General features: G+C 35.8%; 1 long non-coding RNA gene across 2 annotated transcripts; it reads left to right on the top strand.

Moving 5' to 3' along the window:
• Positions 1–6,518: 6,518 nt before the first annotated feature.
• On the top strand, positions 6,519–57,653 carry LOC129052382 (uncharacterized). Of its 2 annotated transcripts, XR_008517387.2 has the most exons (4): positions 6,539–6,657; positions 15,504–15,632; positions 16,178–16,224; positions 57,139–57,653. It is a non-coding gene; the product is annotated as an uncharacterized LOC129052382 (long non-coding RNA). The 2 variants fall into 2 exon arrangements; XR_008517388.2 differs by lacking the exon at positions 57,139–57,653 and having other exon boundaries at positions 6,519–6,657; positions 16,178–16,457.
• The last annotated feature ends 3,295 nt before the right edge of the window (positions 57,654–60,948 follow it).

Below are 60,948 nucleotides of genomic sequence, written 5' to 3' on the forward strand. Positions count from 1 at the left end.
GAAAACGTACCACGTTCATTTAGCACTGCGCCTGAAACCGGAAATATATTTAAATTTATGATCTCATTCAATCCTTACAATGGTTTGATTGAGTAGGTAACATTATTATTTCCATTTTACACACAAGAAAATAGGGCCACAGAAATGTTCAGAAAATTGCCACCAGTTACATATTTGTAGATGACAGTGAGGGGACTCAGGCAGTTTGACTCCAGAGACCACACTTGTAAGAGATGTTCCGAAGAAAATAACGCTGTAATTCTAATTGAAATACTAAATTCTCTATTAATTTTGAATAATTGAGATTATTACACTACTTCTTTCTACCCAGAAACACATTTTCTTGCAGTTGTTTGTGTCTTATTTTATGTTTCTATATTACTTTATAGATTTCTTCATATGAGACTTAAAATTTTTATTTTTTATTTTAGTGTTTTAAAATTCTGTTACAGTTTTTATCACTAATATAAAGCAACTTTTATTTGCACTTTCAATTTAAATGTTTATTGCAAAATAAGTTTAATTGTTGATTTCAATAAAATGTTTATATTTTTCCAATATTTAGGATATTATTTGCTATTCTATTTTGTCACTTTAGCTTTCTTTTAAAATTTTTAATTTGTTTAATTTTTAAGAATGTGTGTTGTAGTTTATCATTTTTGTAGCAATTATTACCAGAATCATACCTTAACTCCTTTAAAACTTAGATTAAATAAATAATGTTGATTTGCTAATGATAAAATAGCATTGCCTTTCTATAATAAATCTTCGTCATAGTGCACCATTATTTTGATACATCATTGTTGTTATAAACATGATTTTATTTGAGATACTTGAAATTATACTCACATATCATATTGGCTTAAAATTAGTTTTAAACTAAATTATTTCAGACTTTGGTCTTATAGGCTTGCGGGTTTTGCAAATTAAGTGGAAAAACTGCTATTTTAAAGGCAAAAATACTACAAATGAACTTAAAATAATATGTTATTTTAAAAGTAGAAAAGTCTGTTTTTCTATCTTGTTCTCATATCTTGTCTTAATTTTTTTCCTAAGGAGAATTATAATTACCTTTCAATATCTTCTATTTTTAATTATTCCTCCCAAGTCAAGAGTAAAATTTCTATTTTGTCAGGAAGCATTCAATTTCCTATTGTTTTATAAATTTATTGTAATAGAATTTTAGGTGTTATTTTCTTATATTATCTACTAAATTGTCCTCTTTTTATGGTTACATTTTTTTCTATTTTATAATCTTGTATATTTTGCTACCCCATCACAGAAACACACAGTCATGTATTTCTTTAAGCTTATGATAGAACTTGTTGAATTTATTTCTTTCCCCAGAATTAGCTGCTGTTTATTATCCTTCAATAATTTATTTTATTAATTTTATATTTTATGTTTAATTCATTTTAAAAATTTACTTTTTAAAATACTGTAGAAAGAAATGTTCTTTCAATTTTTCTTCTTTAGTAATAATGACATTTAAGGTAATATATTTCTTCTAAGTACAGCTTTAACTATTTCTCATAGGGTTTTATTGTGAAAAGGTTTAACTTTTATTGCTTTCTAGATAATGTTATATCCCTTTCTGACCTAAACTAGAATATGAATCTTAATTTCTAAGTAGTTATGATCATATTGTGACCTTTTAAAATTTATTTTTAACTTTATTGGATTGTAGTCAAAGAATACTACTTATAAAACTTTTACTGTTTTGAATGTATAAAGTATTTCTTTGTGGTAATTGCTACAAAAGTTTCGTGGATATATGAAAGATTTTTGAGGGATATACTTTTTAACGATAGTCATTAAATCAAGATTATTATTAATTAATTAGCTTCTTTTTTATACTAGCTTTGACCAATTCTTAGAGTAGTTTATTAAAATCTCACAATCAAACTGAATTTAAGTCAAGTTCTTGTGTTTATTAATAACTCCCTAACTGTAGCTGATTCCTTATTTTTATGCATTTATGACTATTATATATTTTCTACTAATTGTATCTTTTATCATATATAATGTCTTATTTTATTTTGATTAGTAGATTTTGATTTAAATTCCACTTTAAATTATATTAATAGTCATTGTTCTTTCTTTTTATTTTCATTTATCTGACATCTCTTTTCACATCTTTATTTTTATTATTTCATTATTTTAAGTATATTTATTTTTAAAATGTAGCATTTTATTTATTTTTAATGTGTTTTTTCTGTATCTATCTTTTATGGGGATGATTCATTTCATTTTCAATTGTTATAATTAACTGGTACATCAGATTCTTGTCACTTTCTCTTTACATTAAAACTATTTTACATTGCTTCTCTTTCTCTTTTCTCTAGCTCATATTTATTCTGGATTCAAAATACATACTTTATTTGTTATTTTTCTTTGATCATTAAGAAAAATTATTGATTTTTAAAAATTTTATTAGAGGTTCCCATTTTTCCTTACCTTGCCCTCTTCGTCTAATTCAGACTTTTTTATATGAGAAAAAATTAAAAGAAATGAAAGAACCAGATTACCTGAAAAATAATTTTCCCAACCTAACTCCCCTATTTCCTCTTTACAATAAAACCTCCTCTCCAAAATTAAAGCACATGTTTTGCCTTACTCCTGCTTCTGCTTTCCATCCTATTCTAATTCCCTCATAAGAACATGAAAATTTGGTAAAAGCTTTGCTAACTCTTCATCTCCAACCCACGTCCTGTTTTCTAGGTTTGGTTGAAATCATTAAATGCTTTTACTGTTATTACAATGACCCCTAAGTATATCCTTTTAGTTTCAAGGCTCTGTATATTTAACCCTTATATTTATATTCTTTTTATATACTTCTCACGTTCTCACTATTTCCTCTTCATCTTTTCTTATTTTGAGTTTGTGTTCTTGCACATTTTGGGTATAGTATAAACATTTCTCATGTGTTTTTCTGACATGCGCTGTGGATGTTATGCTTCCTCAATCTTGGCTTATCCTCACATACCATACCTTAACTCATGAGTTAGCTCTGATGGTTAACTGCTGTTTTGATGGCCATTCAAATCTTGATTGTATCCCTTTTTCTCAGTACTCTTTAGAAATAATTTCTATTGTTTTTATTGACATTTAATGAAGTAAATGTCAGTTCTGTTCACTGAGACATTTTTTTCTTTCCCTTTTTGATGTTTTTTCTTTTTATGCAAGTTACTATTTAATTTCAAAGAGTCATTAGATGTTGCAGTTGAATAACTATCCCCTTTTTATTCATGTTAATACCCATCTTCTCTAATAACTTCACTTTTCTGTGTACATTATTTGTTTATACAGATTGATCTTTCTTTCTGATACAAGGTCCTCTGAGATAGTTAACTTATTTTGTTTTATAGCAGTTTATGTTTTTCAAGCCCCTATGCTGTATTTCATGCCTAACTGCTGAATTGCCTTCAAAGGTGGCACAGTTAGGTGGTGACTATGGTTTCTTCTACATGGGCTGTGGTGGACAGGAAGCCAAGGAATTTAGCTCCTTGAAGACGAATGTATAACAAGGCCCTGGCACCCCACATTCCTAGTTCAAGGTCTTCTTCTGCAGGTAGAACTTGGCCTACTCTTCAGCAACCTCTTCGACTGTTATATAATAGAAATGATGCAACTTGGTGACATCATTGTGGACTTCCTAACCTCCAAATCTGAAGTCAACACATCTGTTATGTTCAAACTCTGCTCGACCTATGTATCTCTAGGTTTTGCCCAGAGGTCCTCATTGCCACTATCTAAGTCTTCATCTGGCCCTTAGATACTAAAGTCTCACATATTTTTCCTTCAAAGGGTTTTTAGTAGAGTCCAAAGATTCCACTGTACTCAGATGACTACATGTCCGAGCATCTATATTTAGAAGAAAAAGATAACTTCGAGATAGGAAAGAAGAGCAATAGATTTGAATTTAGCTGTTTCTATGTCCAGATTTCTCCTTCTTAGAAAGACTGATGTGAATATCTAAAATAAAATTACAGTAATTTAAATGTTGATAATATTGCTATTTAAGTGTGCCTCTGGTTCTTTAAGATATTCAGTTCCAACAAAGCCTGAGATGCAGAAATAATAATACATATAATGATCAATATCTAATATTATATGATGGCTAACATTATTGAGCACTTATATAATGATAATTAATTTACATTTATAATTTATATTAATATTCACAAAACCCCTATGTGGTTGGTTCTACTACCTTCTTCATTTTACAGCCAAAAAAAGAGAAACAAAACTGGTAGAGAACTAAGTAAGTTACCCAATGAGTAAGTGGATTAGTAGATTAGTAGAGACTGCAACTAATGCCTGAAGTTTTTCTGCTCGGTGGTCCCCCAGCACAGCACGACCCAAACTAATTAATATAATCTAAGCAACATAATTCAAAGAGAATGAGCAAGAAAGCCTCTTCCCTAAAATATTTCAGCTTTTATACTTATTATTTCTACTTTGTTTTTTCCTTACTTTGAAATTTCCTCAAAAATATTTGAGCAAATTAATGATGAACTACATATCAAAGGCAATATTATTCTTTAATTAACAAAACTCCTTAGACTTTATTAACATATACTACTAGTTACAACTGGTTGCAAAAAGAAAACTTTAATTCCAAAAGGCTGATCTATCTTTCATGTCTTCAGAAATTCTGTTTGCTTACAATTGCAATGGATATAACATGACCTAGTTTTTGAACAAAATTTTTTAGTCCTTAATAATAAAGGGTGATGTAATAAATCTATGACAATTAAAGCAGGTACAATGTTATAGTATTGTACCAAATAATTAAACAAGAGTTTTTCTCCTCTTATGTTCTTTGATTGAACATCGTTTGCATTTTATAGGAAGACTTTCACATATTTGATCTAGTCTATGTGTAGAAGACACCCGGGAGATAGAAATTTTGGCTATGTGATAGAAACTATGGTATTTAAACTTAATGATGCACTTAGAAGCAACAAAGAAAAACTTCTTAGAAGGTTCTGTTTTTCTAGGGGAAATATGAAACTGAATATGCCACTTATTTTTGGGTATTCTAATGTGTTCTAATAATATCTCCAAATGGGAGGTAATTTCTATATTCCTGTGAGCTCTCCATTTGATCTATTTCTTTTGGAAGAGAGTAAATACTCCACACCTATAATGCCAAGTAGTTCTTAATTTACACTTTATTTATTATCTTTCTTATCATTAGAGTCTACGTTTATAGGAATATTTTATTTTCGTGGCTCATCTCTGTCATTAAAACAGATAATGTAACTACAAAAAGGAATATGATTGAAAGAGAATTGTTTCTTTAAGGTTATTTCACAAAGATATTTTTGAGACTTTTTTATTGTTTTTCTTAGATGGAAGGAAGTAGTGAAGATTCTGTGGAGTTTCTGCTAATAAAATGATAGAGTAGTCATTAGTTGTTTTATGGTCATTTAGTTGAAATCAAGTGTGCTACAGATTTATACTTTGAAGTATATGAAAATAAAAATGTGAGGTTAAATATTAATAGTCACTCCAACATCTGAAAGACACTGATAATTTGAATTAGTTTGTGAATATATAAAAGACACTTGTTTTTAGAAGTAATTTAGGTGCGGAATTACAGAACTTGTTAAATAGAATGACAGATGAGAGAGCAGCAGTGTCAACTGTAAACTTTTTGGTTTAGATATCTGAGTCACTACTACTTCCCCTTAGAAAGATAGGGAGAGTCAAATGATAAATAGACTCTGGATGAGAGAAAATAAGCTTAGTTGTGGATTTTATCAGTGAGTGTGACTTTTGGGTGTTCATATAGGAATATCAGGTAAAAACTTCAAAAGGAATGTGGAACTCAATAAGAATTATTTTTTTCAAAGAGACCATGATCAACACCCAGAATTCAGATAAGATAAAAACTAGAAATAAGTAACTGGTTTCAATGAGTCACATGCGGAGTTAGAGAGGAGTTTCGAATGCTCTTAGCTGAAGTTCAGCAGTGAAGGAAAGAAAAAAGCAAAACCTAATTTTAAAGGTACAAGATATAAAGATAGTAAAGATGAAATAATATCTCCTTGAGGGGAAGAAAATAAATATGGTTTAAGATTTCAACAGAAAAACTAAGAAGTTACAGCAAACAAACAAAACAAAAACCAGATAAAGGAGAAAAAGGAGGTCTTAGTGGTGATTTAAAATGGGAAGGCGCTTTTAATTTCCAATTTTTAGCCTAGTAGTAATTGTTTATGAGCAATGAGAGGCAAGTCAGTAGTATACATTAGGAAGGTGGTAATAGTTTTAAAATTTACATTGGAAAAGAAAAGAAAGGATATTAGAAATGAATAGTATTCAGAGTTCATCTGAATAAGCAATCATAAATTTCCAATAGATTCAATGTTGTCTTGTAGGTTTATCCAGTACATTTCCAACTAAGAAGAGCTGTTTTATTGATCCAAAGCCATTATATTGATCCAGAGTCAACAAAAGCAAACCAGTGGAACTTGCATAGGCATGACAATTAAGCTATTGTCAAGAGAATGACTGTCATGAAAATTCCAATAGGTAACACATTCTTAAAGAACAGGGAGGATGTTAAAGTAAAGGAGACTACAATGAGTTTGAGAAGGGTTCCTCTTAGGAATAAACAAAGTGTATTCCACACATAAAGGAGGCCACACAGTATGTATTTGTCTTTCTGGGTCTAGTGGTTGCCAGGAGCTGGAGTGAGGTAGTAATGAAGAAATGTGGGTCAAAGGGAACAAATTTCCAGTTATAATATTAATGAAATCTGTGGATATAATATATAGCATAGTGACTATAGTTAAAAGTAATACTGTTTACTTGAAATTTGCCACGATAATAAATCTTAAGGGTTCTCACTATACAGACATACATAAAAGAGGGTAACTATGTGCGGTGTGGTTGTGTTTATTAATTTAATTGTGGTAATATTAAACAATGTATACATATATCAAATCATCACGTATGAATCATGAATATATAATTTTCATTTATCAATTATACCTCAATAATGCTGAAACAAAAATTAAAAGAAAGAGAAAGGCAGAAATAAAAATGATTAAATTAGAGGAAAAGATAGAATATTTGGCACAGTTAAAGTTCTGGTAAAGTATATGCAGAAAATTACCTAAAGATATGAATGATATGAATTTGAAACTATTAATGGTAATTATTTTGTTCAGCACTATGTTGTGAAAAATTCCAAACATACAGCAAAGTTGAAAGAATCTTACCAAGAATATCTATACAAGCTATATAGGAATTTTCAGTTAACATTTTACTATAGTGCTTATCACATATGTCTTTATCCATCTTGCTATTCATTTACTAATTTGTCTCAGTGTTTCAAGAATCTCAAAGGATATTTCAGGCAGCACACTCCTTTTCTGTAAAAACGTCAGGTACATATACAGAATTTCTCATAATATTTTGTAAACTTATTCTAGATTTCTTTTATGTATCAGTAACTTTGTTTTATTACTGACATTTTTAAAAGATACAAAAAAGGCCTTTGATACAATTCAACTGCCATCCCTGAGTGAAAAAAATCTTAGAAAAATAGGATTAGAAACAATATTTGTGTGTGTGTGATAAAAGATACCAACAAAAATCATACAGCAAATATTATATTATGGTGAAATATTGGAGGCATGCCTCTTGAGATTGATAAAAAGAAAAGTTCACTTGTTACCATCACTTCAGTTCAACATTGTACTAGGTGTCCTTGCCAGTGGAATAAGAACAAACAAAGAAATAAACATATAAGGATTGAATGGCAAGAAATAAGACTTACTGCTTTGCCGGATTGCGAAATTGCATAGAAATTCCTAAATAATCAATAGATAAGCAATTGAAATTGATAAAATGATTTAGCAAAATCTTTGGCTTCATGCTCAATTTGTAAGTATTAATTTTGTTTCTATATTACCAACAACAAAAAATCAGAAAATAAAATAAAATTACTATTTGCAATAACATCAACAACTTGTAAAAGACAGAAACAATTCTAAATGGTAGGCAAAAGCTTGCTACAGAAAATATTTAAAAATTGAGTAATAAAAATCTCAAATAATTATACGTATTTTAATGGATTGATATACTTCGTATTTTAAGTTATTGTTTCTACCAAAATCTATACATGAATTCAACATCATAATAGATAAAATCCCAGGAGTGTCTAAGAGTGTGTGTGTGTGTGTGTCTGCGTGTGTGTGTGTAAAATTGATTCTAATATTGATTTTTGTTTTTTTTTTTGAGACAGAGTTTCCCTCTTTGTTGCCCAGGCTGGAGTGCAGTTGTGTGATATTGGCTCACTGCAACCTCTGCCTCCTGGGTTCAAGTGATTCTCCTCCAGAGTAGCTGGGATTACAGGCACCCGCCACCACGGCTGACTAACTTTTGTATTTTTAGTGGAGATGGGGTTTCACCATGTTGGCCAGCCTGGTCTCAAACTCCTGACTTCAGGTGATCCACCCACCTTGGCCTTCCAAAGTGCTGGGATTACAGGTGTGAGCCACTGTGCCTGGACGATTCTAACATTGATTTTTAAACACAAAGAGCAACCAAAGTTGAATGACTTGCACTGTAAGATGACATAATTTAGTATAAATTTATACTAATTAAAATAGCATGGTTAATTAAGACAATGTCATTTCTGAACAAAGATTAAAAATAATTGAATGAGACAGAATTGTCCAAAAGCATATCTACACTCAAATAAAACTCTTTAATGATGACAAAAAAGGCACTACAGACTAATAGATATTTATGAATCTTAGCCCTGTCTCACATCAGACATTAAACCTCATTCCAGGTGGAGGGTATTATATCTCACACAAGATAAAATCATAAAGCTTCCAGCAGATAATTCAGGAGAAAAATGCCATGAATTTGGAATAAGGTGACATTTCTTGAATAGGACAGTAAGTTCAAAATATGAAGAAATTATACAATGTTTAAGTTAGAAAATTTTATTCATTAATAGTTATTATTAGCAAGTGAAATGCAGGATATAGAGAGATAGGATACATTTCTCACCTATTTAACACTCAAAAATCTAGTTCCAGTTTATATAGAGCTATTCTCTAAGTAAGAAAAAAATGATAAATCAATCTTAAAAGGGGATAAAAAGCCTTAAATAGATATTTTACCAAAGAGGGTATCTACATATGCCATAAATATACAAACAAGTTCAAAATCTAATTAGTATCCAGAGGAAATCAAATTCAAAGTTCAATGAGATAGCACTATGCATCTACCAGAATAACTGAAAATGTGAAAAACCCCATAATATTGAGTGTTTGAGGTAGCACAGCAACTGAAATTTACACCTGCCATTGGGTACAACAACTTGAGTAACCTCACTGGCATTAATTACAAACCTGAACATAGGCACATCATATGATCCAGTAATTTCATTCCTGCCTAGCAGAAATGTGCACAAACTCATGAACTCAAACACTAGCAACAGCATTACTCATGATAGTCAAATTAATTTCCATAATAGCGAAACAGATAAGCAATGGTATTATGTATAATATCATACAATGGATTACTATATAATTAATTTTCTTCAGTAGTAAAACAGATAAGCAATGATATTATATATAGTATCATACGGTGGATTACTTTACTGCAATAAAAATGAACAAACTGTAGGTACACAATGTCTTGCTTGAATCTCATAAACATTGCTGTGGTTTGAATGTTTTTGTCCCCACTAAAATTTATGTTGAAACTTAATCTCCAATGCAATGGTATTAAGAGAGGTGGCCTTCAGGAGGTCATTGAGTCATAAGAGGTCTGTCCTTATGAATGACATTAGGTGCATTATAAAAGGGCTTGAAGGAAGGAGTTCACACCTTTTTGTTCCTGTTGTCCCTTTCACTATATAAGGCACAGGATTCCTCCCATACAGGATAGCAACAAAGTGTCATCTTGAGTGCAGAGAGACTGGGCCCTCATCAATTGGTGACTGGATCTTGGACTTCCCAGTCTCCAGACCTCTGAGAAAACAAATTTCTGTTCTTTATAAATTACCCAGGCACTTTGTTAAAGCAGCATGAACAAACCAAAATGAATACAACGGGTAAAAAGGGCAAAAAAAAAAAAAAAACGAAAAAGAAACTGATAAGCTTCCAAACTAATCTATGATCATAAACTCAACTAATTGGGTTCTGGTGTTTTTGGTCTGGATGGTAGTTTAATGGACATGTTCATTTTTGATACAATTTATTAAGCTGGCCAATTTTGATGTATGCATTTATTTTTATATGTATGTATGTGTATTTGAAAAGTCATTTTATCAGTTGATATAGTTTGGATATTTGTCCCCTGAAAATCTCTTGTTGAAATGTGAGCCCCCATGGCCGGGCGCGGTGGCTCACACCTGTAATCCCAGCACTTTGAGAGGCCCAGGCGGGCAGATCACAAGGTCAGGAGATGGAGACCAACCTGGCTAACACGGTGAAACCCTGTCTTTATTAAAAATACAAAAAAATTAGCCGGGAGTGGTGCCGGTCACCTGTAGACCCAGCTACTTGGGAGGCTGAGGCAGGAGAATGGCGTGAACCCAGGAGGCGGATCTTGCAGTGAGCCAAGATTGTGCCACTGCACTCCAGCCTGGGCGACAGAGCAAGAATCCATCTCAAAAAATAAAAAAAAGAAATGTGAGCCCCCAATGTTGGAGTGGGTCCTAGTGGGAGGTGTTTGCGTCACAGGGGCAGATCCTTCGTGAATGGCTAGACGTCCTCCCTGTAGTTATGAGTGACTTCTCACACTATTATTAGTTCCCTGAACAGTCAGTTGTTCCTCTCCACACTCTCCACACTCTTGCTCCCTCTGTTGCCATGTGACATGCCAGTTCCCCTTGACTTCTGCCATGAGTAAAATCTTCTTGAGTGCTCCACCAGAAACCAAGCAGGTGCCAGCAGCACGCTTCTTGTATAGCCTGCAGAACTGAGAGCCAGATAAACCTCTTTGCTTCACAGATTACCCAGTCCCAGATATTTCTTTATAGCCATGCAAAACAGACAAACACATCAGTATTCAAAACATTCACTAGTTACCTTGCTTATAATTCTATCATAATTATGTATTTTATAATTTCATTTTCCTTGATCTTTATACTTTCTTTTCTCACCAAAAGTGGTATTAAATTTTCATTAAATTTAAAAACAGTTTAAAATTATAATATTAAAAACATATGTTAAGAAAGACACATTTTTCAAATTTTCAATTTTTTTTTCTCCATTGCACGAGTAAAACATTCAGCTTACATATGGGGGCATCTCTCTAAGAACTTAGAATTTCAGAGTATCAGGTAGTAAAATGTTAAAAAGTTTTGAACATAATATGCTAATTTAACTTATAAGGGAATGGTAGCCAAAATATCAAAGTGAGTCGACCACAGTTATATAACTAATACATGGCAAGACTCAAATTTGCTTTTCTGACTATAAGTTCAATATTCTGTTCTTTGGTATTGTTTAATGCTTCCTAGAAACTCTCTTCAGATAGAAGGTATTTCTTTGATCTCCCATTTCTAAACTTGCTGCTTGTTGTGCCTTAAGATGTGATCTTCACTGGTGATAAAATTTTAGAAAGAAAAGTGCTTTGTCACTGAGGGTAAGCTTAAATGTAAGACTTGCATCTTTTCTCCATATTTTCTAACAGGGATATACCAAGTCCAGAGGAGAATAGTCAGTAAAAATGATTTTCTGTACAAATACAAAATGTAAGATTATATCAGAATATCAAATAACAAAAATAAAATTACTAACCATGTTTTCCTTGGAGATTGTAGAAAGAAATAATGCATTTTCTGATCATTCTATCTAAATTTATAATACAGCGATATTGTTTTTTGTGCTACTGATATATGTTTTAAACGTATAAATCAGACAATATTAAGAGCATTCTAAAACTATTTGCTAAGGCATCACTATGGTGAATATTTTTGTAAAGTAAAAACTCTTGTAACAGGAATAATCTTTCTTTAGTTCATCTGCTCGCATGTCTAGTTTTCTGAAATTTAATTTTACAAAACTGAAGAACAGTGGAAAAAAGATCTGAACAGATATCTCACCAAATAAGAAATCCAGATGGCAAATAAGCATATGAAAACATGATGAACATCATATGTCATTGGAATTTGCAAAGTAAAACAACCATGAGATAAAATGACACATCCATTAGAATGGTTGAAATTCAAAACACTGACAACACAAACTATTGCCAAGGATAGGATGGAACTGAACTCCCATTCATTTATGGTCAGAATGAAAAAGTGTACAACCACATTGAAAGACAGTTGGGCAGTTTCTTAGAAAGCTAAGCACCATCTTCTTGGTAAATATCCAGCAATCAAACTCCTAAGAATTTATCCAAATGTGTTAAACACTTATGTCCACCCAAAAATCTACACATGGATGATCATAGCAGCTTTATTCTTAATTGCAAAAAAGTGAAAGCAACAAAGATGTTCTTAAATAGCTGAATGGATAAACAAACTGTGGTACATCCATACAATAGAATATTATTCAGTGATAAGAAAGAAGTGAGCTGGCCTGGTGTAGCGGTTTATGTCTGTAACCCCAGCACTTTGGGAGGCCAAGGGGGATGGATCATCAGAGGTCAGGAGTTCAAGACCAGCCTGGCCAACATGGTGAAACCCTGTCTGTACTAAAAATACAAAAATATTAGCCAGGTGTGGTAGCGGGCACCTGTAATCCCAACTACTTGGGAGGCTGAGGCAGAGAATTGCTTGAACCCAGGAGGTGGTGATTGTAGTGAACCAAGATTGTGCTACTGCACTCTAGCCTAGGTGACACAGTGAGGCTCCATCTCGAAAAAGATAAAATAAAATAAAAAAGAGCTGTCAAGCCAGAAAAAGAGCTGGGAAAAACTTAAATGAATATTGTTAAGTGAAAGAAGCCAGTTTGAAAAGTCTACATAATATGTGATTCCAAGTATATGACATTCTGGAAAAGGCAAAACTGTATAGACAGTAAAGAAATCAGTAGATTTTTCGCACAGTGACACTTTTCTAAATGAAATATATATATATATATATATATATACATATACATATACATATACATATACATATATATGATATTATGCACTTGGCAAAACCCATAGAATGGTATAGCACGAAGAGTAAACCCTAATGTAAACTATGGGTGTTAGTTAACACTAATGTAATGCTATGTATTAAACTGTATCTTCTGTCATTCATATGTTAAGGCCCTAACACCAAATGTGATGTTATTTGAAGATATGGTTTTTAGGAAGGCTTTTAGGAGGTTATTAAGGTTAAATGAGGCCAGAAGGGTAGGGTCCTAAGCCTGTTGGATTGGTGACCTTATAAGAAGAAGTTCCCTTTCTGTCCCTCTCTTTATCTCTACACACACACACACACACACACACACACACACACACAGGCATACACCTTATGATAACTCTCTCCCTCCCCACAGACACACACACATACACAGGCATATGCCTTAGAATAAGATTCTCCGTCTCTCTGTCTCTGTCTCTGTCTCTCTGTTTCTCTCTCTCTCTTTCTTTCCATGAGCATACCTCAAGACATGTGAACACACAGTGAAAAGACCACCATCTTCAAGCCAGGAAGACACCCCCTACCAAAATCAAGTCATATTGGCACCCTGATCTTTGAAACTTCCAGCCTTCAAAACTGTGAGAAGATAAATTTCTGTTTAAGCCACCCAGTTTATGGCAGCCTGAGCTAAGACGGGCATCCATTTTGGTTCATCAATTGTAATAAGTGTAGATCAACGACAGCTATTAATAATAGATGAACTATAGACCTGGGGAGAGAGAGCATATGCCAGTCTTCTGTACTCTCTTCAATTTTTCTGGAAACCTAAAACGTCTAAGAAATGCAGTCCATTAACTTAAAAAATAAAATAAACAAAGAAACCCCCCACAAACACAAATATGTTTCCATTCCTCCATCAATCACTCCTTTAGCTGCCAAGTTACTTGACAGAAGCAGAAAATTCTTTCAAAGCAAATGTTGAACTAGTAAGAAGCCACAGATTTAAGCCTTTTTTCCACCAATTAGATTAGTATGACTTTGGGATATTCATCAAATCTCTTCAGCCTTCAATTTCTTAAACTATAAGTTATGATATAATGAATTTATTTAAAAAAACTTATCTTTTTTTATCTAACTGTATTTTTACTTTTTGCATTTTTATATGATTAAAGGAATATTGTTAGCTTGGGAGCTACAAGATTAGTTTACCAAAACATAAATAGTAAATTCAACTTTTCAAAGTGATGCAAAATCAGTGCCCTTGTTATTAGGGCTAATTGTTTTGGAATTTGTGATTGTGTGTGTGTGTGTGTGTGAGAGAGAGAGAGAGAGAGAGAGAGAAGAGAGAGAGAGAGAAGAGAGAGAGATGAAGAATTTTCAAATTTGAGTTGTGAATAAAAAGTTCATAGTTTTAATAATATGGGGTTTTGACAAATTTTAAAATGTGATAAAATGTGAGTTATCAAAACTGTAATTACTGAAATGAAATAAAGGCATATTATCTGTTACTAGAAAACCATTTGGTGGTATGAACAGTTATGCTTCTTCTCACTTTTTACTATGAATTCAATGAAATTATTTGCTTTTAAATCATTTTTTATAAAAATAATAGTTGAGATTTAAGACGAAAAGATATAATAACTATGGGAGAGACTTAAACATTTGTAGTTTGCATCAACATCAACAGATATTATGAATATTACAAACGAAGTATTTCTCCTCTTTTCATCCATTTTAGTGGTTGTTTAGCATTACATTTATTAACTTCTGACTTGATCAACCTAAAATAATCTGAAAAGACACAAAGTAGTCGTAAAAATATTTTCAGACCCAAATTATATGTGATTTCCACTAGGAATAGCCTATTCCAGCCTTCGAGAATCACTGTAGATCATTGTGTTCAGACTTCCTCTTGAGTAAATTTGAGGCTATTACCTCTGTAATTGAAAATTTTTAAGCACATATTTTAATTACCATTGTGTCATTAGGTACATGTGGTACTATTCCAGATTCAATCATTACACGACTTGCTGCTTGTGCTGTTGTTGAGCTTATGAAGAGATTAATGTAATAATTTGTCTGTGCTTTCTCTTAATTAATTTAGAATGTGCCTCATTCTCTTCCTTCTGTTTGATTGAAAATTAGCAAGAAACAGTCTAATGCAGTGTTTATAAAAGAGTAGATTTGGGGACTGCTTGCTCTAGATTTATTAAAATGCTTCAGGTTTAGCTGGTTTCAGATGGAGGAGCCAGGAGTCTTCTTTTCAAAACCCCCTCGGTGTTTGTTATGTATAGTAAAATTTGGAAATTCTAACGTATAGAAAGAAAAAATTTATGTCTATTTTTCTCTTTCCAGATTACCCTTTGAAAAAAGTAGCATATTCAATAATCTGGCATCTGCTTATTCAAGACATATTCAACGAATGTTTTCCATATTTCAGAAACTGCTGCATAAACGTAAAGAAAAATTGCCAGGCACAGTGGCTCATGTCTGTAATCCCATCACTTTGAGAGGTTGAGAGAGGAGGATAACTTGAGTCCAGGTGTTTAAGACAAGCCTGGGCAACATGGTAAGATCCCATCTCCACAAAAAAAACCTTAAAATTAGCTGGGCATGGTGGCACCGACCTGTTTTCCCAGCTACTCGAGAGGCTGAGGCAGAAGGATTGATGGAGCCCAGAAGGTTGAGGCTGTGGTGAGCTGCAATTGTGCCACTGTACTCCAAACTGGGTGGCAGATAAGAACCTGTAACCTGATAAATCAATAAGTAAATGAAAAGAATACTTGAGTCAGAACACTACCTATGGAAAATTCACAGACCAATACATTCTATAAGTAAACACCAACGGAATGGCTAACTTTCTTCAGCAAACAACAAAAAAGGTATTTTTCTAATCCAAGAAGATCAGAATGTAATCCTTGGAAAGGATTTTGATTCAAATATTACCCTTCTTAGAATTTTGTCATATTTGAATCAAAATCCTCTCGAAGGATTACAACATCAGAAATTATTTTAGAATGTTTCAGGTACTGTGTATAACATAGGTTATCTGTCACTCAATCCATAAGATATCAAAATGAAGTAAATAACATTAGTTTTGCTTTCATTTCATAGGTGAGAGTGTGGAGAGATGAAATGCTCCATTCAATGCTGTACAACTTGTAAGTTTACTGCCATAATTTGAACCAAGACCAGATGCTACTGTCTTTGAGCTATTCTGTCTCCCTATTAAAAAGGCAGAAAACCTCACGTAAAAAAAGGGAAGACTGTTCTAAAATTTCTAAATTGCATTTAACTACACAGAATCTTTAGGCTCTTCTAGGAATTACGACAAAATGCCAAAGAAAAGTTGGAAATTGTAAATAAACCATGCTGAGCTTAGGGACAGATCGTGAGATAAGTGATAAATTCTTATTTAAAGTCTAACTTTGACACACACTTACCTTATAGTCTTCGTATCATCCCCTGCAATCCACCTCACCATTACAAGAGAATGGACTGTCTCTTGCGGAGTCATAATATGAAACATCCCTATGCTATGGAGCCTCCCAAAGGTCTATTCAGGAAAGGTTGTTATGCTTTTGAAAGCAAGCAAACACATCTTAAGGGAGTACAGAAAGTTTGGTGTTAATGAATTTAGTCACTATTTTAAAATATACGTTTTTTTCTTAATCAATTATTTTGGCCAGGCATGGTAAGAAGCATAGCTAAACAGCATTTTGAGCAAAGCAAACAGGGGACCTACCCTGAAGGAGCTTAAATATAGTTAAAAGAGTAACATAATAAACAAAATAGAGAAAAATAATTGCATTTAGTCTGTTCTTGCACTGCAAATAAAGGCATGCCCCAGACTAGATAATTCATAAAGGAAAGAGGTTTAATTGACTCACAGTTCCACATAGCTGGAGAGGCCTCACAATCATGGCAGAAGAGCAAGGGACATCTTACATTGTGGGAGAAGGGAGAAGAATGAAGGCCCAGTGAAGGGGGAAGCCCTTTATAAAACCATCAGATCTCGTGAGAACTAACTCACTATCACAAGAACAAGATGAGGGAAACCACCTCCATGATTTAATTATGTCTACTTGGTCCTTCCCACCACATGTAGGAATTATGAGAACTACAATTCAAGGAGAGATTTGGTTGGGAACACAGAGCCAAACTGTATCAATAATACAAATAAAAACTGAAATAACAAACCAGATGATCCAATAGAGGAACGTGGTCAGGAAAAACAGCCTGGCAGACAGACATAAGCTGAGGCCTGAAGGTAAGAAGAAACCACATAGGCAGGAAGGAATACATGTAACAGACCATGTCAGGAAGAAAACAAACTAAACAAAGTTGAGGAGGGTTGGGAAGATCTTGGGCTTTCTAACAACTGGTGGGTGGCAGATTAGCTGTCTTGTAGCATGATCAGGAAATAATGATGCAGAATGTAGTTGACATGAATGAAAGAAAAACATTCTTCATTGGAACCTATGATGGTTAATTTTATGTGTTAACTTGACAAGTACATAGTACCCAGATATTTGGTTAAGCATTATTCTCAATATTTCCGTGAAGGTATTTTTAAAATAAAATTAACATTTAAAGCAGGAGACTTTTTAAGTAAAATACATTCTCCTTCATAACGTAGGTAGGCCATATTCAATTAGTTGAAAGCCTTAACAGAGAAAGACTGAACTCTGCAGAATAACAGGGAATTCTGTCAGCAAAGTGCCTTCAGACTCAAACTGCAACTCTTTCTTGGGTCTGTAGCCTGCAGGCCTAATTTGCAAATTTTGAACTTGCCAGCTCCCACAATCATGTGAGCTAATTTCTTAAAATAAATTTCTCTATCTATTTATCTATCCACATCCTGATGTTTCTGTGTCTCTGAAGAACCTTGACAAATACAAAATCTCTAAAGATAACCTGAAATTTGATTAATAGCAAAGTGCCTGTAGATCCTTCCATTGGAAAGAGGTGAGATGACTCTGGGACATAGTACAGGATCTGGGAGGCATGTTGACCAAGACTCACAGAAGATGGGACTGATTTTTTTGGTCTTTGAGTTATGAAAATGGCTACTTTTTTTGACACTTATTATTTATTTACAATTCTATGATTCATTTCTCTTATGCCTCAATGATATGGCTTAGCTTTGTGTCCCCATCCAAATCTCATCTCCAATTTTAATCCCCACCTGTCCAGGGAGAGACATGGTGGGAGGGGATTGGATAATAGCATCAGGCTTCCCCCTTGCTGTTCTCATGACAGTGAGGGAATTCTCACAAGATTTGATGGTTTAGAAGTGTGGCACTTCTGCCCGCGCTCCTGTTGCTGCCATGTAAGACATGCCTTGCTTCCCCTTCAACTTCTGCTGTGATTGTAAGTTTTCTGAGGCTTCCTCAGCCATGTGGAACTGTGAGTCAATTTTATTAAACCTCTTTTTTAAATAAATTACCCAGTCTTGTACAGTACTTCATAGCAGTGTGAGAACTAACTAATACACTAAATTTTAATACACTATTATTTAAAGTCTAATTTTGACACATACATCCACATAAAACAGAAAAAAAGTCTAATTTCTTTTATCACTTAAGACAGTAAGAAAAATTTGTGTGCTATGTTTATGAAGATAGTACTTGGAAGGAGAAGAGCAGCCCAAACAGTGTTGATTGTGAAGTATCAAGAAATACATTAGAGCACCGTCCAATAGGTAGAGCTGAAAACAGCTGTCTGGATCATAAAGCAAGAGAATAAAAAGTAGGACTAAGATAGCAGATTTTTTATATATGTGAACATTACCTGAGGATTCCAGAAGTACCTGGAGATGAAGAAATTTCACAAATACTAAGCTACCAGTAGAAAAACTGAATGGTCTCTCAAGCCATTGTACTTTGTCATTAGAAAGAAATAAGAGTTCTGGTATCTGATCTAGCAAAGGAGATTAAAAGCTTTCGTTTAGTCCTAACAATGAGGGAAAAGCTGTACAAACTAGATCACAATCACAATTTTTAAATACATCACAGAAGTGAAGTCACAGGAAATGACAATTTTCCTGAACAGAAATCCACAATCAGAAACCTCCACGAGAACCAGTGCTGAAACCAGAACTGTAATTGAGGAACTGCTGAACTGTAATTGAGGAATTGCTGGAAGCTCCATTTGGACAAATAAAAACTTCATAGGGATGCAGTCGTAGGAGGACCCCACACTTCTGTGAGTTTACCTCTAGGAGCTCCACTAGGGTCTCAGAGACAATGCTGGGGAAAAATTCTCTTGTGCTTCCAGGAAGAAGAGGAGAAAAGTAAGCATTTTGAAATACACTAGAGCATTCTATTCTTCTTACCAAATCCTGCCCTGGAGAGAAACTGTTTCACCAGAGCCTGTGGAGGACCTTTGACACAAGAGAAACACACTGTTACTATCAGACTCATCTGCATGAACTTCCAGCAATGATTATAAGCAAGCCTGGGGGCAATGTGAGACTAGAAAATTATCCCCCAGCTGTGAGAATGGCACAAATCTTCACCTGCTGTTCAGACATATTTTTATGCAGAGCAAGAGACTTAATCCACTAGAAGAGGTGCACCAAATCCCCTTGTCCTCCAGGCATAGTTAAAGAGTAAAAAGGTAGAGAAAAAACTGCCTATTACTAGGAGAGAGAAAAGAAAAACTGTTGAAGTCAAGATTCTAAACTGTTACTAATAGAAATGACTAACTACTGGAGGAAGGGAAGAGAATTCTGTACCATGTAAGCTCTAACATAGACACAAGGCAACATATGGATGACCTAGGTAGAAAAAGAGATGAATGCTGAGAAAATTTAACCCCAGGTGCACAGGACTTACCTAAGACTGCGGTCAAAGACAATTGAGATACCTCTATATTCCCCACTATCAGCCTAGCAAGCACTGAGTAATAATAAGCAAAAAATACAGTGTTACTATGTGACAGGGCAAGACAATGGATATAAACTTCCTCTGAGGAGAAAACTTACAAGGACACCTTAAACCAGAGGGACAGGAGGGGGGAGGTATGAATAATTTAAAATTATATGCTCTGAAGACATCATCTTAATCACAGAGCATCACTGGAGAACTTTGAAGCCAGTAGAATGTTAAAGATGACCATGTTAAAATCAAAGCAAAAAAAAAAAAACCAATAATTTTTAAAAACTTAACTTGAGATAAAATTGTTTCCAATCTCTTCTACCATGTGTGCAAGTACGTGTGTGCATATGCACACATACCCTTCCCCCCACACACACATATACACACACACAAATGACCTGACAGAAGAGTTATTTCCATATTCATTCAAATAAATACTATTTACTTCAGTCTCTACTCATATATCCAAAATGTCCAATATTTCATTAAAAATTTTAAGACGCAGAAAAAAAGAATAAAAAATGCTACATATGTGGAAAAATCAGAGCAATCAACAGAATGGATTCTGAATGTACCAAGATATTGGAATCTTTAGAGAGGCATTTAAAATAACTATGATTAATATATAAAATACTTAGTGTAAAAGGTTGACAACATGTAGGAAGGCACGGCTATTTTGGCAGAGAGGGAAGCTATAAGAAAGAATCGAACGGAAATAGTATAATTAACATTCATAATATCAACAGTAAATAATTTCCTGGACCATCTCAAAAGTAGACTTAATAGGCCAGGCATGGTGGCTCACGCCTGTAATTCCAGCACTTTGAGAGGCCGAGGCGGGCAGATCACAAGGTCAGGAGATCGAGACCATCCTGGCTAACACAGTGAAGCTCCATCTCTGTTAAAAATACAAAAAATTAGCCAGGCGTGGTGGCAGGCGCCTGTAGTCCCAGCTACTCGGGAGGCTGAGGCAGGAGAATGGCAGGAACCCGGGAGGCAGAGCTTGCAGTGAGCTGAGATTGTGCCACTGTACTCCAGCCTGGGCAACAGAGCGAGACTCTGTCTCAAAAAAAAGAAAGAGAAAGAAAAGAAAAGAAAAAAAGTAGACGATATATATATGTGTGTGCGTGTATATATATGTATGTGTGTGTATATATATGTGTGTGTGTGTATATATATGTATGTGTGTGTGTATATAAATATATATATGTATAGGCTGAAATTATACAAGCTAAAACACATGAGAAAAATATTGGGGAAAAATTTTTTAAACTGTGGGACAATAGTAAACAGTCTAACACCATGTAATTTGGAGCCAAAAAGCAGAAAAGAATAATTAATAAGACACTTGGACAGAAACTCAGTAAGGATACAAAGTTCTGAGAACAGCAAAAAAAAGAAAATAGAATTAAGAACAGATAAGACTCATAGAAACAAACCGCAACAAAGAGACTTAAATACTGTAATATCAATAATAACATTAAATATAGGGCCTGGTGCAGTGGCTCACGCCTGTAAACCCAGAAATTTGGGAGGCTGAGGCAGGTAGATCACTTGTGGCCAGAAGTTTGAGACCAGCTTGGACAACATAGTAAGCCCCTGACCCTAAAAGAAAAATTAAAAAGTGGCTGGGCATTGTAACATGCACCTGTTGTCTTTGCTTCTTGGGGGCTGAGGTGAGAGGATTGTTTGAGAAGTTTGAGTCTGTGGTGAGTTATGATTGTGCCACTGTACTCTGGCTTGGGCAACAGATTGAGACCCTGTCTCAAAACATAACAAATAAATAAAAATATTTTACCATCCCAATTAAAATCAGAGTTTGCCAGATTGAATAAAACAGTATATCCCGAACACATAATAAATAAATAAATTAATTAATTAAAATGGTTTACCATCCCAACTAAAATCAGTTTGCTGTATATAAAAGAATTCACTCTGGAGTAGAATGGTTGACATCAGATAAAATGGAGGAATAAGAAATTTACAACTTTACGCCTTTATATAAGTAACGGAAACACTGGCCAAATGATTGGAATCATCTTTTTTTCTTTTTTTGAAATCTGGATATTAACCAAAGGCTTGCCATAAGCTAGGGAGTGCTTATTCAAGGAAAACACCTGAATGTCAGTAAACACAGTGAGCTGTGCAGCGTTTTAACTTAACCTACTTTCATCCTCTATTCCCTAGTTCAGCAGTAGCTATGAAAATAAGAGCTCACATTTCCAATACTAGAGGGAGCAGACAGATCTCATCTGTAAATGTTTGTAAACTTTTTTTTGACCAGTTTAGTCACCCCTTGGAAGGCCAACTCAAATTCTTAACAATAATTCGCCTTGCTTAGAACCGGGTCAGTGCTAAAGCTGCTTCCAAGGGTATTTGTCAAACGCATTTACAGAGTAATGTTTTAGTCACTGCTTCCAGAAATAATGGATAACAATTGAGACAACTAAAGGACTAACAAGATATTCCCAACACACAAAGAAAACTCCTCAGCAAAGGCTAGAAGAATTTTTGATTCCAAGTATTTAAGGAAATCCTGTCCAAACATTAGCTCATCACTAAGCTAATGGAATAGAGACTTCAGTGACCAGCACAACAAAGAATACAGACTTTACAGAATTAGTTCAGAAGAATCAATAAACAAATAAGCAAAAACAGCTATATGGACCAGCAACAATAGTAAAGCAACAAGCATGTGTCTCATTTCCAGAGCGGCCACAATATAATATTTTAAATTTCCAGTTTTCAAGAGAAAAGAAGTGTGCAAAGTAATAAGAAAATATGTCCCATATACAGATGAGAAAAAGCCATCAATAAAAACTATATTTGAGGAAACCCAGATATAGGAATTTCCAGAAAAATAGTTTAAAATAGCTGTTTTAAATATGTCCAAAAAGCTAAAGAAAGTCATCTCTAGAGGAATAAAAGTATGTGAATCATATCTCACCAAATAGGGAATAACAATAAAGATGTAGAAAAAGTTTAAGTGAACTAAATATAAAGGTTAAACCTTTAAAGTGTAACAACTGAAATCAAAAATTCAATAAGGGGTTCAATGGTAGATTTGAGCAGGCAGAAGAAAGAATCAGCAAACTGAAGACAGGACAAACAAGATTTTTCAGTCTGAGAGAGAAAATGTAATGAAGAAAATGAACAGAGCCTCAGAGAGTTTGATGGGATACCACTAAGCATATCAACATGCACATAAAGAGAATCCCAGAAGGAAAGGAGAGAGAAAGAAGAAAATATTTACAGAAATTACCCAAACTTTCCGAATTTGATGGAAAATATTAACATTGCCTGCACATCTGGCAAACCTAAACCAGCAGCACACAGAAAGAATTTTACACTATTACCAAATGGGACTTATCACAGAAATGCATACTTGTTTCAACATAGAAAATTCATCAATTTTAAATACATGTTAATAGAATAAAGGAAAAATATTTCAATAGACGCAAAAAAATTTGACAAGATTCAATATGTACTCATATCAAATACACTCAGCAAACTAAGATTAGAAGGTAACTTCCTCAGTCTGATAAAGGGCATCTGCAACAAAACCTCACAAATAACATTATAGGTAATGGCGAAATATGGAAAGCTTTTCAGCTAAGATCAAGAACAAGACAGATGTCTGCTGTTGCCCCTTCTATTCAGCATTGTACTATGTGTTCTAGCCAAGTCCAGATTAGAAAGGAAGAAGCAAAAGTATTTGTAGATGACATGACCATAAGGAATACATACACACACACACACACACATGCACATACACACATACACACCCCTCACGTAAAACTATTAATATTAAAGCTAATAAATGATTTCAGCAAACTTGCAAGATTCACGATCAATATCCAGAATTAGCTGCATTCCCCTATATGAGCACTAAACAATGTGAAAATAAAATTAAGAAAACAAGTCCATTTATAATAGCATCAAAGGGAATAAAATCCTTAAGAATAAATTTAACCAAAAAAACAAGACTGATACACCGAGAGCTATGAAACATTATTTAAATAAATTAAAGATCTAAATAAATGAAAAGATGTTCCAGATTTATGGTTTGGAAAATGATATTGTTAAAGGCAGTGTATTTCCCAAGTTGATCTAGAGATTTAATACAATCCCTAGCAAAGTTCTAACTTCTTTTTCTTTTGCAGATACGGATGAGCTAATTCTAAAATTAATTTGAAAATCCAGCAAACCCTGAATAGCCAAAATAATATTGGGAAAAAAGAGCAAATTTGGAAGAGTCCTACATTTCAATTTTAAAACTTACTATAAAGCTACAGCAGTTAAGGCAGTATAATACTGACATAAGGAATAGAATAGAGAACCTAGAAATAAACTCTCACTTCTGTGGTCAATTGATTTTCAATAAAGTTTCCAAGACCATTCAATGTGGAAGGAATAGTCTTATGACTGGATCAATTACACACATATATGCAAATTAAATACATTTTTTAAAAGATACCTGATACGCTTTGGCTATTTCCCGACCCAAATCTCTTCTTGAATTGTTGCTCCCACAATTCCCACAAGTTATGGGAGAAACCCTGTGAGAGATAATTGAATCATGGAGGTGGTTTTCCTCATACTGTTCTCATGGTAGTGAATAAGTCTCATGAGATCTGATGGTTTTATAAGAAGTTTCCGCTTTTGCTTGGCCCTCAGTCTTACTGCCACCCCCATGCCTTCTGCCATGATCATGAGACATCCCCAGCCACAGGGAACTGTGAGTTCATTAAACCTCTTTTACTTTACAAAGATCCCAGTGTCAGATATGTCTTTATCAGCAGCATGAAAACAAACGAATACAATAAATTGGTACCAGATAATGGGGTGCTGCTTGTAAAGATACCTGAAAATGTGGAAGTGACTTTCCAGGCGGAGGTTGGAACAGTTTTGAGGGCTCAGAAGAAGACTGGAAAATGTGGGAAACTTTGGAACTTCCTAGAGACTTGGAGGGCTCAGAAGACAAAAAGATCTGGGAAAGTTAGGAACTTCCCAGAGACTTGTTGAATGGCTTTGACCAAAATGCTGATGGTGATATCGACAATAAGGTCCAGGCTGCGGTGGTCTCAGATGGAGATAAGAAACTTACTGGGAACTAGAGTAAAGGTCACTCTTGCCATGCAAAGAGACTGGCAGCATTTTGCCCCTGCCCTAGAGATCTGTGGAACTTTGAGAGTGATGATTTAGTGTATCCGGTGGAAGAAATTTCTAAGTGTCAAAGCATTTGAGAGGAAGCAGAGCATAAAAGTTTGGATAATTTGTAGGCTAAAAATGTGATAAAAAAGAAAACCCCGTTTTCTGGGGGGAAATTCAAGCCAGCTACAGAAATTTGCATGAGCAACAAGGAGCCAAATGTTAATCACCAAGACAATGGGGAAAATGTCTCCAGGGCATGGCAGAGACCTTTGCGGCAGCCCCTCCCATCACAGGCCAGAGGCCTAGTAGAAAATATGGTTGTGTGGGCGGGGCCCAGGGCCCTCCCGCCATATGCAGCCTAGGCATTTTTGCTCTGCATCCCGCCTGCTGCAGCCTTGGCTAACAGGGGTAAAGATGCAGCTCAGGCTGTGGCTTCAGGGGGTGCAAGCCTTAAGCCTTGATAGCTTCCATGTGGTGTTGAGCCTCTGAATGCATAGAAGTCAGGAATTGAGGTTTGGGAACCTCTGCTTAGATTTCAGAGGATGTATGGAAATGCCTGGATGTCCAGGCTGAAGTTTGCTGCAGGGTCAGGGCCCTCATGGAGAACCTCTGCTAGGGCAATGCAGAAGGGAAATGTGGGATTGGAGCCCACACACAGAGTCCCTATTGGGGCACCACCCAGTGGAGCTGTGAGAAGAGGGCCACTTTTCTTCAGACACCAGAATGGTAGATCCACTGACAGCTTGCACCATGCACCTGGAAAAGCCGCACACACCCAATGCCAGCCTGTGAAAGCATCCAGGAGGGGGGCTGTAGCCTGCATAGCCACAGGGGCAGAGCTACCCAAGGCCATGGGACCCCATCTCTTGCATCAGTGTGACCTGGATGTGAGGCATGGAGTCAAAGGTGATCATTTTGGAGCTTTAAGATTGACTGCTCTGCTGGATTTCTGACTTGCATGGGGCCTGTAGCCCCTTCATTTTGGTCAATTTCTCACATTTGAAACAATTGTATTTGCCCAATGCCTGTACCTCCATTGTATCTAGGAAGTAACAAACTTGCTTTTGATTTTACAGGCTCATAGGCAGAAGGGACTTGCCTGGTCGCAGATGAGACTTTGGACTGCGGACTTTGGGGTTAATGCTGAAATGCGTTAAGACTTTGGGGGATTGTTGAGAAGGCATGATTGGTTTTGAAATGTGAGGATATGAGATTTGGGAGAGAGGGGCCAGCAATGGAATGATATGGTTTGGCTGTGTCCCCACCCAAATCTCATCTTGAATTATAGTTTTCATAATCCCCACATATTGTTGGAGGGACCTGGTGAGAGATGATTGAATCATGGTGGCAGCTTCCCCCTTACTGTTCTCGTGGTAGTGACTAAGTCTCATGAGATCTGATGGTTTGATAAGGGATTTCTGCTTTTGCTTGGCTCTCATTCCTCCTGCCACCATGTAAAATGTGCCTTTCACCTTCTGCCATGATTGTGAGACCTCTCCTGCCAAATGAAACTGTGAGTCCATTAAACCTTTTTTCTCTATAAATTACCCAGTTTTGAGTATGTCTTTATCAGCAGTGTGAAAATGAACTAATACAATACCCAAAACCAAAAATATCTCAACCCATATCTTGCACCATATAAAAACTTAACTCAAAATGAATGACCTAAATATACAAGCTAAAACTATAAACTTTTAGAATAAAACATAGGATATAATAAAAATACAAAAATAACAATAACGAAACCTTTGTGACTTGGTTTAGACCATGATTTCTTAGAATTAATACAAATTCATGAATCAGAGAAAAAATGGATTAATTTGACTTCATCAAAATTAAAATTTTCTGCTCTTCGAAAAATAGTTAAAAAATACAAGCTACATGCTTTGTATACAGAATTTGTAATGCATTTTTAAAATTCAACAATAACAATCCAATGTTTAAAAATGGAATATTTTGAGCAGATATTCCAATAAAGAAACTATCCTAAGATATGTAAATTAAAATCACTATAGGAAATCACAACTCTTAGAATTAATTGGGAGAAAAAACCTGGCAATACCACGTGATGGCACGGATGTTGAGGGTAACTGGAATGCTCATACATTACTGGTAGGAAGGCAAAATGGCACAGCTAGGTTGAAAAAACAGTTTGGCAGTTTCTTATAATGTAAAAACATGTGTATATATATATATATATTTTTCACTATAAAACCCAGTAATCACATTCCTAAGCACTTACCCAAAAGAAAGAACCAAAAACATATATCCACACCATAACCTGTATTTGAATATTCATAGCAGTAATATTTATGATCACCCAACACTGGAAACAGCTTCCTAGGTTCATCAAATTTTTAATGAGTAAGCAAAATGTTATACAGGAATGTACAATGGAAGCCTACTCACCAATAAAAAGGAACAAATGACTGATAAACACAAGATGAATGAATCTGTGATATTATACTGTGTGAATAAAAATCTCTCAAAATGTTACCTGATGTATGATCACATTAGTGTATGAAACATTGTGTGAAATATAAAATTCTAGGAAAAGGTGAAAGTTTAGATGTGACCCAGGGGCTAGGGTTGGGAAAAATGATTCATTACACAGAGACACATATAAACTTTTTGAAGTGATGAAAATCCCCTATATATTGACTGCAGTGGTGATGACACAACTATATGCATTTTTTTTTCCAAATTTAATGGAACAGTATGCCTAAACTAGGTGACTCATATTGTATGTAAATTATGCTTCAGCAAACCTGACTAAAAATAAGTACCACTAAATAATTATTTTCACCACCACCACCACCACCACCAAAACCACAGTAGGTCCTTTGTTACAGGTAGATAGACATGAGCGTGGCAGGGGAGGGCTCTCCCCACCCACTGGAAACGTCGGGTGATGGTTCAGCAATTATCGCATTGCCTCTCTAAAAGTAATAAATTGGCAGCCAGCACCAAGGAGAGGCCATTTCCTGATGGTCCACACTTGCTAACATTAAAGTGTTAATTAAAGGTAGAACCCTCCCCTCACCTCCACACACACACACCTCCCCGGAGTACCAACTTCCCGGGCACGCACATTAAGAGACAAAAATGGTGACGTATGATCTTCCGGGTACACGCCACCAGAAAAATGAGGACAGCCTTAGAATGGCACTCGTGTAACTCCCTAAACACACTGCGGGTGCTTACTTCCCTAAGGGTAACGAGGGCTCTGTGCACGTGGGCAGCCCACCCTAAGCTAAGGGAAGACTCATGGAAAAGAGGAAAACCTCTCCTAAGATCATGGTTAAACAGGGCACTTGACCTTCTCTCTCTTCTTTTTAATCTCTTTTTTTTTTTTTTTTTTTTTTTTGAGACGGAGTCTCGCTCTGTCTCCCAGGCTGGAGTGCAGTGGTGCGATCTTGGCTCACTGCAAGCTCCGCCTCCCGGGTTCACGCCATTCTCCTGCCTCAGCCTCCCGAGTAGCTGGGACTACAGGCGTCCGCCACCACGCCCGGCTAATTTTTTTGTATTGTTAGTAGAGACGGGGTTTCACCATGTTAGCCAGGATGGTCTCGATCTCCTGACCTCGTGATCCGCCCGCCTGGGCCTCCCAAAGCGCTGGGATTACAGGCATGAGCCACCACGCCCAGCTCTCTTTTTTATCTCTTGGACGTTGGTGCCCACTTGGATCTCTTCCAAGCAAACTTCTCTTTCTTTCCTGTTCTAAAGTCTTTTTAATAAACTTCCATTCTTGTTCTGGAACTTGCCTCAGTCTCTTTTTCTGCTTTATGCCCCTCAGGGGAATTCTTTCTTCCGAGGAAGCAAGGGCTAAGGTTGCTGCAGACCCTCACGGATACACCGCAGGTCACTTGGGGTAACTCAGATTCCTGCCAACAGTAACATTTCTTTTGTATTCACCTGTTGCCAAAGTAAGATGTGCTTACTCAAATCTTCACGTTTTCGAGGTTTATGTCCAGGTCAAATAATTTTTTCGAGCTTCTCACCCATGTATCCAACTGCTTACGTGTTATTTTACTTTATGTGTTCTATAAGTAATTCAAATTTATGATATTCAGAACAGAGAGAACATTCTCTCTGCCACCCCTTCCTGAAATGTTTCCCACCTTTTCTTTCTCATCTCATATCACAGAATCAGTTATTCAAACTGGAATTCTGGATACTAGGATTGTTTCCTTTTTCTCCCTTTCTCTGTATTTAATCAGATCCAATCTGTACCTAATACATAGTAGACACTCAAAATATGTTTCTGAATGAATAAATAAAGAATTCTGTTCCTGGGAATAGAACAAATGTTTGAATGGTACTAAAGACAGCCTGTGCTTTCAGAAAAGCATCATGAAACATTAGCTCTGCATTTAGGAACAAAACCGTGCAATTAAGATCAGAGTGTGGGGGAAGGGGGTCAAAGTCACTCTGCTGCTGAGATGCGCAAGTTAAATACTGTTAGAGAAATAAGAATAAATTGATTGAGGCAAAAGTGTCATAAACTCTTCCATGTTTATCTCCTTAGGTTTTATGCTCTGCATCCTAGGTCTCATTTATAATTCTTATATCTGTCTCTACTTATGAATTCATAACTGCTTTGTTCTCTCAAAGGCACTCCATTTCTCTACATTTTATGCCTGGCTTTGCTAAATCAATTAAGTTCAATTGAATTTAGCTATATAAGTCACAAAACTAAACCCACAAGACCACATTAACAAAGACATACTGCTGCATTCACTCTCAATGAATATTTAGTAGTATCCATATTTCCTCAATCTGAAAGCTGACCTGATTTATTATTTAAGTCTGTAAATAGAATAAAATTGATTAGTCTTAAAATAATAGCCACCATTATCTAAAGGGAAGAAAAATGTAGTAAACTGAAGAGTGGTATTCATGAGTCTGTCCCAGTCACTTGAAAATAAAATTTCAATAGGTGTCCAAGCAGGATGTGACAAGCCTTCTCTGCCTTCCCGCCCCTGTCCCTGTTTCAGCAGAGATCAGTCTGCACTTTGAAGCTGCAAATGGCATGTGAGTTGTTTTCACAAACCCACGATGGATAATGGCTAATGGGTAGTACTGTGGTAACAAAGCACTATGTTTTGAACAAAATAGTTGTGGGACTTGAGGATATTTTAGTGCTTCTTTTGCTTCACAAATGCACCAAGTTTCCCAGAAGAACTGGCCAATAAAACTGCCAGAACATGGAAGGTCAAAGCACAAAAGAACTAATAGGATCTCAAGGGAAGAGTGGTACAGCTGGTGGTTATTACCACTCATACCTAGACCAGGAGGTCTGTTAAAAAAGCAGAACTCTTTGCAGCTGGCAGAATAAATAAACTTACTCTACTCCACGTTGATGCTTCTTTCAGATGATCAAGATGGCATTTTCCATTTTCTAAATTAATGTATTTTTATTGATACATATTAGATGTATATATTTTCAGGGTACATGTGATAATTTTATAATTCATATAACCAAAGTGGGGTAGTTGTGATGTCCATCACCTTAAACATTTATCTTTCCTTTCCACTAGGAACATTCAAATTATTCTTTTCTAGCTATTTTGAAATGCGCAATTGATTAATGTTCGCTATAGTCACTCTACTGATCTGTGGGACACCAGGTCTTATTTCTTTTAAGTGTATATTTGTACTCCTTAAGACTGCATCATTTTCTTCCTTTAGACTGAATTAAAATAGCCATCCTTTCAAACTTTTCTAAATGTTCCCTCAGGGGAGGGCATCTGTAATTTGGGTCATTAATGGCTAAAAAAATCCCAAATTAATAAACATTAGATAATGCAGGGGACAATTTAAACTCATTTAAATTATCAGATTATTATTTTATTACAGGCTATGGTCTATATTCATAGATTTCCATGGTCACTTAAAAATAATATATTTTAGGGACCTCTTTCTATAGGTTAGATTTTACGTGGATTAATTAATCTTTTCCTTTGGCTATGTATTATTACTTTTTCTTATTTTAAAAAATAAGATGCTACTAGCTACTGTGTCTCACACCTGTAGTCCCAGTGCTTTAGGAGGCCAAGATGGGAGCATCACTTGAGGCCAGGAGTTCAAGACCAGCCTAGGCAATATAGCAAGAAACCTGTCTCTATAGAAAACATAAGTAAATAAGATACTAAGAAAGATCTCTAAGAGAGAAAGAATAAAATCTGCCAATTAAAGTGATATAATTTCTTATTACTTAAAGCTTTTGCTAAAAAAATACACTGATTTTATTAATCAGCCATCATTGTTGTACACATATAAAATAAAAATATAATTCAAATTAATTAAAGTATTACTAAAATGCATTACTATTCAAAATCTAATTGTTACTTTTCTGTCCAGATCTGTCATGTGAGTTGACACTATCGTCTTCTCTGCCAATAAGAGTTTTAGATGTAGCATTTATGAAAATGCATTATGATATAATCAAAAGCCAGTAGTGGTGAGCTCTTAAGATAACTTCATCAAAATCCCACTTTGGGATTATTGCTCATCTGCTTGATTAATAATCCCCCCCATGCCTTCCACTGTAAATTCTGAAAATAAAAAGAAAATTGCAGTGTCGTCATTTAGATTTTCTTTAATACCTCTGCCATCCACATCACAAACTTTGAAACTGGATATTTATTATTTTTAAAAAATTTATAGGCAGTGACAACTATGCCATTATTACTCGCCAGCTGACATTAATTTGAAGACAGTATCAATTATGAGATGCATCTAAGCTGGGTGCAGTGGCTCATGCCTGTAATCCCAGCACTTTGGGAGGTCAAGGCAGGTGGATCACCTGAGGTTGGGAGTTTGAGACCAGCCTGACCAACATGGAGAAACCCCGTCTTTACTAAAAATACAAAGTTAGCTGGGCGTGGTGGTGTGTGCCTGTAATCCCTGCTACTTGGGAGGCTGAGGCAGGAGAATCACTTGAACCCAAGAGGAGGAAGTTGCGGTGAGCCGAGATTGTGCCATTACACTCCAGCCTGGGTAACAAGAACAAAACTCGAACTCATAAAAAAAAAAAAAAAATTGTATCCATATATCAGATGTTATGTTTAGTGCACACATACGTTAATGTCTAGAGATATGTAGTTAGTGAAATGCTCAAGCCAGGGTTCAAAAAGAGGCCGTCAAGCGCAAGCACAAGATTAGAGCTATCTTTACACTTGCATATTCAATATTCTGGATGGGGGGAGGGGAATGGGAATTTTAAATAGAATTGGCCTCCATCTCCTTTCCCAGAATAATTTCTTCTACACTTCTTAAATGCTAGCCTATTACCACCAGGTACAGAGCACCAGAGTATTCCAGCCATGTGAGATTTCCTGTTTTCAACTCACAAGTTCTTTCTTGCTTCAGGTACAATTGCCTTAGACAGGGTGTTGCTTGCTAGAATAACAAATAGATCTTTAAAATAAAATAGCTTCCAAAAGAGTTTCATAGAATGATCTTGGTTGGAATTCTATAAAAGTCTTCAGGAGTCACAGATGATGAAACAAATCTGCAACCGATGGTTTCCAGGGCTGTTTTTATCTTATAAATCAGAACAAAGGGTGATTCCTAGTCACAACACTTATGGAATTAATTATTAGGCTGGTGCAAAAGTAATTGCGCTTGTTGTCATTAAAAGTAATGGCAAAAAACTTTGTTCACTTATCCTGAATAAAATATAAAAAGGTTATTCTTGGTGAATCAACTCACTATAGAAGTAAAAAATAGCCCCTCGTCTCCACTATAATTAGCATGTTGAAAGCATTTGCCTTTCAACGAATAATTCCTGCTGATCCAGTTAAACCAAAGTAAAATTAGGAATCAATTGCTACTTTCATTTTTATTCAAGAACATGTCCTCTTAGAAGACAGAAAGGGTTATTTCATTTTTAGTAGACTGGTGAAGATGAAAATGATGGCAATATATGAATGTGTACCTGATTGAAATGATTTAATAGAAAAAAGAAATCTTTCTAAAGATGTAAAAGACATTTTCATCCTCACGTTTATTGCAACATTATTCTCAATAGCAAAGACATGGGAGCAACCTAAATGTCCATCGACAAATAAATGAATAAAAAAATGTGGTATATATACGCAATAGAATATTATTCAGCCTTTAAAACGAAGGAAAGTTTGGGAGGCCGAGGCGGGCGAATTGCCTGAGGTCAGGAGTTAGAGACCAGCCTGGCCAACATGGCGAAACCACCTCTCTACTAAAAATATAAAAAAATTAGCTGGACCCCGTGGTGTGTGCCTGTAGTCCCAGCTACTCGGGAGGCTGAGGCAGGAGAATTGCTTGAACCCAGGAGGCAGAGGTTGCATTGAGCTGAGATCCCACCATTGCACTCCAGCCTGGGCGACAGAGCCAGACTCCATCTCAAAAAAAAAAAAAAAAAAAAAAAAAAAAGAAGGAAATTCTGTCAGTTGCAACAATATGGATGAACCTAAAGGACAGGATGCTAAATTAAATAAGCCTTACACAGAAGAACAAATACTATATGATACCAATTATAAGAGGAATATAAAATAGTAGAGTGGAGGTTTCCAGGGATAGGGGAAGGGGGAAATGGGGAAGTATTAATTAAGCAGCACACTGTTTCAGTTATACAAGATGAATAAGTCCTAAATCTACTGTACATTATAGTGTCCATAGTTAATAGTACTATATTGTATAACTAAAAATTTGCTAAGGTGATAGGCTTTTTAAAAGTGTTCCTATCACACATACACAAATAATAAAGAGTGTAGTAGGAAAAAAATGACATCAAAGAGTATGCCATTCAAGGACATCATAGATCATATAAAAGATATCATATATCACACAAGATCAAGTAGATGACAGATGGAAAGGTGGGGATTCCTAGTGTAGTGATCTCACCCCAAATCAATGAACTCTTCTAAAGTTTCTACATAAAAACACGTTTTCAGGGGATACTCAGGATTATATACAATTATGTTCTTCAGGGTCTGACAACAGATAAAAATGCTATCTAATAATAATAAAAACAACAGAAATCTATGCATTTTAGAGTACATTCACATATAACATCTCACCCTGGATTCACACCACAATTTTTTTTTTTTATGTCAGGACAAGTGTTATTTTTATGATTTTACAAATAAAGCAGCTCTGGCTCAAGTCAAACCATGACTGACAAGTTCAAGAATTCAACTCCAAGGTTTTCCCCGACATCATTTCTATCATTACTTCTTAGAGGAGTAAGTCATGGGTGAAGTCATTCATTTGCTTCTGGGAGTCAGCTGTGAAAAAACTGCATGCATCACGAATAGTCTAATTCCTGAAGCCAATAATACCTGAAGTCATTTTATATAGTTTACTCACCCAGATGTTAACTGCAGTATATGCACCTTGTTTCATGATGGTCCCTGGTAAAGTAATCTGCAGTATACAGCCATGATCCCCCAAAACTTGGAATTATGCTTTGCTTCTTTACCTGGCTTTAATGGCCTTTTGACTATTTTTCTCTGGCATTGTTTCACATTTACTTCAGTTCTACTCTGTACTCCAAACAAAAAATGTTCTCCCCAATCCCTTTGTTTCTTTGTTGGAAATTTAATGCTTCTATGTTTTCAAGACACAGAGGTAGCATAAAAGCTTAAAACCTCATATTGGTCCATACCTCTTTAGGAAAGTATCATACCTCTGTAAAATTGACCTATTCTGATCCTTCTGACCGTGCGTCAAAGGAAAGAGGCTGCCATATCATGAAATTTTTCATTGAAAAACTTGGCTTGGTTTAAATGCCCCCTTTCAGTAATTTTGTGGTAAAATGAATTGAATTGTGCAAAAATGACCACAGGAGCTCACTCTAGATTTCTTGGACAAAGAGCCAATTAAGACAGTTGGGTATAACACTCCAGTCCCAACCTATTCTCTCATCAGAAGGAACTACACCCAAATCTCAGCTTCCCATGGAAGAAGTTGCTGCCTTTCCTTAACAAGAGAAATTATAACATCTCATGGGCCCCCAGCCCTCGAGGAGTGTGTGGTGGGTATTCCCAAACAACTCCAATCAATGGCTGGCACCAAAATTCCAGACTGCCTGAGACCAGGTTCCCTTTGTTATCCCCATGTACAAGATAACTTTCTCACATTTGCTTCATAAAATGAAAATTAAAGGGAAGGCGATATCCCTCCCCTAGAACATAAAATACCCTGCGGGCCCATGAGCATCCCAGGCCCTGACAAGCCTCTCTGTCGAGGGACCAGGAAAATCTGGGGTTTCTTTTTCTTTGCTAACTTGGCCTTGCAAATAGGACTTCACGGAATTCATCCAGAATCCTACCCACATGAGAAAGTTTAGAGACCCAGAAGAAACCTGTTTTGCACAACACAGTGGTTTGCAAGCTCCTACTTCTGATAGCTAAATGATCATGTAATATAGCCAGGCACAGAGTGAGTGATGCAGAAGCAGTACGCACTAAATGTTATTGCTTTCACCTTCTAACCAGTATATTGTTACCAAAATAAAAATAAAACTAGCAAATTTCACCATGTCTCCCTAAGCTACCAATTCCTTTTATTTGCCTAGCTTCTCTAGAATAGTGGCTTAATTAATTAGAAATAATTACCTTTACTTAAGCAGATCTTACAGATGTTTTTGAATACTTCCTTCTTCAAATCTGTTACTTTTTTTTTTTCCTCTTTTTGAGATGGAGTCTCTCTCTGTTGCCCAGGCTGGAGTGCAGTGGCGGGATCTCGGCTCACTGCAAGCTCTGCCTCCCAGGTTCACGCCATTCTCCTGCCTCAGCCTCCCAAGTAGCTGGGACTACAGGTGTCCGCCACCACATCCGGCTAATTTTTTTTTTGCATTTTTAGTAGAGATGGGATTTCACTGTGTTAGCCAGGATGGTCTTGATCTCCTGACCTTGTGATCCGCCCACCTCGGCCTCCCAAAGTGCTGGGATTACAGGCATGAGCCACTTATTGGGACATTTAAGCATGCATTGGGAAACATTTCATATAAATGCTATTTATAAAAAATTATGCCATAATTTCTATCCAAAGTAGATGCTTCCTATTACTAGAGAATACGTATTTCAACTTGTCATAATTATTACTATTACTATAATAATAATTTAATTTTGTAAATTTATACATTTTAATGCTTAGATGTTTTTTGTTATATTTTCTATATTATATCCTGATTTCTGAAAAAGAATATTACCCAAAATAGTAAAAACAGAGAGCTAGAACTGAATTTACACTTTTATAATATTATTGGTGACTTTTATTGATAGCCTGTAGTTTTAAATTATTTTAAATAACTATTTATCATTTAAGAACATAAAAAATGATTTAAAAATCCAAAGCTGGCATCTGGACACTTTTGAAAAAGATGAAAGCTTTTTTACCAGTCATTATCAAACAATTTATAGGGAAAATAATGTCTTGCCTCAGGGGCTCTGGGAGGAAAGTAATACAGAATATTTAAAAACTAGGACACACCAGATAACTTTTTTTTTCTTTTTTTTCCTTAAATCTTAACTGAGATGAGTCAATCACTTTAACTCCCAGGATTTTAATTTTCTTATTTAGGTACTCACCAAGTACATTCACTACTTTATCACTTTTTAATATCTGAATAATAAAATTGTGATGTTCTTTTTACTTGAAAGAACTACTCTGTTATTACCCATGATTGCATCTAGGTCTTTGTAAAGTAGCACGTATATAACTACAACTCATTGTTTTCTATGTACCAGGAAATAGTATTTCTCCTTGTCAAAAGTACCAAGAAGTTTTGCTTTAATTAGCCTAATTTTAAGGCTAATTAAGATAGGTGTCATTACAATAATTTGCCCAATGTCACCTACAAGTAAGCAAAAGAATTAAAATTCAGATCTCGTTCTTTCTCCAGGGTCACCACCTGCCAGCTCCAGAGAGTATCCTTCACCCAGTAGCCTAAAGGACAGGGCAACCCCATTCCATCAAACATGACTGCCCTCTGCTCTGACTGCAGAATTGCTGTAAATTCCCTCTCAATATGCCAGGTTGCCTCCTAATTGCAGACAGGCAAATGTGGCAAATGGTCTTGCCTTAGAGCATACTGCTAAGTGCCCAAGTGAGCATAGACTTATCTACTCCTCCTGTGAATTCATCAATGAACAGACAGCTGCATTATTGTTGCTATGAGAGAGGAAGCTACCGATTTAAGGATGAATTTGCCATTACTCTCTTTCTGACTGACTCAGAAAAATAACATAAAAATAAGAAAGCTGTTTTGTTTGTGAATTCATTTTTGCACAATTTTCTTTTAGGAAAGCCACAATCAATAAAAGTTCTAACATTCATATTTCCAGCTACTAGCAGGTAGTAAGCTTGCTTAATCTCTGCTAACTGTGCTTTGTGAGAAGTTACGTTCCCTGAGTTCAAACTATCCTGGCAATTTAGCATAATGCTGAGGCTACAGGTCTAGACCCCAGGGAAATTTGCTTTTACTTTGATAAACTGAGATTTCTCAATACTCCTGTAACAGCTGAGTGACTTCCCTCGTTCTAGAGAGAAAGTGCCCTTCTTTAATTTCTTCAGGGGATTCTCCCATTGGGTTAAATGAGAGCCTACTATCTCCTTCAGATAACACCATGTAACTGGCAGCAGGGGAAGTGGGGCCAGAGAATAAAAGTAAATGGCATATTTGGCATCAAATAAAGCCTCAAGTAAAAATACTAACCACTTTGTGCTTAAGTGTTTACAGAAAAAAACCATTGTTTCAGGAAATTACATGTGTTGAAAAATGAAAAAATCTGTATATAGCAGCTTAACACTGCCTTACTATTTACTGAACTAACGTATTTTTGTCCAAGAATTTTGCTTCTAAAGAATATACTCTAAATATTGCCATCTTTTCTATTCTGACTAATGTGCTGTACTGTACATAATGAAATCACATTGGACTAAGAATTAGTAACATTAACAAATTCTAAGATGTTTCAGTACTTCTTATTGATCCTTTTTATATTAAAAGTGATTTTTTTTCATTACAGGGGATTGTAGAAATTATATAAACAGTAATATCAGTAAAATGAGTTTAAAATATTATTTGAAAAAACTACAACTTTCCTCACAACTAGTTATCTCCACTGAAGAGAATTTATTCATACTTTCTGTGGCAATGTGTTTTCTAGGCTCCCAACAGGATAGATAATCTAGAACAAAAATATTTTTTAAAGTGGCAGAAAGATATACCCACTTTGAGCATTCATCACAATGTTAGATTCCATGGGAAAAGAAAAAGGGATTACACTAAATTTTAACGCACCTAATATCAAGCAACTTCAACCATGCTAAACAAATTTAGGTGGGGATGGGGCTGTCTGGTATTGGCAAAGACAAGTGAGCAAAATATCTCACTTTACAGAAACCATTATTAACCGGTATTGGTGTCTTCCTGACTTAGATGACTCTTTCTCTAATGTGTGTTTGTCGCATGACTTTCCTTACCCAGTGGGTTATCCTAAACTTCAGTACAATGCACTGTCCAGCTCATCTCAATATTTCCAACAACAAAAGTTAACAATATAAGACCATGATTTTTCCTGTTGTTCTCAATTTCACAAGTAGTCTACTTGGAAAAGGTCAAAACATATCTGGATCAGTTTCCGTCTAATCTGTCCACTTAGCTCAATAAAGTCCTCTGCATTTTTGCCAGATCGAACTTTGGAAACAAAAATGGCTCTTACCAAAGTCTAAAATGGAGATTTTAACTAACATCAAGGGTTGCTCCAAGCAGACTCTCATATTTAGATGTATCCAGGAGGCCGGGTGTGGTGGCTCACGCTTGTAATCCCAGCAGTCCCAGCACTTTCGGAGGCCGAGGCAGGCGAATCATGTGAGGTCAGTAGTTCAAGACCAACCTGATCAACATGGTGAAACCCCGTCTCTACTAAAAATACAAAAATTAGCTGGGCTTGGTGGCGGGGGGCCTGTAAACCCAGCTACTCAGGAGACTGAGGCAGGAGATTTGCTTGAACTCTGGAAACGGAGGTTGTAGTGAGCCAAGATCACGCCATTGCACTTCAGCCTGGGCTACAAGAACAAGACTCTGTCTCAATTAAAAAAATAATGAAATAGATGTATCCAGGAAAAATTCAGGCCTTTTTTGTGCTCCCCAAATCCCAACAGCTTAAGTTGACTTCTGAAATCTCTTACACTGCTCTACTCTTGTCCCATAGCCCTATTAGACTATTGCTAAAGAAAAAAAAAATCAATGACATCTAAAGCATGGTTAGACTAACTTTTTTCAGGACCATCACAATAGATACAGGGACTATGGCGATGGGGTCTTGCAGTGGGGAGTGAAATTGGGCTTCACTCCAAATATAGGAAGGGAAAATAAAAATTTATGGACAAAGAGAAGGGTGGGGGTCAGTGGATGGAAAATTACTAAGATATGTCAGGGTGGGTTAAGGGGATTCTGATTCAGCTGACCTAACAGGATTCTTGCTGAAGACAGGCCCAACATGATTAGACATCACCTCGGGAAAGATGGAAGATGAGGAGCCCAACTAGATATCGAGGGTGATTTGATATTAAGTGTGCGGGGTCTTGCTAAACTGACTTAGCAGGATTCTTGCTAAAAGTGAATTTTACAAGAAAGTAAACTTAGGTGAATACTCAGAGCTTGACTAAAGTTTGGTAAAGGAAGAATCTATGTCACTGCACAAGTCAGTGAGTATCCAGCTTCTTCCTACCTGGTAGGCACTTCTAAATTTCACTGTAAACATGTGTGACTTGAAGTTACAGAAAGGATAGAGGCGCAGCAATAGCTACCACTGTCTTCAAAGAAATAGTACTCTCTGTCCCAAAACTCTTCTTTGGTGGTATATACTGGCTAAAAGCGGTTGGTGGATGAGAGTCAGAAAACCTGTTTTTAGCCACTGTTCAGCAAGTCCTGCTAATGATGCTTAAAGAAACTCTCTTGAGAATGTCATTGATTGTCCCTAGCTTTGGAACTTCAGCCAATATTCTGAGCTATTATGAAAAATTTGTCATTTTTTTTACTTGAGAGAAAGACTGAAGCTATTCAAAAATGAACTGGTTCTTAAAAATATATTAGGAAGTTTGAAAATGGACCTATGCAGAAGGCTTTATGCCTCACATTTCAGAGGGAAAAAAATCAGAGTGTTTAGGCACAATCTCTTCCCTCAAAGACACAACAGTTTAAAACCAACAGGAGTGCTAATAGCAGGAATGAAGGAGACACAGAAAGTCAAAGGAAGCAAAGCAATCTTTTCATCGATCTATGTATAAAATTATGATTGAATCTCTAAAGTAAGAAACATGATTGACATGGGCATAGAGCTCACTGGTAAAATGCAATTCATATCCTTCATATATATATATATATATATATATATGTACACACACATACACACACATATATATATGAAGGGTATGAATATATATATATGAAGGGTATGAATGTATATATATATATATATATGTACACACACACAATATTTTTGCATCAAATTCCACCTCAGAGAGAAGAGTCTACAATTGTTCACATCTGTAAAAAAGCTGCAAATTCAGTCATAAGGCAAAATTAAAAAAGTAAAACCTGCTTAATGGTGAAGTGAGGTTGGGGGTAGAGAAGAAAGAGAAGTCAGTTGAAACTGAAACATAAGAACATTTGTATAAAGTCAGAACAAAGAATACAGGGAGAAAAAAAACAAAAGTTAGAATTTTCTTAACTGATGAGACAGTTATCACATCTCGAAGATAATTTAACACAACAGTTCTATAGATTTGGATTTTTTACTTTGATAACATTAAGCATTATTCACTGCCCGCCAAAGAAAGAAAAGCAAGTTGACTATTCCTTCAGAAAAAAAAGTGTCTACTAAAAAGAATGAAAATAATACTAAAATGCATACTGCGCCCAGATAAATAAGAAGACTTATCAAAGGAATATTTTGAAGAAAGTTATTTTGGGTCCTGGGATTTATTTTAAAAATCTAAGCCTTTCAATAAACTGCTTTTCCTAAAATTCAGATTTTTTTTTTTTTAAATGTGATACAGGTTAGAAATTTTAGAAAATCTTTCTCTCTCTCTCTCTCTCTCTCTCTCTCCCTCCATCCACATTTATTCCAAAATATTGTCCATATTTATCTCTACATCTGGGTCCCTGGAAATTCTGGACTGTATGTTACCAGAATGAGGTATTTAGAACAGCTGAAAAGATAAAAATTAACACATTTTATCTAATAACATGAAAGGATAGTCCCTTCATTCATGAATTCATGTATTGAGAGTCGATTGTAAGCTGGATGTATGTGAGGTACTGAGAATTCAGTGGTAAATAAAACCAGACTTTTTTCCATCCCCATGGAACCCAGGATTTAGTAAATAAAACAATATTCAGATAATCACACAGAAAAAAATACAAAATTACAAACTATAGTATCACTAGAAAAGAGAGGAATTATGCCAGTAGAGTCTTAATAGTAGGATTAGACTTGGTCATAGCCATCATGGAAGACATCATAGAAGAAGCAACAACTGAGCTAAGAAATAAAGAAAAAATAAATATGAACTAGAGGGAAAGTTGTTCTAGTGTAAGTTCTGCTTGGGTAAAAGTCCTGTCTCAGAAGACACATAGAGTGTTTGAGGAACTGAATGCCAATAGGAAGGCGGGAAATATTTGACTGAGGTTAATGACATCATTAGATGCTTGTTTCAAAATGAACAATCTGTTTTGTGATGTGTGGACAATTGATTTTATTGGGATAATATTAGATGGAAAGTTGTTGTTTAGGAAGGTATTGCAATATACCAGGTGAAGAAGATGTTAATAGTAGAGAAAGAGAAAGAAAGATAACTGGAGATACAATTCTGATGTAAAATTGACAGAACTTAATAAAGAGTTTGCTATTGAGAAATCTGAGAAAGGAAAATGTCAAAGAAATCATCTAGCATTCCAGCTTGTTTTTTTTAAAAAAATTGACAGTGTTACATTAAAGTAAGTTCATATTGTGAATAAAAGGGACAATCATAATTTCAATTGGAAACATGTTGAATTTGAGCTACTTTTGCTCAAACCAAGCAAGGATTTCATACATAATTGACATGCAGATTATAAAAGGAGAGTAGAGATCAGATGCAGTGATTTTTTTTAAAAAAGGGTCTCATGGATATAGGTAACAGTTTAATTTCTGAGTATTAATGCTGTAACTTAATCAATAAAAACTATGGAAAATTTAGATTTTTGAGGAGGACTAGGAAAAACATTTTTTGTTTATGCTCTATTTCCCTAAACAGAAACAGATTCTACTTTCTACCACAACCCTCCCGGTTCAATGGCAAAAAAAATGTGATAGAGCCAAATGAAATGGAATGGACTGAGAGAAATAAAGAAAGAAGAAGCACTTCCTATTGCAAAAACTGAGTAGACAGGTTTGAGACAATGAAGAAAAAGAGAAACAGATCATAGATAAGGGACTTCTTTGTATCTATATTGAGTTGCATGTAGATATGGATGGATAGGATTTAAAAAATAGAATGATTTCTGTACTTTAAGTCAGAGAAAGAAAGGAGGATAGTTTGATCATCCAGTGAGATCTATAGGCTACGCTTTCTTCTAAACTTTAAGGATCAATCTTTAGGGCAAGAATCTATAGGAAAATTGATCTGAAATGTGGTATGTAAATTTAAACTTGAACTCAAGCATACCATAGATCTGAGTTTGATTCAAAACTCATTATAGAATTAAGTCAGTTAGCAGGCCAGGACATCAACAAAACTGTTACTTATATAATGTCAAAGCAGAAAAGGCCAAAGTAATACTGGTCCCTGGAGTAACTGTCTTTGGAGATGGATATCAATGGAGGACAGTGATTGCAACTATAGAGCTTTGTTGATTGGTGGGCCATACTCCGAAGATATCATTGAACAAAAGTGAATCTTTTGCTTTGTCATGTGATTTTATCAAATAAAGCCCTGGAGGAGACACCCAGGGAAAGTCAGCTAATAGACAATGGTTCACATACATGTATTGTCCAGAACATAACTATTAAAAAGAATAGAGTTGCCTCTGCAGAAGGAAGGATGATTCTGAACAATATTGTGAAGTTGTGGGAAGGACTCAGAGCAACAGATATGGCACAGGAAGTGCCAGGTTTCTGGACTGATACCCTGGAATAAAAGATTCATCAAGTGAAGCAGCTTCACATGGGTCTCCAATATTGACCCCCAGTTTAGTTGTGATTCACTAGGGGAACCCACAGGGCTCAGCATGTAGTCACACTCATGGCAATAATTTATTACAGCAAAATAATGAAACAAAATTAGCAAAGGGAAGATGTGTACAGAGCCTATTATTGGCCAAATATTTGTACTTCCCCAAAATTTCTATTTTAAAGTTGTAACCCTCAATGGGATGATATTTGGAAATGGGTCTTCTGAGAGGTAATCAGGATTTGATGAGGTTGTGAGGATGGGGCCCTGGTCTGGTGGGATTAGTGCCCTTAAAATAAGAAATACCAAAGGGTGCTTTCTTGCTCTCTCTCTCTCTTTCTCTCTCTCTCTTTCTCTCTCTCACTCTCACTCTCTCTCCTTCTATCTCTGCCACATGAGGATATATTGATAAGGTGGCCATCTTCAAGCCAGGAAGAGGGCCCTCACTAGAACCTGACTATGCTAGCACCCTGATCTCAGACTTCCAATCTCCAATACTGTGAGAAAATAAATTTCTGTTGTTTAAGTCACCCATTTTATGATATTCTCTTATGGCAGCCCAAGCTGACTAATACAAGGCTTTTCCAGAGTAAGCCAGGTGCAAGCTTCCAAGAGTCCTCCCTTAATTGAGTCACACAGTATGTGCTTAATTCCTCCAGCAATAAGCTATGACAACACATGTAAAACATTGTCTACCAGAAAAAACTCATTAGAGACTCAGTGCCCAGGGTTTTAATTGAGGGATGCTCATGGAAGCACCCTCTGCCCAGTATGTTCCAAAATTTCAGACTCCTAGTAGGAAAGCAGGTGTTCAGCTACTGTTTGTACAAACAGATTAGGCACAGTAAGCCATTCTTATTAGTTCTGCGAAAGGTGGAAAGCCTCCCTAAATCCCATATGCCAGCTAAGGGCCAGTCTTGCTAGCAGGCATTTCCAAAGATAGCAGTTTCAAGCCCGTTATGTTAACTCTTTTCTCCATATAGCCCAATCTAGACCCTGCCAGGTACAGAAATCCAAGGAATTTTTAAGGAAAGCAAAGTGAGTGTTGAAATATGAAGCATTTGGATGGTGCACTGAAGGTAAAGAAGAAAAAAAATGACAGCATAAAATCTATAAGAGCTTGAGAAACACAGACAGTTTTTTGTAAGCTTCAGTGGCCTTGCTTTGAGGTGGTACCTGGGGTGAAAGCCAAGACTGCAATGTTACCTGTACTTGACTGGTTACTGGCATTAGATGAAGAGTTTGACAGCATAGAAATTGCCAAGGAAACATATGTGTATTGTGAGGCCATCTGGCATAAGAAGTTGAAAAGAATTTCAGCTTTGTAATAATATGAAAATATTGTTTGCAAAAGGCAGTGAAAAGGAAGTCTGGGAAATATGGCTCAGAAAGCCAAGCAATGATTAAGAACATGTAGGTGGAGCTTACTTCATTTAAAACTTGGTTGTTTTCGCCTCATCCCCAGGCTTTCAAGGAACCTGAGAGCTTCTCTCCAATATCTCCTTTATTGTTACAATTAATTCGCGTGAACTATTGCAGGAGAAAGCCATAACACACAAACACATCCCAGTCTTGGGATGATGGTATTTTCACTAACTAATAGATACTTTAAGAAAGTACAGGCTGGGCACAGTGGCTCACGCCTGTAATCCCAGCACTTTGGGAGACCGAGGTGGGTGGATCATGAGGTCAGGAGATCGAGACCATCTTGGCTAACATGGTGAAACCCCATCTCCACTGAAAAAATACAAAAAAATTAGCCGGGCGTGGTGACAGGCGCCTGTAGTCCCAGCTACTTGGGAGGCTGAGGCAGGAGAATGGCGTGAACCCAGGAGGCGGAGCTTGCAGTGAGCCGAGATAGTGACACTGCACTCCAGCCTGGACAACAAAGCAAGACTTCGTCCTGAAAAAAAAAAAAAAAAAAAAAAAGGACAGTACTTTATACTAGAGACAGGGAACCACAGGCCTCAGGGATACTTTATGATGGAGACTGTGAATGAAGACTGAGGACATTGGAGAAATTGGCTAGCATGGGATTGTCTATTCAGGCACATTCCAAACAAGGAAAATGATGCTGAATTTGTTATTTTTAGAATTATTTAAATTGATGGAAGACAAAATTTCAAAGACTATCCCCGGTAATGTTCAAGGATATGCCTAAACAAGTTATGTAACAGAACTTTTAAAAGCAGAGAATTTTCAAAACAGAACAGAGCAGAGAAGATTTCATGTATATTTTCTTCTGTAATCATTCAAAACCATAACAATTGGAAGCATCAGTTTCATACTTCATCTCTTCCAATTCAGGAGAGAGAGTGCCCTAATACCCACGCAGAAGTATATAACAAATTTAGGAACTATTTTCCAATTGGTATGTTAAGTGTCAGCCTTGGCAGCATAACAATGACTTATATCTATGTGTAAACTCATATGAATAGAGAAATCATGCATACATATTTGTGTATACACATGCCACACACATATATATATATTTTAAAAATTATTAATATATTGGGTCAGAGAATGAAAAGTTGTGAGATGAAAACTGATAGTAATAAGTAGATATCAACTACCAGGCTGCTACTGTACTGAAAGGCCAATGTTTATGTCATTATGGACTCATTCAAACTCATTCATTTATATATTAAAAAAATGAAGCCAAAAAGCATAACTAGAACCAGAGTCACAGTTGGAGCTTTCAATTGCTTGTTCAATTGCATATAATCAATCAGCTAGGGAGTTGGCTTGTAGGGAATCTCCTAGGCTTTAGGACACTTATGATAACAGCTATGGTCAGATTAGCACTTGCCCTACCCTACAAAGATTGCACTTGAAAGTCAAACTTTGAGATAATGGAGGTGGAAGCAAATAGCACTACTCAGTGTAAATGTGTATTTCATACAACCACTACTTCAGGAATGGTGAATCCCTTCTATAACCTGCTATTGAAGGTATAATGATCAAGAGTATGAGGCACAGTCAATGTGTCTAAGTCAAACAAAAGAAAGGACAATTGAATTATCTGAGTGGAGGAGGTAGAATTTCAGAGAAGCACAGGAACATCTTCTCACAAATACAGACACAAATATATATATATATATTTATATATATATATATTTATATATATATACATACACACACACCCACATACCTACACATACATATAGCCCAAAACATCAACAAATAAAAATATACAAGTATTTATACCATTAGTCAAATTTGCATTGGAACTGGTTTACAAAAGCTAAATTCAAGTAGAAAAATATATTACATGCTCAGAGGAAAATTGAGAAGTACCTGGGATTTATCTTTGGTTCTTTGTAGATTTTGCATATAATGCTTGAATAAAAACTCTTCTTTATTTTTCTCCCTGGAAAAGTGCTTTCCTAACATAATGTAGAAAAGGGATAAAAATGAAAATGATGGTTTTCTAAAAATACATTCTTTAGAAACATAATGTCCTTGGGCTAGTTAATAGGCATTATGAAAGCACACAAAAATTGTTATGTTTAAATATGTGAAAAATGTTAGATCAAATAATTACAAAGATTTTCTTGGTGCAGATATGGAAAGAGCTATAATATAACATTGTATATGCAATCAGCAAAGAATAGATGAAGTTTTATTTTCCAAAATGAAATCCGATGTAGGGAACACTAATAAGCTACAAAAGACATTTGGAAAAATGTTAATCTCAGAAGGTTTTCTCAGGTCTTTTCATACATAGAATGTTATTTTTAGGGCATGTAGTATAAAAATATGTGTTTAGTCATTGTGGTCAGCTTCTGACACAGAGTTCCAAAAGCACTTGGAATTCTGTTAGTGATACGAAGGTCTTTTGTTATTCATAAAGAACCCTTTTAGACACACCTGAGTTTATACCTGAGTTTATACCTTGGTGAGGTCCCTAGATAGCTTCAGGATGAGGACTGGTCACCAGAAAGACCAGGCATATGATTAGAGAATTGGAAATTTCAGCTCTACCCCCTGACTTCTGGAGAGAAGGCAGGGGCTGGAGACTGGGTTATAAAAACTCCTGAACAACAAGATTTGGAGAGCCTCCAGGTTGGTGAACACATTGATGTGCTGGGAAGGTGGAGAGTTCGGAAAGGGTATGGCAACTGTGCCACTATCTGCCTCCTATACATTGTTTTATGTCTTCCATTTGTCTGTTTCTGAATTAATCCTTTATAAAAACCTGATAATTTCAAGGAGAGCACTTTCCTGAGTTCTGTGAATCATTCTAGAAAATTGTAGAACCTGTGGAGTAGGTCCTACGACTGACTTCTCAATTTTTCTCTGAGCACGTAGGAAGCCCTGAACTTGTGATTGGCTGGGCTGGACGAAACCATGGGGAGGCCGAGAAGCCCATTTGCAGCTGCCAGCTGAAGTGGGGGTAGCTTTGAGAGACTGAGCCCTTGACCTGTGAGTCTGCACTAGGTCCAGGACTTAGAGTCAAACTTAGAGCCCTTTACCTGTGAGTCTGCACTAGGTCCAGGACTTAGGTCCAAACTTAGAGTTGTTAGACACTCAGTTGATGTTGAATAATTAGAGCATTGATTGTTGGTGTGGGAAAATGCCATACATTTTGTGTCACAGAAAAAAAGTACCGCACAGGCGGAGGGAAGCAAAATAAAGAAGCTGATGCTGCCCAAGGTGATCAGTCCCAGCCACCAGTCCTCAGCCAGGCCTCACTGCCTTAAGAACTGGGAATGGTGAGTCTTAACCCTGGCAGCACGGAAGCACCATTTCTCCAGGCCCCATTTCAGAAAATGTTACTTTTAATTCTAAATGTGATTGTCCCATAGTATATATAAAGTCCACATTTTATAGTGTACAACTTGATCAATTTTCACAAGCTAACTCATACAATCTAGGAAACAGCTTTTCCTTGATTTGTAAGTTTTCTTTATTTGTTCTGGCTATGAGATTTCTATTGGATATATGAAATGTGGAAATCATTTTGCACTTTGTAGTTTGAATTTTCACTCTCTTCATCATGTTTTTGATGAATCAATGTTCTTAATTTTAATATAGTTTAATTTGACACTTTTACAAGTTTTGGACCCTGCTTCAGGAATTATTGCCTATTCAGAGGTCAAGGTTATCCCATATTTCCCTCTCAAACCATCATCCCTCAAACCATGGTAATTTTATTGTTAAAAGCACACATGCTATTTTTTTTTTTAAATATCAAGATCTGCACTCCATCTAGATTTTATTTTTGTCTATGGTATGGGGTTGGTGTCAAGATACTATTGCCTGCTCCAAGATTAAAACAAATTTTTCTTCTTGAACCTTTATTATTATTATTACATTTAGATCTGCAATTCATCTAAATTTTGTTTTTGTGTACAGTGTGAAGTAGGGGTGAAGATACTACCTTTTCATATATCGATGTCTAATTTACATATGTTGACAACACAATTATTTTCTGACTTCATTGAAGTGCCACTATTATCAAAAATTAGATGACATTACATGTTTTGAGGTACCTTCAGAATCTATATTCTGTTCTATTTTTTTCTATCCTTTGTCGGAATCATAATGTTTTAGTACCGCTTTATAATTTTATAGTAGAATCACAGTTGTTACTACAGTTTCCCTGGGTTTGTCCTTCTATTGGAGACTACTTTGTCTTCTCATGGCATGTTGTATAAATATATGGATTCATAATCTGTCAATGTCTGAGAAAAAAAAAGGCCTATAAGTATCTTGATGGTTTTGCAGATTCAAGATAAATTTGAACAGAACTGACATCTTTACAACATTCAGTCTCCAGAACATATACATGGTATTTGCTTTGGTCATCATTAACTTATTTCAATTATATTTTATAGATTTTAATATGATCTTACAAACCTTTGTTGTTTTATTTTTAGATATTTAATTATTTTATTGCTTTGTAAATAGTATTACATAACTTTTTTACCTTTTATTCTTATCTTAAATTTCCAACTGTGTTGTTTTATTTGTGGTAGAAATACAATTGCTCTTTTTTAATACTGACCTTGGACCCTGTAATGATTGTAAATTTGCTAATTTAGTGAAATCATTTATAAAATAATTTTAGAGCTTTTTTGTTGCCATGTTATAGTCAAGAAATTAACAGTTTTATTTCTTTCCAATCCTTATGTCCTTATATATCCCCCTCCTTTTTTTACTTATTTATTTTTGCCTTATTGCAGTGGTTAGTTTCTCCACCACAATATTACAATGGAAATAGTGAATATGCTCATTTTCTTCCCCCTCTACAGGGAAAACATTTTCTATTTTTTTCTTTTAAATTACTGAATGTATACTCACTCTAGGTTTTCTGTAGCTATCTCTTGCCATTTTAAAAAGTTTACTTTCAACAGAGCCCTCAGAAATAACACCGCCTATCTACAACTATCTGACCTTTGACAAACCTGAGAAAAACAAGCAATGGGGAAAGGATTCCCTATTTAATAAATGATGCTGGGAAAACTGGCTAGCCATATGTAGAAAGCTGAAACTGGATCCCTTCCTTACACCTTATACAAAAATTAATTCAAGATGGATTAAAGACTTAAACGTTAGACCTAAAACCATAAAAACCCTAGAAGAAAACCTAGGCATTACCATTCAGGACATAGGCATGGGCAAGGACTTCATGTCTAAAACACCAAAAGCAATGGCAACAAAAGCCAAAATTGAGAAATGGGATCTAATTAAACTAAAGAGCTTCTGCACAGCAAAAGAAACTACCATCAGAGTGAACAGGCAACCTACAGAATGGGAGAAAATTTTTGCAACCTACTCATCTGACAAAGGGCTAATATCCAGAATCTACAATGAACTCAAACAAATTTACAAGAAAAAAACAAACAACCCCATCAAAAAGTGGGCAAAGGACATGAACAGACACTTCTCAAAAGAAGACATTTATGCAGCCAAAAAACACATGAAAAAATGCTCACCATCACTGACCATCAGAGAAATGCAAATCAAAACCACAATGAGATACCATCTCACACCTGTTACAATGGCAATCATTAAAAAGTCAGGAAACAACAGGTGCTGGAGAGGATGTGGAGAAATAGGAACACTTTTACACTGTTGGTGGGACTGTAAACTAGTTCAACCCTTGTGGAAGTCAGTGTGGAGATTCCTCAGGGATCTAGAACTAGAAATACCATTTGACCCAGCCATCCCATTACTGGGTATATACCCAAAGGACTATAAATCATGCTGCTATAAAGACACATGCACACATATGTTTATTGAGGGACTATTCACAATAGCAAAGACTTGGAACCAACCCAAATGTCCAACAATGATAGACTGGACTAAGAAAATGTGGCACATATACACCATGGAATACTATGCAGCCATAAAAAATGATGAGTTCATGTCCTTTGTAGGAACATGGATGAAATTGGAAATCATCATTCTCAGTAAACTATCACAAGGACGAAAAACCAAACACCGCATGTTCTCACTCATAGGTGAGAATTGAACAATGAGAACACATAGACACAGGAAGGGGAACATCACACTCTGGGGACTGTTGTGGGGTGTGGGGAGGGGGGAGGGATAGCATTAGGAGATATACCTAATGCTAAATGACAAGTTAATGGGTGCAGCACACCAGGATGGCACACGTATACATATGTAACTAACCTGCACATTGTGCACATGTACCCTAAAACTTAAAGTATAATAATAATAAAATAAAATAAATAAATAAAAAGTTTACTTTTTCTCCTAATTTACTAAAAGATTTTTCATGAAATAGTGTTAAATTTTAGTCTAATGCTTCCTTTTGGCTTCTATGATACATTATTTTTTCTTGAATGTTCTTGACAGGATTTAGAATCACAGTTTTGTTAGCCACCAAAAAGTAGTTAGGAAAGGTTACCTTCACTATTCTATGCTTTGTACAAGATTAGGGTTGTAGCTTTCTTAAATGTTTGGAAGAATTCACTAGTCTTCACCATCTGCTTCTGGAGTTTTCTTGTGGAAACTTTTCTAAAATAACAAATTTAATTTCTTTGACATATGCCTTACTACTGAAATTGTATATGTCATCTCCTAACTTTGGTAAGTTGTGCTTACGGAGTAACGTGCTCATTTTAACCATATTATCAAATTTCTTTGCTTAAAGTTGTTTGTAGTGTTCTTTTTTATTTATATGTATAGAGCTTGTGTTTATGTGCCCGTTTTTATTCTTGTAATTCTGTTCTCTTTCGTGCTGATCAACATTAGATATTTATAAAATTGATTAATCTTTAAAGTTTCAATCATTGCTTTGGTTACATTCTCTATTCTACATTATTTCTTTCTTTCTTTCTTTCTTTCTTTTATTTTTTTGAGATGAAGTCTCGCTCTTGTCCCCCAGGCTGGAGTGCAATGGCACGATCTCAGCTCACTGCAGCCTCTGTCTCCTGGGTTCAAGATATTCTCCTGCCTCAGCCTCCTGAGTAGCTGGGATTACAGGCACCTGACACCACGCCCAGCTAACTTTTGTATTTTTAGTCGAGATGGGGCTTCACTGTGTTGTCCAGGCTGGTCTCGAACCCCTGACCTCAGATGATCTGCCCGCCTCAGCCTCCCAAAGTGCTGGGATTACAGGCATGAGCCACCATGCTTGGCCTATTTATTTCATTCATTGCTGTTCTTTATTATTTATTTTTGCTTTACATAGTTTTGATTCTTTAGATGAAAAATTAAATTGTTGATTTTTACCCTTTGTTCTTTCTCATATATGCAAACTGGCTATCATTTTTTTCTTTAAACAATGCTCTAGCTGCATCTCACAATTTTTTATCTTAAAATTTAGTGGAATAATTTTATAATTTTATGCTGATTTAGTCTTTTATCCATGAATTGTTTACAAGTATATTCTTTAATTTCCAGGAAGTAGAACTGTTTTTAATTATAATTTTGTTGGGATTATAATTAATCTCATAATTAGAGGACATATTTTAAATTATTTTGGTATCTTAAATTTTGGTGAGGCTTTGTTATACCTTATTGCATAGTTGATTCTTATTAATCTCATAATTAAAGAATGTATTTTAAATCATTTCAGTATTTTAAATTTTTGTGAGGCTTTTTTATAGCTTATTGCATGGTTGATTCTACTTAAGCTCAGGTGTACACCTGAAAAAAAAGATAAATTCTGTTTTTCTTAGGTGCAGTGTTCTATGTTCTAAATATATCAATTAGTTCAAGTGTATTAATTGTGATGTTCAGATCCATTTTTCTTTTGTCTTATTTTTGTATGACTTTCTATCAACTATGTAAATACTCCAGATAATTAAAGTCAAAAATCCTTCCAGGTGGGCTTCAAGCAAGTGAATGTTTTAATATTGCCTTAGGTGATTATAATTTTAAGCCAGCTTTGAGACACTTCAGTTGAGAGATTAATGTCTTGGTCATTGATGTAATCCTTAAATAGATGACAGTAATCCATCTGATGCACAAGTTTATACTAAACACACATCTCAGGATGTTCTGCAGAATAATCCATTGGCATCTTATTTTTTCAGTAAGACAGTTTTACTGTAAATTTAATAATGCAAAGGCATACTTCTTTCATAGAGAAACATCATCTTCTCTCTAACATTACAATATTTCCTAAATGGTTAAAATAGTAAGGGAGCCTAATTCCATAAAATCTATCTTGAAAATTTCAACTGTTGGAAAAAAATTCAAATATAGTATTCTTCTGTTGCTAATTATTCAATAAATCACAAAAGGAATTCCTTATTGTGATTTATTTTTCTCACTAAATATTTTCAGCTTATGTTTGGTAGTAGCAACTCATCAAAAAAATTTTTAAAAAGGGAGAGTAAAAGAAGCAAAATGAAATCCCCAAATCAGGCGGGTGTAACTGGTAGCCTAACAGCAAAATTTGGCTCTCAGGCATTTTTTGTTTGGCCTATAGAATTTTTTAAAACTTTGCCAATATTTTTAAACTGAGAGATGTTATATAAAAATGAAGATTCAAATTTTTTGAGATATTAGAAACTTGATGGCACCACTACCATAATTTTATCAGCACCCCACTGCCTCCCATGTTGGAGCAAGCATCTGCATACTAGTAGTTTTATCCACATAAGGATCTTGGTTGGCAGTGTGGGTAGATTATTTGCAAGCCCAGCTATAAATAAGTTCTATAATTTTAAGCATCCTAATTATCACCATTCATTCCACACTTTGTCAAGTGGAGTGTGTTTGGGGTGCTGATTGGGTGGAAGATATTATAGATCAATCTCTAGTAGAGATTGTCAGAGGCAACTGCAAATAATATATGGAGAAATATGCATCAAACTTGTAAAATCATATGATTGGAGATATTTCTAACAAAGTTGTTAGTGGAATTTTAATTAGATAGATGTCAAATCTGAGGGTTTTTAATTAAGAAAATACAGATATTAACACAATCCTGGTAGATGGAGACATGGTGTTAGAAATAGGAGTAACAATGCAAAATAGACCTAGAAAAAAAAACTGGGACCTAGTTATTGCCCTCTAAGAAATCTCCCTCCCTTCCCTAAGCTCCACTCCATTGAAGCAGAGCAGAAATAAAGAATTTCCCACAATAAGCAACATACGTACATATTATATGGGTTTCTTGAAGTAGCCAGGAAGTTCAGTATTTAAAATCCAGGGTCAATGTCATGTAGCATTTACTGTTAATAGAACTTAATGAGCGTGTTTGGAATGACTATCGTAAAAGTATGCCATTTCATGGAATCAGAAAAATTAGTTCAGAGAGAACTTGTAGGGAAGCTGACTTGATTATAAGCTTCTGAGTTATGTGGAATCTGTTTATAACATCATTCTGCCTAAAAATATTGCTAGTCCCAATATCTAAGATAGAAATACATCTTCAGGGAGGAAGGGGTTAAACTGCCCCGCAGCTGTAGCAAAATAAATAGTTATTTGCATTATTTTCCAAGATGAGAGAAAGAATTTATTTTGGATTCCATTGCTTCTTTAGATCCAGAGAAATACAGAGGACAACAGAATTTGGATATACTTTAGAACTAGAAGAAAATCCATAACCTGATTCCTCTGAGTCTGTGTAGATTCTAGAATGTATGTTAACTGGAAAAAAAGAAAAAGAAAAAGAAAAAGCAGAAAGCAATATTGTGAATACCGACAACTCTCTCTTTCATTAAGAAAAATGGATGAGATCAAGTCATGGTTTAAGTGTAAGACAGAGAAAGAAACCTAATTGAAAAGAGTGTAAAAACATTCTAGATAACTAGACAAAAATGTTGAAACACAGAAGAGGGTTTCTCTTTATGAACCTTACAGATAAAGAATAATTTCTTTCCTAACTCAATGCAATTAACTTTAGCTGACGGGAAGGGGGAAAAAAAAATATGTAGTACAAAAACATTTGAAAAAATACTACAGTTAATCTTTGGATAACAGCACCAATGTAGCTTTAAAATTTGTTATAATACAGACTTTCTTCCACCTTAATTTTATATAATTTACTAACGTATATAGATAGGAAAAGTCTTTATAATCCTCCAGCACTGTGTTTACTCACCCAGATATTTCCAGGATTAACTATTGGAGGCCTCCACAGATGTCTATATCTTATTCTTTACCTTCCTTGAAACTGGAAACCATTCCCTTTGAAGAAATATTATGAAAAGTTACACAGATGGCCTTGAAACTTAAATATATAATTGGAATTTCTCTTTTCCTCACCAAGGAAAAGAAACAGTTCTGGTTGGAGGTGGGGATAGCTAGTTATCCATGACCCAATTTATAGCTCTATTTCTAGCCCATTAAATTCTATATAGGCAAAAGTTTAAAACTAGTCCAAGAAGGCAAATGACATACTTTTAAGCACTTAAGAGAAATTACCAAGTTGTCTACTTTCTCAATGTAGGACTATTATTTTTTGGGTTGTCTTGTTGTAAAAATTTTTAGTGTTGAACAAATAATAAAAGCAATTATAAAATGAGTGAGCATTCTCTTAACCTATTCCTAAGAAAAATAATTTCTTGTGGTACAGCTTCATTTTCATATGAAAAAATTTTACTGATTTTTATAGGCCTTTTATAAATGAACATTTCGGAGAGAAAATGTGGAGCCCAGGGAAGCATGTCTCCAACAATGCCAACAGTCTTTATTATGATATCTTCCTGGATTTTCTCATGGCTTAGACCCCTTTTTGTTTTTAATTGACGTTCTATTTATATTATGCTAACATAATTACTCTTTGATATGATGAAAATTTGATGGCTGTTCTCTTTATCAAGATGTCAGGATTTTTTGGTATGTAACACTTTATCATACATACTTTAAAAAATGGATACATGCCCACAGTCAACATGTAAGTCATTTTATTAGGAATACATTTGTTCATTAAGCCAATATTTATTGAGATCTTTTAACGAATCGTAAATAACTCTGAAGAACTGCATGATCTAGAAAAGTAACCAGACAAGAAATATAAAATGAAATATACACACGGTATAGTAGAGAAGAGATATTATTTGTTCACCTACGCATGCCTCCCAAAGGGCATGTCTATGCTGAAATTTTAGAGTTGAGTGGAAATTAACACAGGGAAGATTTGGAGAGGCTGTTTGTGGTGATGAAGGCACAGAGGTGCAGGAGGATGGAATAGCTGTATGAATAACAAGTAGTCTGCTACGTATGGCTGGCACAAGTATCTGAGAGGTGGATTGGTAAGATCTAAGTTAACTAGGTCATCTGAGACCAGCTCTCTAAAGACCAGGTGAAAAGTTTACACGGAAGCTGTTGAAGAATTTTAAACAGAGAGTTACCATATAAGATTGTATTTAAAAACTAATCCAACAGCTGTCTTGAGAATTAATAGATTGGAGGGGTTTGAGACAGCAGGCAGAGAAAAATAAGGCAGTGAAAAGGAGAGAAAGAGGGAGTGAGGTTTATTACAGGGATGACAAGCATAATGGAAAGGATTTGGCTAGGGAGAAGAGAGAAAACTATACAAAATATTTATTGGGCAACAGACTGGGCTTAGTGGTGACTTCCTCTGAGGCAGAACATAAAAGAGGAAGAATAGGTTCTTGAGGGAAGACAGAGATGGGTTTTGGGGATACTAATGGATGTTTCAGTATGACCCCTAAGTGGATAATTAATCAGTTGTGGTGTTCAAAATATTTAATAATTAATGCAACAAAGGCAATGCTTAATACCGTGGATGTTGGCAAATTCCCCACCGTAAAATGCTGGAGGCTTCCTGACTTGCCAAGCAGCAGGGAGGGAGAAAGAAACTTAACTGCTGTAAGGTTGGAAGGTCCATCATACCAGAGCTGGAGAACTGCCAGTCCAGACAGAAGGTACTTAAAGGGTGTGACAGCAGCTTTAAATGGCTTCTTAGTGCAGTTGACACCTTCACAGCCATACCAGTACACCAGGATGAATATCAGCCTTGTACGTGTGCATCTGCGTATCAGGAGAGCAACCTGTATCAGACATTGAGTTTTGGGAGCCTTTTCTCTTTGTGCCAGTTCCCAGAGTTCTTTGTAAGAAGACACTTCCTACTATTTCCATTTGATTATTCAATAATGAATGCTTTTACTCCATTTCTTACAAGTTTATTCCTAAAGAACAGGAGATTCCCCTTTCTCCATGCTTGTATTAAATTAATTAAGTGGTTCTTTTTTATAATAGTATCAAACACAGATTCAAAAATAAAACAAAGACAGACATTGATATGGCATTTTAAAGAGGATTCTTTTAATTTTCTATCTAGAGTAATATTAAATAATGACTAAATATTATCTACATTGTTTCTTAATATGTTCTTGATAATTTCTTTTATTTTTCTCATTTTCTCTTCTTTTTTAGAAAATCAGAACTGGTATAACCTAATAGCATGTTTCAGAAGCACCAAGTACTGTGAAGATTCTTAGATTGTATTCTTCTTGCAAGCTAACAAGTTAGCCTGCCACTGTTTGATGAATGCTGACAGAAGATATGACACTCTTGAGTGAGGCACAAATACCTTTATGAGTCACAACAATTCCAGTAGCCAGAATATCAGCATTTTCTTGAGCAAGTTTCTCAAGCTCCAATTCCCAGAGGGCAAGCCAAAGACAGTAGGTGAAGCTTGCACACAAAGTGAGTTGTGTTAACAGCAGAAAAGCCCAGAGTTTAGGGGAGCTAATTCTTCTATAAAAGCAGTAAGCATGCCTTCACTTTGCTCCAGAGGTAGACATTATTTTACTTACTGGACAGTAAACAAATCTGCCCTTTGTGCTTGAGGGAGACATTATTCCTGTCTTCCAAGGCAGTGCATTGTACAAACATCATTGGAAGGAGTCCAGACCAACATGTACAGAAATAAAAGAGATCATAGGGGGATTGTCTTCGTATGTTATCTGCACATTCCTTTGCTATCCTGACTTCTGGACAATTTTTCTGTAAGTACACCTCTTCATTGACCACTTCAGTTAAACTGACCATTAGTAGCTGGGACCAAATCTGTTCAATTTGTCTCATTTAGCATTTAACTTAGGCCATTGTCAACACCACCTCAAGCAGCAGGATGAGGTCGTCCCGCATATTTAAACCACTCCCCAGCATCCTGATCTTAATCAGTTGAACAAATCCCATAAGCCATCAGGGGCTACCTTGGAAAGCCATGTGATTTTCTCCTTAGGTTTCTGAATTGACTATTCCATAGGGCTGGAGACCTTAATCCAGAACAACAGAATATATTAACAATTATGGTCTCCACCTTTGCGTGCAAGAAGGAATTTTAGGGCATTTTAAAATCTAAACTAGGTCACTGAATTGAGGCTGACCTGAAAGTCTTCTAGGGCCAAGTAATATTTCCTTATACACTTGAAGTTCTCTTATGACCACATCTAATGAGCAAGACATCTTGTTTGCAGAAAGAAAAAAGTTAACAACTGGCTTCTACTCAAGAGATATTGTTGAGTAGTTCTCAGGGTTCCCAGTTTAGCTTGAATAACTCGGTTTAATCCCTGTTTGCGGAGAGCCTGCTGGGGGCATTCAGTTCAAGCTATACCGTATACTGTATACTATATTATCAGCCGGATGGCATGCCTCTCCCCAGGGAATGACTAAGGAGCAGCTGTAAAAATAGGCATGAAGCAGAGACGGTACACCTGTGTTGACAAGTTGCTTAGAAGATTCAGAAGAAGGAGCCATTCTTTGCAGTTTCTATAGATTTCTCCATAAGATAAAGGCAAATAGTGATCAAATTGTGGACAGAGATGTCTTCTGGGCATAGCTAACCCAGCAGGTGGTTACACTGAAACTTCTTGCAACAGTTCCAGAGAGAAGCCCCACAGTGATTCCTTCATGAGGAAGGCTCCAAAGCCAGATCTGAAAGATGAAGGTCACCGATATTCCTCCTTCCCCTACACCTCTCTCAGGATCTGATATACTTGTTATCTGGCACATTAGGTACCTGGTTTTTGCTCTCCCTCTACTACCACAAAGTCCATGTGCCGTATTTCAGTAGAAATAATTTTACCTATTTTCTTGTCAGAATTTTTGTCTGGAAGAGTCAGGTGTATGAAGAGCAAGGACAGTTTTATAGAATTTACAGAGATTTGTTGTCACCTCTGCATTGGCCCACATTGCCAATAGTAGTGTATTGGACCAGATGATCACTATCTTTGTGATCTAGGATTATGCCAGTATTACAGGAGAATACAGGCAACTGAGCCAGAATTAACCCTAATTTCCCTAGGCAGGCTCAGTGTGTATTCCAATCAGGCTGAATTGGTGTTACTTTTACAGGAAAAAAAATGAAATGTCAGATCCAGAAATGGTAATGGCAGAAACCTGAAATGCTTGTATATAACTTCTGACTTGTTTTGTCCTGATAATTACCCAGAAAGCACTTGAGAGTGGATTATTTCTTTCTGGTGATAGCTACATTTATTCACAAAACTGCCCTGTATGTGAACCAAAAAGAGGTAAGGATGGTGGCAAACTTCTAATGTCAATTTTTAAAGAGGCCTTTCTAATGCTCAGATAATACTAGATGACTGTGGATAAGAACCATGGATGACCCATTGAATACCTTTACAATCACTTATTCTTTTAGTAGGTTTTGTGATAAAAGGCCCACCACTGCCAAATTTCAAATGGTCCAGAAGATTGAAAATGTGACCCATATTAGTTTCAGGAGCTACAGCGATTTGGCCTGAGCCAGCAGTTGGACTAGAGCTGCAACTCTCTAACCTAAAAAAGGGTCACTGATGCTGAGGCATGACTGATAGTTCCATATGGGGTTAAATGCCTGATATATTCATTCCGCCAAGAATGGGCCAGTGCAATACTGCATGCCACGCAGCTTCGTTACCTTGAGATAAAAGAAAAAGGTCAACATTTCTGGGGAGTCACAAATGTTGCATGTAGTGGTAGCCTCTGCACTAGAAACACAGAGTTTTTATTTTGTATCTAGTCTACAATGGTGGATGTGTTGTCACGCACATGGGTACAGGAAGCAATGGTAACAGTCTAGGTGGTTGTTGATAAGCAGGTTGATTCCAATTGTTCTTATAAAAAATAGACCCTTACTGAGGATATCTAGATGACTTACCCAGATCAGCATTCATGATTTGTTTTGGTTTGTGGTTTCAAAGAGGAATGACTTTAAAATGCTAGTCTGCAGCTTTCCAAACAGCAGATCCGACACTAAGCTATTGGAATGGACCTAAGAGTCAGTGCTGGAGAAAGACATTGTGTTTAGGAAAATGGACTATAAATAACCCTGCACTGTGCTCCAGAAGGAGACACTATCTCTGTCTTCCAAGTCTGTTCACACTACAAACTTCATGAGACAATAGTCCAGAAGAAAGGCAGTCAGATGTGTAGAGATTTCCCAATGAGAAATAGTGGACAGAGGCTTAACTACTCTCAGGACATAATCTATTAACTGCTTCATATGGCTGAAGTGCCCTAATTCCTTTTTTAACCAAGATAAGTGACAGTGACAACCACCAATTACAGCCTTTTATTCTCTAGACCAATGACAAGTGGGCATCCTCTATTTTCAAATAGAATTGATTACAAGAGCTGAGCATATACTTTGAAATATATATAACTAAAAGAAATAATTTTGGCCGGGCGCGGTGGCTCACACCTGTAATCCCAGCACTTTGGGAAGCCAAGATGGGTGGATCACGAGGTCAGGAGATCGAGACCATCCTGGCTAACACGATGAAACCCCATTTCCACTAAAAATACAAAAAATTAGCCAAGTGTGGTGGCGGGCACCTGTAGTTCCAGCTACTTGAGAGGCTGAGGCAGGAGAATGGCGTGAATCTGGGAGGCAGAGCTTGCAGTGAGCCGAGATTGTGCCACTGCACTCCAGCCTGGGCAACAGGTCGAGACTCTGTCTCAAAAAATAATAATAATAATAATAATTTTTTCAGAGCTTACCATCTATTCATCCTCTCTGCTTGTTATTATTCATATAAATTATCTTTTGCAAACTTAATATTTGTGTTCGTGTAGTAGTATTTGTTCAAGGGTATAGTTGAACAAGCACAACATATCCAGAGGAAGAAAGAATTGTCACATGAGGATGACCAAAAGACTTTCTAGAGTGAAAATAAAGGATTTTCCATGGATATCTAAGACATTCACTCATGCTAATAGTAGGTGTTCTATATT

Source organism: Pongo abelii, chromosome 22 (genome assembly GCF_028885655.2).
Source record: "Pongo abelii isolate AG06213 chromosome 22, NHGRI_mPonAbe1-v2.0_pri, whole genome shotgun sequence".
Classification (NCBI taxonomy): domain Eukaryota; kingdom Metazoa; phylum Chordata; class Mammalia; order Primates; family Hominidae; genus Pongo; species Pongo abelii.